Consider the following 72,089-nt stretch of genomic DNA (forward strand, 5'->3'; position numbering starts at 1 on the left):
TGAAGACTGATGTCCAGAAAGGGCTGATTGCGCTTTCGGCAAAAAAAAAATCAATGTGCATCCCGGAGGAAAACACCCCCGGACTTCACATTTTATTTATTTATCTGGAACGTTGGAACCGGTACGTGCAAAACGCTAACCCGGGTGCCCTGAGAGAGGAGCTCAGTTTCTCTGTCTCTCCCTCTCTCTCTCTCTCTCTCTCCCCCAGCCTGGTATTTAACCCTCGCACTCTCTGACTCCTGGAGACAGCCGTCACATTGTAGACAAGCCAGTGTCCGGAGAGGCTTGAAGCGTTTTCCCCATTCAGCCGTGCGAGCCAGCCCCTGACACCCGAGCGCTTCGCATGCTCACTGCCAGGGTCCGCATCACATTGGAGGGCGCAGCATGTCACTGAGACTTTGTTAGATTGGAAACCAAAACCTCACCCCCCCCCCCCCCCCCTCCCACAGAAGCTTCCAGGGCTGCTAAAGGGTGGAGTGCTGACTGCAAGCTGGCAGATCTCTTCGGAAGATCCTCAACTCGCTGTCTCGGAGGACAACATTTTACAGTGTGAGTTTTCGGCGTCAGTGTTCAACCCTCTCCCATCGCAATGTCAACATCTCAACTCATTAGACAGCCGGCGCACCGCACAAGGCTGTGAAGCTGAAGCGAACCCCCCCCCCCTTCCCCAGCTCCCCCCTCCCCAGACCTACCCCCCCCCCCTACCCCCAACACCCCCACACATCCCGTCCCCTCCGCCCCACAGGAAAACATTCCCGGTGTGATACAGTGAGCAGCACCCAGGTCCTTTTGCCGGCGCTCATCCCCCGCCGCATTCGCTGCTAACACGAACAGAATGACTGGGTTCACCAGAGAATGCCCGTTAGTCACGCCCCAGCCAATGTAGTACGTGTCACCCAGACACTGAGTCTGAGTGAGTTATGTGTGTGTGTGTGTGTGTGTGTATGGGGGGGGGGGGGGGTGTACCCTGCATTTCAAACACACAAAACTCCCCCCCCCCCCCCCCCTCTCCTCCTCGGATCGGTCTGGCTAAATGACGGGCGCTGCATCAAATATTATAAAGGCAAGCGAGGTAGGGTTTTGCAAATGTGCACAGTGAGATTTCGATATGATTCTTACTGAATAGCAATCTGAACTGGCGGGATGTGTGCCAAAAATGCTGTTCGCCACCTCCCCAGTTGAAATTTTTTTTTGCATAACTGTTGCGATTTCTTTTGATTCTGTATTTGGTAGACCCTGCAAGGCGTGCAGGGTTTGTGTTTCATACAGGCTTGCTGTAGAGAGAAGGCACACACACTACCTGCACAGCAAGAACGTTTCGTGCAGAGAGAGGGAGAGAAGGGGGGGGTTAAAATCGCAGCAAGAATGTCCCTCTGTGTGGGGATGTGCTGTGATCTGATTAGTATGGGCACCTGTACGAGTGCTGCCCACTAACTCTGTGGGCAAGTCGGAGGAGGACTGGCACGGGGTGATCCACACGGCGGAGTGGCCCGCCCGCTGCCGCCGCCCATTGGTCAGCCAGGGAGGGGCGGGGTGACGCACCGCCGCTCGTTCAGCCTGGCTCAGCCAATCGGAGCGGGGCTCCGGCTGCCCAGGCTGCCCATTGGCTGGCGCGAAGAGGGCGCTACGCAAAAGCAGAGCTCTGGAGCCCAGAGAGCTGCAATCTGTCAGCAGAGAGGTGTGCAGGAGCCGGGCACTGCAACAGGGGAAGTGTGGGAGGAGTGGGGGAAGGAGAGAGGGAGGGAGAGAGGGACAAGTGAAAGGCAGCAGCAGGCAAGTGAGGGCAGGAAAGAAGAGATTTAACGAAAAGAGAGACAGCCAGATTCGGCAGAACTCACCCCGAGAACAGAAAAGGGTTCAATGAGAAACTCTCCGCTCGATTGCCGTTGTTTACACCGGAGATATGATCGGGCGCTGTGTCAGAGGAGTTGATAGGAAGCCAGAATCGCGGGGAATGTGTTCAGCCACACCGCTGCTGAATGGGATGAGATCAGAGGGGCCATTCACCCTGTAAAGAGCAGAGAGAAGTTCAAGCTCCGGCCGCAATGAAGTCGCTTCACGTACCTGGCTGCTGCGGACCAATGTAACGAAGGGTTCAGAGGAAAGGGAAAGTGCCGGTTGCAGCATTATTGGGGTTTTGTGTTGTTGCAAAGAGAGGATTGAAACACCGCCTTGAACTTAAAGGAGGGACGGCAGTGGCTGGTGGCTGGGGCGATGATTGTCTTTCTGCTGCTGTGGATGTGGCTGCAGCGCGCTGGCGGCCAGATCCGCTACTCGGTGCCCGAGGAGCAGGAGCATGGCACCTTCGTGGGCAATATCGCGGAGGACCTGGGACTGGACGTGACCAAGCTGGCGGCCCGCCGCTTCCAGACGGTGGCGAGTTCGCGCTCGCCGCACCTGGAGGTGAACCTGGAGAACGGTGTGCTGTTCGTTAACGAGAAGATGGACCGGGAGCTGATCTGCCGCCAGAGCGCCAGCTGCCTGCTGCACCTGGAGCTCTTCTTGGAGAACCCGCTCGAACTTTTCCGCGTGGAGATCGAGATCGTGGACATTAACGACAACCCGCCCGGCTTCCCGGAGGCCGACCTGACTGTGGAGATCTCGGAGAGCGCGTCGGCCGGCACCCGCCTGCCGCTGGAGAGCGCCTTCGACCCGGACGTGGGCAGCAACTCGCTGCGCACCTACCAGATCACCCCCAACAGCTACTTCCAGCTGGACGTACAGACCCAGGGCGACGGCAACAAGTTCGCCGAGCTGGTGCTGGAGAAGGCGCTGGACCGCGAGCAGCAGGCGGTGCACCGCTATGTGCTGACGGCCGTGGACGGGGGGCTCCCCCAGCGCACGGGCACGGCTCTGCTCACCATCAGGGTGCTCGACTCGAACGACAACGTGCCCATCTTCGAGCAGTCCGTCTACACGGTGAGCCTGCCCGAGAACGCGCCCCTGGGCACCCTGCTCATCCAGCTCAACGCCACCGACCGCGACCAGGGCAAGAACGGCGAGGTGGTCTACTCGTTCAGCAACCACGTCTCCCCCCGGGTCAAGGAGCTGTTCAGCATCGAGTCCCGGAGCGGCTGGCTCGAGGTCAAGGGGACCATCGACTACGAGGAGAGCAGCCTGCACCAGATCTATGTGCAGGCCAAAGATCTGGGGCCCAACGCGGTGCCGGCTCATTGCAAAGTGCTGGTCAAAGTTACCGACGTGAACGACAACGCGCCGGAGATCAGCTTCAGCACCGTGTCCGACTCGGTGAACGAGAGCGCGGCGCCCGGCACCGTGGTGGCTCTGCTGAGTGTGACCGACCGAGACTCCGGGGAGAACGGGCAGCTGCAGTGTGAGATCCTGGGCCAGGTCCCCTTCAAACTCAAATCCTCCTTTAAGAATTACTACACCATCGTGACGGACGGCCCGCTGGACCGGGAGCTCAGAGACTCCTACACCATCACCATCCTGGCCAAGGACAGGGGCTCGCCCCCTCTGGCCTCCAGCAAGTCCATCAAGGTGCAAGTGGCTGACGAGAACGACAACGCGCCCCGCTTCTCGCAACCTTCCTACGACGTGTATGTCACCGAGAACAACGTTCCCGGGGCTTATATTTACGCAGTGACTGCCGTGGACCCCGATATGGGGCAGAATGCCTATATCTCTTACTCCATATTGGAGTGTGACATTCAGGGTATGTCCGTCTTTACCTACGTCTCCATCAACTCCGAGAATGGTTACCTGTACGCCTTGCGCTCTTTCGACTACGAGCAGCTCAAAGAGTTCAGCTTCACGGTGCAGGCGAAGGATTCGGGGAGCCCAGCCCTGAGCAGCAACACCACCATCAACATCATCATCGTGGACCAGAACGACAACGCTCCCTCCATCGTGTCCCCCGTGGCCAAGAACGGCAGCGCCAAAGAGATGGTGCCCCGCTCGGCGGAGCCGGGCTACCTGGTGGCCAGGTTGGTGGCGGTGGACGCGGACGATGGCGATAACGCCCGCCTCACTTTCTATATCGCCAAAGGCAACGAGCTGGGGCTCTTCCGGATGGACTGGAGGAGCGGGGAGCTCAAGACAGCCAGGCGCTTGGCCAGCACCAAGAAGGACCCCAGCTCCCCTTACGAGCTCCTGATCGAGGTGAGGGATCACGGGCAGCCGCCTCTCTCCGCCACCGCCACTATCCTGGTGATGGCCGTGGACAGCGCGGTGGACCGCCAGGGGGAGCGGGGCAACCGAGCTGGGAACCCCAAGGACAACTCACTCAATCTGACCCTGATCCTAATCATCGCCCTGGGCTCGGTGTCCTTCGTCTTCCTCTTGGCCATGATCATGTTGGCCGTTCGGTGCCAGAAGGACAAGAAGCTCAACGTCTACAGCTGCCTGGCGGGCGAGTGCTGCGCCTGCTGTCGGCAGGCGAGGAACAGGAAGAAGAAACTCAGCAAGTCGGACATCATGTTGGTGCAGACCACGAACCCCAACGCGCCTCAGGTGTCGGTGGAGGAGGGCAGCTTTGGTCACCACAGCCAGAACTACTGTTACCAGGTGTGCCTGACCCCAGAATCGGCCAAAACGGATCTCATGTTCTTGAAACCTTGTAGCCCGGCCCGGAGTACGGACGCTGACCACAACCCCTGTGGGGCGATCATAACTGGGTACACGGACCAGCAGCCTGACATCATTTCCAATGGGAGTATATTATCGAGCGAGGTAAGATCATGCAACTGCTTTCACGCCCATCTATCCTGTCCCCTGACTCAGATTTTCTCTCATTTCACCCATCACAGTTTGTCTTACACATCCCCTTTCTACTTATAACCTAAACCTACCCTCTCCCTGTCTTACATATTAACTCTGGATGGTGTCATTTGAAATCCCTTTGTGGCTGCTTTTGAATGCTCGGCGTGGGCTTCCTTTAGAACAAGGACGGCTATCATCATTGGCAAATGTTGTAAATGCCGGTAAATCGCACCAATTGAGCCCAGATTGATTTAATAATGCACAGTTTGGAGTGAAAGTACCCCGGCCTCCTGCATGGAAAGAAGCGGTGTAGCACTTTGCTGGGAAGGAGAGATTATTCCCCATTAACCGTGGCAGCATGGTCAGCAGCAAGCTGACAGCTCCATAGCCCCAACAATCTGAAATCTTAGGGACTTCTAGGCGTACTGTGGACAAATAAAAAGATGTAACGCGTCCTGAGAACTCACTAAACATTCTTAGGAGAAACAGATTGAAAGTGTCCCATTATATGCCCCCCCCCCCCCCCAAAAAAAAACTACCTTGTGTATAAACTGTTCAGACCTGATAGTTTACAATTGGAACTTTGAACCATCCTTCAATTCAGTAATTGTACAGCCATTTGCGAGGTCCAATGTCATATTAGGAATAGTAATTACATTTCCTCATTACAGCGGTACCTTCAACTAAATAGAACCCCTTGTGTGCGTTAGGCGGGGTCTTCCCTCTTGTTAACGGTACTGACGGTGCTTCACATTGTCTGCCGAATAAGTAGCGATTATTGATTTGCTGTTTGCCTCCTTTGCAGACAAAACACCAACGGACCGAGCTCAGTTTCCTTGTGGACAGACCCCGTCGAGTTAACAGGTAGGCAGCTCACTGAACTGGGATTTCGCTGTCTGGCCCATTCGGGTGGTAATGTCGGGCGCTAACGTTGGCCGTTCCTTTTTTTTTGTCTCTCCTCAGCTCTGCGTTCCAGGAGGCGGACATCGTGAGCTCCAAGGATAGTGGCCACGGGGACAGCGAGCAGGGAGATAGCGACCACGATGCCACCAGCCGGGCTCACAACTCCGGTAAGTGCGCCGCAGTGACATTGCCAACGTGTCCTCCAGCCCTTTCCGCCGGGAGGAGAGGGTGGTGATGGTGGGGGTGGGGGGGGGGGGGGGGGGGAGGTGGTGGCGATGCATGCAATCTGGGCATAGCCACGCACAAAACATAGCAAACACCAGCTCCCCGGCTTTGCAGAGAGCTGCAGGGTTCCCATTCACACTCCTCTGCCTGTGTGTTGTGGGGGGTGCTTCTCAGTCATTCAGCAAAGCGCTCATGTGTATGAATGAATGGGCATGTCAGCACAGCATGCTGATGTGAGTATTGAATTAAGAATAACGTGTAGTTAACTCAGCAGCTCTAGAATTTCACCCGCGGTGTGTGTGTGTGTGTCTCATGCACATTGCGGCTGAGTCACGGACTTTGCAAGAATTGTGTGAAACACTGTCGAAGCGCGATAGAGGAAGTGGCATGTTCTTATTCACTGTGCACCGCGCGATTCTTTGTAACCTACACTGAGTGCAAACAGTCCTGGAGGAAACCACTCTCAGCCTAATTTTGCACCCACCCCTCTCTCTCTCTTGGTTTCCTGGGTTGCTTTAATCCAACCCGACGCCCACTGATCATTATGGGAAACACGTTTGGCACTAGCGGCCGCTCAATGGCCTCTTTATTTTTCTGCCGTTAATGAATATGCAATCTGAAAATGGGTCCTCCAGGACTGGCATTCGTCTCCATCATTCCTCGCTTGTTGGTGGACGTGATGGAATTTGGAAAGAAGTGATAGTGGCGGGATCAGGGAATTTAAAAGGACACAAAGCAGTTTGATCTTTGCCAGATGTCTCTCTCGCACCGGCTTTTACTGGCGAGCTGGGAGGAGAGGGGATTAACTGGTTTCGCGTGTTCCTGCCTCATAAAGTCCTCAAACCCTGCCTGGTCTGCAGCATCTTCCCAAACCCTGCGGATTGGATAGTTAAAGGGTCCTTTCTGTGAGAAGTGCCTGTTTCGCGTATTACCCTGCTGCTCGCTTTCAAAATGGAGAGTTATTAAATACACCCACATCTCAGAAGATGGCAGCAATGCAAAACTTATCAGACTCCGCAGGGTCTTTGCATTACACTGCAGAGGTGGAAATTACTGTTCAGGGTAACAAACCTCCCGAATACATCCTTTTTTTAAAAAGCCAGTCAGTTTGAAAGTAACAATTAAACCATCAACAGAATGAGGACAATTGCAGTGTTACTGAACTTGGTTAGCGAAGGCACAGGCTAATGTTTCCCATTGACTGGGCAAATCCTGAAATGCTGCCAGTGAATCCGTTTGATTAACACGTAAATCTGGAAATCAGTTCAACACATTGGTTGCAACCGGATTTACCGACTAGTGAATTGTTTCGTTTTACCATGAGGCAGTTTCGGATCGTCCTTAGAATCAACAATTCCAAGTGTGTTTTTTTTAAATGCCTTACTTATAAATGTTTAAATGCATTATGTTCTGTGCTATGTTAAACATCTAGAGCAGATTTACAACATCATCTCCTTAAACTAGACAACCGATATAAGTGGTGCCGGGATTATATTGTACCAGTGTATCCGGCTCTATAGAGCCAGTTTGCCTGCAATAGTGCAGTGTCCCTTTGCGCCAGCTATTGCACAATATCTTCCCTTGTATGTTTAGATAATCTGGCAGTAATTCTCCATCTAATGTAATGCAATGTGTTTGGAATAATGCTGTCTCCCCTGTTGGTGTTAGTGCGTTTGCCTGATAGGATTAAAAAAACACTTCAGCAAAGTATATTTAACTGTGTCCCTCAACCGGTTGATTCCTCATTCTGTTATTTGGGACCGTCTCACAGACAAACAGAAAAGATGTCGACAGCCAGCCAAGTTATTTTCAATATTTGGAAGTTACCAATGTCTAAGCAAAGACTGACGGTTTAGGAGGCAGAATTAACGCTTTTTTCACGAAAGCAGCTTTGAATATGAGAGGGAGAAAAGGAGGGGTGTATTGAAAGAGAGAATTCCAAAGAATTGGAACCTAACCAGCAGAAGGCCCAGGCGCCAAAAGGGGGAAGTAGGGAAGGGGGATAGATACATTCCTGGAATAATTGCCATGTGAGGACATAGCATTACCATCATGTGATAACGTGGAAAAAGGAATTCCTCATCAATAACTACCCTCACTTCATGGCAAACAAAGAGTTTCCAGATAATCCAACACAAGCACTTGACCAGTTAGCTCCCTGAGAATACAGCTTTGTATCTTGTGGTCGAGAGACCATCGCCCATTCAAAAAGGAGGTACTAGAATTCTCAAACTGGCCTAGCATGTCCCAAGAACCAATTGGCAACCTCTAGCAATGGGGTGCACGTGTTATCCTTTCATCCCATTGATCCACAGCCTTCAACCACAGTGTGGGGAGGAATGTATCTATCCCACGCAATGTGAGACCTCCCACTCGGATGTTAACCCACTGCGCATTTTTGTCTTTGTCTTTCTTACATGAGCCATTTTTGAGGGCTGTCTAAATAATGTGGGGTTGGCTGTTTTAGACTTCAGGCCATTCTTATTGCGTACTCAGGTTAGATAACCCAATTCATTTGACTAACTCTCCAGTCGTATTTCACTTTTCGAAAAAGTGTCCTTGTTACTGATTGGAAAGTTACATTTGGGAAATGTGGGGAAGCGGTGGCATAGAGGTATTGTCACTGGACTATTAAACTAGAGACCCAAAGTAATGCTCTGGGGACCCAGGTTCAAATCCCGCCACTGCAAATGGTGAAATTTGAATTCAATAAAAATCTGGAATTAAAAGTCTAATGATGGCCATGAAACCATTGTTGAATGTCGTAAAACCCCATCTGGTTCACTAATGTCCTTTAGGGAAGGAAATCTGCCGTCCTTACCTTGTCTGGTCTACCTGTGACTCCAAACCCACAGTAATGTGGTTGATTCTTAACTACCCCCTCAAGGGCAATTAGAGATGGGCAATTAATTCTGGCACAGCCTGAGATGTCCACTTCTCATGAACGGAACAAAAAAATTCCTCCATCAAAATGCTTGATCTTGTGGAACTGAAAGGAGGATGGGTCTAAAATAGACTCACATCCCTCAGAATGGAATATTAGAAGAATCAATTTATACATTGATAAATCTTGGGCAAAGTATTGCTACAGTTTTTTTGTCAATAACTAACATATTCATACAAAAACTAATGTAGGACTTCCCAAGATTTGTGTTTTTTCTTGAAATTCATGAATAGCTGGTCTAAGAAGCAGTGTTGATTCAATGTGTGCAGGAAAAGTACATATGACATCAACATTTTTTAGTGCTTTCTGTGCATCTTATACATTAGCAAGTCTTCAATAGCTTTTAAAGATGTTCACTAAAAATGGAAGGTAAAGTGTTCCATGCGTTTTCGAGTATCACTTATAATACTCATTCACTCAGTGACCTAGTTCTGGCATTATCACCTCAGTGAAATGCAGGAGAAATTCATGGAAATGGGGAAATCAGGTGGTGTGAAGTATAATGTAAGAGAAAGCGTCAGAAGTTTTATATTCCTGGAGCAAGAAAGGCTGAGAACACACTTAACCCCCCGCCCCTCACAGATGTGGCCCATTTTCGCGCGCGAACGTCTTTCTGTGGGTTTACAAATTTGGATCATTTAAAGCAGCGTTGCATTCTCCAAAAGCATTTCAATCGGCCCACACCATTCTGACAAGAAGAAGGCACGCATAGATTTAAATTGAGGCCAGGTTCTTGAAAGGATTACCTTAAATACTTCACAAACAAAAAAGGCCAGGATGTCAGTCTCAAGGGACCAGCAGATCACATCACCTTTGCTCTGAAAACAGGGCTGAGGTGCATGGCTGTCAGTGTGAATAGCAAGGACTGTATTAAGATGGGAGCATGAGCCATGAAAGTTAAACCAAGATGCACCTAGTTGAATTTAGGGAAATGGTCGAGGGTGGTTATCACAACAGGGGGGATTGTGGAAATAGGCAACCGAACCCCCCCCGCCCCAGAGGCATCCTCTCAAGTCGTGTGGACTCAATACTCATGACTCGGGAGAATAGGCTGCCCCCCAGGACCTGCATCCCGCTGCGATTACGTTCCGGAACAACAACTAAAAAAAAGTGTTTGTTTATTTTAGCAAAGAGTGGGCGTTTGTCAGCTTTGCACAAAAGGGCTGAACCCCCCCCCCCCCCCCCCCACACGGACGAGCAGCAGGATCCTGCAGTGTAAACATTAGCCAACTTGGAACACTTCTAGTAAATGTCACCCTGCTCGTGCATTATAATTAGCAAGCCGACGGTGAAATGCTGTTCGAATGATTCGCGGGGGGGGGGGGGGGGGGGACAGAATCAACCGGCAAGAAATTCCCCCAAGTCATAGCGGCGAAGACCCCTGCAAGCCGATGCTCTTTTCAAATGTTGTGTAAAATTAAAAAAAACCCCAGTGCTGGTGATCCCGTTTCCAGTTCACGTCCGCAGTCTGTAACAGCTCACTGATCAGTAATTTGCTTTCAGATTTCTGCAGAGCAATTACTGATGTCGGTCTGTGATCGAAGCTTTGCATTTGCATCGCACGAGCTTCTTTAATTTAACACTATATATAAAGTAATTTTGAAGAGAGATGAAATGCAGTGATAACACCCACCCATCGCCTCTCCCCGTGTTATTTGACCGTGAATCCCACTTGTAGCTCTTCCGAAGAATGTGGCCTGGCGCCCGGCCGATCAGACGAAAGGGCGCGAGCTGGTTGAGGACCAGACTTGCATTCCAAATGCCAGTTTGTTTTTAACTTCAGCACCTCCAGAGTACTGTTCCTGCCATTGATCCAGCTCCTCAGTGAACAACGGCAGTCGTGCCAGGTCATGTGAGCAAAGTAAACCACTTTCTTTTCCGAACGGTTTGCTGTGGGCTGGGTTGGATTTGAGAGTTGTGCATGTCGATGGCTATTTGGTACCAGTTGCTTTTCTGGTGACGGCGCCCGGGCCAAACCCTGGGGACCACCTCTCCAATCTGTGGCGAGTTTGGGGTCCATGCGAATCTGTGTGCGATCTGCAAAAGCTGCGAAAGGGGCGCTGTCTCGTTAAACATGCCTGATGCAACCCTTTGCCACAGTTTTTGTTTAAATGTGGCCTACAGCTCCCTCGATTGCCTGGCGGCGGGTTGCTACCAATAAAACCCGTGTCAACCGAGCCGTCCGCTGTCAGTGGAAAACCCCACTGGGCTCCAACTTCATGTAAGAAAACACTTTTGTATTTACATAGACAAGCGCTGCCAATAGAACATGCAGTAACAAGCACACGCCAATAGCATCTGCCTCCGTGTCAAACAAAACCGAGGATTGTTTCTCCACAAAAATTAAATCAATTAAGCACACTGTTCCCTGGAATGAGCAATGGTTCAAAATCTGTTTCTGGTGTTGATTGCAATAGCGAATACTAATAACGGTCAGATACGACGTTAAATTGGCCCACTACCGAGATATATGTTTACCAGTTAGCTTATGCAGAGGACATAGAACGGACAGAATGTCTGAAGTGAACATCATCCAGTGACGCAAGGTATTTGCCTCAATAACCCAAAGGACAATAAACCCTAACCACTTGTGATTTATTTTTCCATAAACCATCTAATCCCATTGTGTGTCCCATCTGCACCTCATGTTGACTGACTTCATGAGTTTATTTAAGTTTTTCTAAACCATATAATAGCTTTATTCTGTGGGGATCATTCGTCACAGAGAATTGTTGCCCGCCCTGTGACACAAAATTGTACTGTATCATATTCATGTAAAATGTAGTGACTTTAATATGCGACAGGTGATGATAGCACAGACCAACAAATAGTGTCTTTTATAATAGTAATTTACAAGAAATGGATCTCGTGCAAATATTCAATAATGAATCAGCACAAGGAGGTTGATAGACAAAATTCTATTCTGAGCATTATTTGACAAACTTCTGACTTCAAATTAGTTTCCTCCAAATAATTACCAATAATCGTTACAATTATGTGATATAACGTAAAATAATATCAAAGAGCTAATTTCCTTAGGAATATGATATTCATAATTTGAAATACTTTCTTAATTTTAAGATATGTAACCATTTCAATTGATTTTAAAAGATCCATGCTTTGTTGCTGGGGAGCAGATTTATATGCCTATTTATTTCTCATTAAAGCACTGTACCTTATTTCTTTGCTTGAATGCACATTCCTTAAATAAAAGCAGGCCTCCAATAGTCTTAATAGCCGAGGGAGTTTAATAACAATAAACCAGGTTTGGTATAATAACTTCAATACCAATACTATCATTGCATTTTGAATCCCTCATTGCTTGGTTTCTATCTTCACTCTTTCTGATCATAATTTCCCCTTTTTCTTCTGCCTTCCCCTTTCTATTCTTCTGCAATTGAGGCACTTAGTTACATATGGGTAGACGTAGTGAACAAATGTGCTTTGAATACAAGCAAGCTGCTCCTGTGGCACTGTACAGTGAGTCCTGTCTGCTTGCCGAGACAAATTGCGCCACAATCTCATTCATTATTGCTAAATTGATAATATCATACCAGTCCATTCCGTGTAGCTAAATAATGTTCTAATCGGTCAATCCATCTTGCTGAGCTAATGATGCCAGACTGGATCTCCCTTTGAATTTGATTGGTATGCTGATTGCATTACAAAAACAATCCTTATAAAAGGTATAAATGCACAATGCTAAATAAGAGGGGGGAGTACTTTTAAAAGAAAATCATAATTTTGGTGGTTTAAATAGAATTTTATCAAACTGCAATTTAGCATCACGTTGATCTGTCAGGTGACTAAATTATATGCATGCATATGAGGTAATGGAAGTTAGAGCGTTGGTTACAGAAGGAATGCTACATTAGATACATCCAATGTAATAATACTGCTGGGAATGTTCCCTCAAACATTGGGTTTATTTGGGTTTTGAATGTAGAGTGTTCAAATGTTATTGTGAAACTAAATATGAACCCATGATACATTGTTATTTTAAGCTACATTCCTTGGATCAAACAGGATTGACTGCACCAAACACTTATCAGAAACTAAATTGAAGCACTATTTTCAAGATGGATCCTGTTGTTCTCTTATTACATGAAATGAAATGAAAATCACTTATTGTCACAAATAGGCTTCAAATGAAGTTACTGTGAAAAGCCCCTAGTCGCCACATTCCGGCGCCTGTTCGGGAAGGCTGGTCCAGGAATTGAACCGTGCTGCTGGCCTGCCTTGGTCTGCTTTCAAAGCCAGCGATTTAGCCCTGTGCTAAACCAGCCTCTATACTATTAGGCACCAGATGCAGAATTCACTCGGACCTACCATTAGATTTCCACTTGCCAGGTACTTTACATACTTTTTGCCATAAACAAAGAGCAGCCAGCCATTGACTTCCCATCTACTTCTACTGAAGTAAAATAGACAGAGGAATGTACAGAGTGGCTGAACACAGGGTCGGAGGGAATGTTTTTCTTTTCACATGTGCAGTGTGCCATTTGTAACAGGATAGTTGACCCTCAAGGCAATATGGGCCAAGTTAGGCAAAATTATGATTTCAAAGAATCTGCAAAATATTTCTAATTGGGTCATCGAAGGTAAATGTTTCTCCAAGAGTGGAATTATTCTCTGACAGTCCCCCTGGAGTTGAACAATTATTCATACATCAGTGACTTTTGATATTTTGAATGCTCAGAGAAATTGTCCTGATTGAATTGTTGTGGGCATTGTGTTACAGATTTTATGCAAAAAAAAAATCCTGTTTAATATACTCTGGATGGTGCATTTTGTGCAAAACACTTAACCCTGTGAATATATTTTATGAAATACAGTACTCACCAAGCTGCACAGTATCGCTTTCAGCCCCTGCCTTGCAATGTGTACTTCAGCTATTTCCCTAGCCAATTTCCCTTCTGTCACACAAATGTTTGACCCTTGACTTTCTGCTTGATAAACAACTTATAATTCACACGAAAAGTGTAAAATTTACCGTTGAGAGGGCACAGCCCAGTAACAGAATCTCTCAGCTCTGTGCAGAATAACCCGCTGTCATCCTTTTTTTTGTTGCCTTGTGCTCATCAGCCATATGGTAGTGAAGCTCAGTTTTCATGGCTTAATTTTTGCAACAATGCTCTTTCTCAGTGCCATCACACTTTTTTTTGGCGACATGACTGTGATATCTGGAACAAGCTTTTAAGCAGAGTAAGTGTTTTACCTGCTTCTCTGTAGGCGCGGACTTTAGTTTTTATTATGCTTGATAAATCTTCTCGTAGTCCCAGAGGAGTGAAGAGGCAGGTTGTAAATAGAGAGCAAGCTTTAATTACATGGCTCTGGGCGCTTCAGTAGCACGAGCACTGGTAGGTTGGCCATTTGAGCTGGCATGAAATTATATTACATACATCTGTTCATTTCCTATGCTTGTACTGACTCGCAATTTGACAAGACAAAGTGGATCAATTCCATGAACACCCAATTTGTTTTAAGGCAAAACCTTAGGTAGGTAATTGAATCTTCTTAGAAAATTTCATTTCCGAAAATAGAGCCACCCTGTTCAATTTAAAAAATGTACTTTTTTGGAATATCGCTGTATGTCAAGTGCTGATAAGCAATGGTTAGGACTACATTTTTGAGGAGATACTGGCTTCATACTCTTAAACTCCTTTGTTGTAACATTTGTTTCATTTTCCACTGGCGGCTGAAGTGCTTCAGGGCACCTTACTGCGTCTCGCGTCAATGTGACTTCATAATTGTAGCACGTTGCATTTCCTGAGACCTGATATACCGGTGGTCTGTCTCAGTTTAGCTTCTGTTAAAATCTCCAGTGGAGAATGGAAAATGGCAAAAGAGATGTGCAAGTTGATGGGGGGTTTTTTGCCTCCATTTATTTGCTGCTATTTCAGAAATGAACAGTCCACATTGAACAATCTGAACTGATAAAGATTCTGGCAAATGCACTGAAAGTGTCTTAATTGGGTCACTTAATCCTTACCCCTCTCTTGGCGTAACATTATTCTTCTTTGGTATCAAACAGTTGAATAGCAGCAGCATAGTGTCTGTTTTCATCACAGCTGCTTGTCCTGAGAGCAGTATATCAGGTAATTCCCCTTGTAAAGTCCAGTCAACGATGCCACCAGCAGGAGCTTTAAATCTAAATATTCAAAAACAAATGAGCAATGTGCTAAAGTAACAAGAAAAATAAATAAATTGATCGATAATCTCAACTGTTAAATACATAAATTTTTAAGTGCCTTGACAGTAAACCACAAGACTGACATTTTCTTGATATGTCAGTGTTCCATTGCTTTGCACATTAAGGTTTGGCCTTAATGGGCATTGATTAGTGAATTCCACTGTGATTTTTAACATGTGAAGTGCTCCCGCTAATAAGGTGCCCCCAGTTATTTAAAATGTTCTTTCCATTTTTTTCCCTGTCTTTCTCCCCTTGCAGGCCGTTCACCGAGGTGCATCCTCCTCCAGCTGGGGGAGAGCAGGACGGTCCAGGATGCAGACTTCTCCACGACTGCCGTCAATGCAGCTCTGTGAGCGGCTGGCAGGAGGTGCGATTTGAGCAGGGTGCGTTGGACAATGACACTTCTCTCTCTTTTCCCCTCCCTCCGTCCATCCTCCCTCCCCAGGAATGGAACGCTTTTTGCTTCCACATAGCACTTCCTCTAGGGGTCTGGTCGAGAACTGATGAAGTTCAACCAACTGAGGCAGCAGATTTTGAGTGACAGGCAGCCCTGGGACTCGGAACATGTGTGTTACTGGTTGGGAATAAAGCATGAAACAGCTTGAGCTGCCTCCAATGTCCTTGGTATCTTCAAAGGACAGGATCACCCTACGTAAAACAAAAGTTTGCTCACCATTTTACAGTGGGTCAAATTTTATGTGGAAAAAAATCTCAATAGAACGTATTAACCTAAGTACGTGACTGCAGGAGAAGTTTTGATGTGGCAATCCTAGTGCCAGCATGTAAGATAAGCCTTTAACGTAACATTGTCACCTTCCAATTCCATTTGTAAACATAAGCTGATCAAACAATATCATGAGAAGGCGGTGACATTATTTGCCATCAATTGCATCTTCATCCCTTTCATCATGTTTGCTTGTCACCTTCTGAACTTCTCATCACTTGCCCCCTGATTGATCTTTGCTGTGGGGTTATACAGATGCTGACTGTCATCTGGTACCTCATCGCGCTGGTGCTTCCGTGTGCGAGCTTCAGTTGGGAATACCAGGAAACTATTGAAGCTTGGGGAGCATCACAGCTGAGCTTGATCATATCCTCATCCAAGGTCCACACAAATATACCTCACAACAGTGACAGCAATCAAACGCAGGCACCCTGGCTTTTAAAAAAAAGTCATAGCTCAGCTTTCCTGAGGTCAATTGGGCCACCTGTTCTGCTATTCTAGATGGGATCATCACACTGAGCATTGACAAGGAATCAATCCTGCTCACTCTGCGTGGTTCAGTTCCATATCAGGCAGCAAATGTAGCAACTTTGTAAACAGGGAATCAACTTTATTTTTGATGAGTTTTTGGCTTTATCAAAGCAAACAATGTTCATACTTAGGAATGGAATACTTCAATATTGAACATTTTATCGGGTATTCCAAAATCATATGCGATATAGTTCGATGCAAGCTAAAACTTCCTCTATTTTTGCATCAACAGTACACTTTAGCACCAACTCTGAAAAAGTATTATGTTCTCATTTTCGCATTTCTGCGTGTAAGCTTGCCAAGTTAGGGCAGTTTTCTTCACTGGGCCTGTGTCCAATTGGAACTGCTTTATCCTATTTTAAAAAAAACTTTACACAGAGCAACAGACAAAGGAGAGTTTCATGTTATGGGTCTGGGCTGGAGTTTGAATCAAGTTATCAGACGTTAATAACACCTTGCATCACCCAGTTCCTTTTTAAAATTCAACTGCAAACTGGGAAAAAATAGCTGTGCCAATAATGTCGAGATTGTTCCATCTTATGAGAGTTTTGGTCGGCTTTTCTGAGTCACTTGCTCCAAGGTTTATCATGATCTGTTGCTTGAACTTCCCAATGGCAACAAAAATAATTCTTTGATTCATGAACTTAAAAAAATAAATGACCTTTGTTAAAGTAAAAGAGGAATCACAATTAGGTACAGATGTTAATTGCATTGTTAAAATATATTTGAAACAACAGAGGAATGAATTAATTCCTATTTTAATAGTATTCAGAATTTGGAAAATCTTTTGGAGTATTAAAATAAAATGTTGGCGCTGTACCATTTCTGCGACTAGATGCTGCTAGTTCCTTTAGGAATTACAGTGCAATGTAGTATTTCCAAAGGGTGTTGTTGACACTTGGTAGCAATTAAAGCTGTGATCACCAAACAACAAATGTATCGAAAGCTCAATGTAAGGATCCCTCTTCAAATCTTTTGAGGATTGCAGTGCCTTGTATGTGTGGACTTGATGCTCAAGAATCTGGAACACTTAAAGCAAAATAAAACCAAAAGTCAATGCATACCTCGCCAAGCGAACTAAAATCATCATCCTCAAACTGAAAAGTTTACATCCTAGTATCACTGTTTCATAAAAAGTAAGGATCAGATTTTTTTGGACAGTTAATAATCAATTGGTTTCTTTATGGTGGGTTTATGTCATTCTGCAATTCTGTAACTGATGGTAAAATACATCAAATTTGAATCAAAATATTTTTGAATTTAGGCAGTTGTAACTTGAGGGCAAGGTCCACTTACCAGGCAGGTTACTGTGTGCACCCTCTGTTGGGTTATGTTTTGGAAGACGTTTGGTTAAGGACTTCCGATATAAAATATTTGAAAGAGATGGTTGCATCTATAACATGTCAATGATGTCATGTTATGTCTATGCACAGTTCCTTTTCCATTTTAAATTTCTGTGTTTTCATTTATAATGGAAACTTTTTATGATGTATTACAAAGTGTTAGATAACATTTTCAGTACAGAAACAGGCTGTTCACCCCAACAGACTATCAATCCTTCCAGTAATGACAACATTCGCTCCCCACCTACTCTGTCCGGACCCCTCATGACTTCAAATACCTTCATTAAATCTGCTCACAACCTTCTATTCTTCAACGAGAATGGTCCTAAGTTCCTCATCCCACAAATCTTTTCTGCACTCTCTCACATCCTCCCCAAAGAGTGCTGCCCAAAACTGGACACAATACTCTTGTAAGGCCAAACAGGGTTATATACAGGGTTAGCATAACTTCCTTGCTTTCATACTGTATACCCCTACTGATAAAGCCCAAGATGCCATATTTCTTTATCAATCGCTCTCTCAACCTGTCCTGCCACCTTCAATGATTTCTGCACAAATATACCCAGCTTCTCTTTGTTCCTCCATCCCCTTTGTACCCTTTATATTGTCTCTCTCCATTCTTCCTACCAAAATGAATCACTTCACACTTGTCTGTATTCAGTTTCACCTGTCACTTGTCTGCCCATTTCACCAACCTGTCTCTGCCCTTTTGAACTTCGACAGCATCCTCCTCATGGTTCCCAAATACTTCTAAGTTTTGTACTGACCCCAAGTTTTGAAACTATGCCCTGTACACCAAGGTCTAGGTCATTAATCTTTATCAGTCCTAACACTGATCCCAGGGAAACCCTTCCTCGGGTCTGAAAAATAACCATTCACCACTACTGTTTCCTGTCACTCAGCCAACTTCAGATCCTTATTGCTACTGTCCCTTTTATTCCATGAGCTCTAACTTTGCTCACAAGTCTGTTGAGCAGCATTTTATCAAATGCTTTTTGGAAGTTCATGTACACCACTGCAACAGCATTACCCTAATTACCCTCTCTGTTACTTCAACAAAAACTCCAGCAAGTTTGTTAAACACTATTTTCCCATAACAATTCCAGGCTGGCTTTCCTTAGTTAACCCACATTTTCCCAAGTGCTTCTAATTTTCATTTCTGTAAGCTTCCCAACCACTAAGGTTGAGCTGACTGGCCTGTAATTTGTGGCCTTATCTTTATATCCTTTTTTGAACAGGGATGTATCATTCACACACCTTCATCCAATCAATCTGCAATTCTATATACAAGGTACACTGGGGAGGAGGTTGATAAACCAGGTGCACTGAGGGTGACGAAGAATAGATGTACTTGACACACTGGGGACATGGTCTTGATATTACAGGTATGCCAGCAGAGGAAGGAGACATACCAACTTCACAGGGGGAGAGGATGATATCAATTACACCATGGGGAAAGGGTTGATATACCTGGTGCACTGGGGGAAGAGGGGTCTATTATACCAGGTACAACAGTGAAGGTTGTGTGCAATGCCAAGTGCACCAGGAGTAGGATAAGTTATACCAGGTGTATTGGGGATCATGGGTGATATGTCAGGTGAACTGGGGGAGGCAATTTGATATCATAGGTATTCTATAGAGATGAATGCAGGTACACCAGGTACACTGGGGGATGGGGATGATATAACAGGCACACTGGTAAAAAGGGTAATGGGTCCACTATATGTAGAGGGTGATATACCAGGTACAACAAGGTAGGGGGTAATATAACAGGCACACTGAGGGGAGGGGGGGAGATATACCAGATGCACCAAAGGATGGGGGATGATATATCAGGTACATCAAGGAAGGAGGGGTAATGTACCAGGTAAACCTAGTTTGTCCTTAAATGTACAAATCTATTAATTGAACTACTCCTTGTGATCGTGAATTTCATGAGTTTCACATTCTAACCATCCTCTGAGTAACAACGTATCTCCCAAATTCCTTATTGGATTAACTTCTGACCATCCAACATTTATGGCCTTCCTTCTGACCTCACCTACAAAATGTAAATATTCTCTCTATGTCTATACAACCAGTCTTAAACACCTGTATCTCAGTCTTATAGTTTCTATGGAAACATTCCTGATAAGTATTATTTCTCAGTTCTGGAATCATTCTTGTAGTTACATCTATTTCCCTGTGAAGGCACTGCAACACAATGTGATGGTGTGATTAAGGAGTGACGAGTTTTCACATTCGATTTTCATGAATTATATATATTGGTATGTGTAATAAGAAAAGGACGAATATATAACTAAAAAATGGGGACAGAATGATGTCCTGTGTGGCTTGGACCAATTATCACCCAGCTTCTAATATTGCTCCATTTGAGAAACTACCCTTGATCTTGCTTTTCTGTGCAAAAGGTAATGGGAGGTTAGCTGGTATTTTCATTCTAAAGCACCTGAAGGGAACAGTAAATAGGTTCGATGTTTTTAATGTACAGTACCAAAAGTGTATGGTCAGTGTTGAGTTAAATGATGTTCGTCCAAAATACCATAGACGCAAGGCAACCAAAGAAGGAAGTAACTGTAGGAGTACATGTCTGAGGATTAAGAAAAAAGGTAATTGTAGGTGTGCATACTTTTATGTAAAGAACTTGACATGTGATCTTGATGACCTGACATTAAAGCATTCCACATATTTATTTTTGAAATGCTTTCTTTTCTTCTGCTGAAATCTTTTGTGGAAGATTTTGTTTTGGAATTTGGAAAGAAGACAGTCCAGTAAAAAGGATGAAAGCTGTAATCTCACTCTAGACCATGCCCACTAGCTTCCAATTCTTTGAATGTGGTTGGTTTGCCTGCAAACTAATCATCACTTGTCGTTTTTTAAAAAATTCTTCACACAGTCCCCAGTAAAAAAAAAATCATCAAAGACTTCATTCGAAATTATTTTACTAATACTCAACAAGATCAACTATGTTTTGTCTGTGCTGACTTGTGGATAAGCTCTCCAAAAATCCTCTTTGTTCGCCTAATGTTATAAGACCATTTTGGCAGCAGCTCATTTAATGGAATGGTGCATTTGTGCTAAAGAGAGTTCATTTAAACCAAAGGCGTTGTGTAAAGAAAATAACGATTATGAAATTAAGGATTAATAAAGTTCAAAGACTGATACCCACCATGAATGTGCGAGCTATTATCAGAGGGTGAATCACTGCTGATTGCTACTGTATACTCCCTGATGACAGAGCCAAATATGCATTGGGGGAATTTTCTTATGCCTGGGACTGGTTGCACAACTCAAATTGACCCAGTGAGGAGGGAAAATACATATTTAAAGCAAATAAGGAAAAATAAGTATGTTCAATTACAAGAGGGGTAAGTATGTATCTTTTCAAAGTATCCAAAAATGTACTCCTCCCTGTGCAGCAAGCCATTCCATGTATCTCTGAGTCCTCAGCAGATATCCACCCCAACGAATGAGGGTAATCTTGCACTTTATTATCATTCCTTTTTGTCAAGTCTAAACCTGTTGAACTAATAAAGTTTGCTGTTACTTTTAAAACTTACCGTGGTGTGTTCTGAATGATATATTTAAAGAAAATAGATGAAGACAAATTTGAAGAAAATTAATGTCCACATTGGAGGTCAGAATGTTTTGCCACTGGTACACATCACTGAAATGAAACAGAGCAGATTAACCTTTGAGTACAGAATGTCTTTTCAAACTTGCACATTCATTAACTGCTAAAAATGATCTTTCTATCGGAGTAACTCTTGTTCAAAGTTCAACTTGGGGCTCTTTTGATAGTTCACTTTGCAAAAGCAACATATTATATGGCATTCATCCACCCAGATGCAGATCGTCCCAGGTTTAATGCATTGCTCTGTTGCATTGGTGGGTGTCACCCATTGCATGAGCTGGGATGTTACAAATTACTTAATTGACAAGGGTTGCCCATATTGAAGACCACATGCATACTATACCCAATACGGCACTCAGCCATACATGGGTTTAATAACTGAACATCAGACCACCGTGCATAATTCACCAACCACCAGAATATAACTTATTTAGCAGTACCCATCTAGTAGCATGAGCTGGGTTAGCTAGTCTGAGCTGGAGTGGTTGTGAAGGAGGCAACAAGTGGTGTCAATGTTCCTGGGCTAGGAAGAAATAAAAAATCAGCCAAGGTTTCCATTTCTGAACAATACCCGATGACCCGTGCTGGAACCTGCATATTTGTGAACATTAGATGAGGACAGGACTGATGCTTCAGAGTTGAATGAAATACAATATTAATTTCTCATGGAGAATGAGCACTTGTGAGAGGTCAGGAAGGGCTGCTAGTACCCCTTGAACTACACTTCGTCATGAAAAATATCTCAGGAAAGGAGAGGAGGAATTGGCTTAGGAGATTGCCCAATTGTGCTAGTTATTAGAGAACTGCCAGTACCTGGGAAATAATATCCCAAGAAGAATTACCATCATCATGTGAGATGGAGAAACAATGGAGGGAGAACAAACTTTAGTGATAGTTCAAGATTGGAGGATGCCCATGTTTAATTTGGGTTTACCTCTCGTACGTCAAGAAGTAGTTGTTTTTCCAAGTGTGAACCTAGATATTGTTGGTAGCTTAGTTGACCATGGTCAATCCTCCTGACTTCACCAATGTTAACATGCACATGCTCATTTTCCTGGAGTGGTAATGGAATAATAACCAGAAGTGGAAACTCGAGCTGGTTCTTTTTGCTTTGTAGGTGTAATGCTGCTATTTTGACTCAGAACTAATTAAGTAATTGAAGCAGGAATATGTTAATTTCTTAGCCACAGATTCTTGTTGTTGTTTCCAAATGAGCCACAGTAGAGCTCAGAAATTATAACTCATTTTGATATTTACCATCTCTTCTTCACATCTCTGTGAAACAACAAGTGATGTTTACCTGGATTTAAGGTGCTATTTGAATGTAAGTTATTTAAGACAGTCAAAATTTGACCGGAAGCCACATAGTTGTTTATCGTCTGGCTGAGTATTGTGGCATTACGATCTTTAAATGATCATTGTCTAAATTTTCATCATAATCTGATGGGTTATGACTTTATGGATTGGATATTAGTATCTTAAGTGAGATTTATATCAAAAGTATTGATCAAATGACTGCTCCAGTGTAACGTTCGTTCAGTAAGAAAGTGCATTGGTGTTCAATTAGTGAAAAAAGATATGCAAAGTGTTGAAGGTTTCAGGGAGAAAGTTCCTGTCTTTTGAAACCTGCAGAGTTGCAGTTGCATTTCTTTCCAAAACTGATGCCACAGATTTCTTCTGCATCCCTTGATCGTCTTATCTTGGAACTGGCAACCTAAATTGTAACATGAACTTCATGTCTGCTATTACCTTGTTGATCACATCAATAGTTTCCTTAATTAATACTATAGAAGTTTCAGTTCACAGGAAAAATATACAAAATAACTTCAACACAGTTACTTTGCATTCCACATTTTCTTGCCTTTTTGTCCCACAATTATCCTGTTCCTGTAAGACCCTTCAAATTCATGACATTGCAAGACGTCAACTCTCCAAAGCACTGCCAAGTGTTACAATGACTTACCACCTCCCTTAGCTCTCCAATAATTAAAGAAATTCAAAACGAAAACAAAATGGACAATCAAAGTCCAGTTCATTTTGGGGTGGGAGTTCGCAGCACAAGATAACGTATTCAATTCGGAATTCTCATTATTGTTGATGTTATTAGAAAACAAACATTGATTTTAAATAAGTATTGGTGTGAAATTAGCAACAAGTTCAGTTGATGCAAATTGTCAGATGAACCACTTATACTGTTGCTCGGGAGAAAATGGCAGCTTAACAACATTCATTTTGTGTTGGTGACTGTACATTATTAGGAGTCTACATAGCAAATGTGACATCATTACAAGTTGTGAGGCCACAGAGGGTGAAATCCAACCTCAGCTTTAGTGCAAAGCTGGCTTGGGGACTAGCTGCCCATAGCATACCTCAACAGAAACGGGCATTAGGTGGTGTATCATGGGCAGTCAGTCCACTCCTTTCATTTTTGCACACAGGTAAAGTTAAAGTACATCCCCACAATGTCATAACGTGCTTGAAAATTGGTCAAGCTCCTATACTCATTTCCAGGACAACAGTGTGTTCGAGCAGGCACAAAGATGTAGAGATGCGGCTTACTTAAGAATAACAGTAACAAATTGGGCACTCTTCTGAAAAAGGAGTTTAGCTGTATTTTCGAGGTACAATCAAAGGTAATTACTCAATATTTAAAGTGGAAATATTCCCACAACTAACAATAATCATCCAGGTAAACATTAAATAATTGACAAGTTTGAAGAAATAGATTCTAATTGTGTATGTACTGCATGCTAGTATGGTGCAGTAAATTACTGCCTCAAGTGACTTTGGAATCTGGAGCACACCAGTCCTTGTGGCTTGAATTGTAACAGATAAGCTAACAAGGCAGTTTCACTGGTGCATGACATCTGTTCGTTAGTGCAGGATATATCTTAAAGCTGTCTTAACATGGAGCCCTTATCTGTAATTAGAACTGTACCACAGTCTGTGTATTACAGTTAGTGCCTGCTGTATCTACAATCATCGTTTCTCTGGATATAACTGTAAATCAGTTTTAATGCATAAATGAGATGCAAAGTGAAAGCCTTCTTCCCACAGCATCACAAGTGAACAGGACAGAAACATGACCTTTCTACTTGTCTGCATCAACAAGCACAGTAGACATACCCTTTAAAAAGTACATGTTTACATTTACAAAATGAAAATCTGTTAACCAGAGAAAAGGGTTCTTGAGAATTTTTAAACGTCCTTGACCCTTCACTTCTGAGTGTAGTGCTGTATTTGTTCATTATAACATGGGGCGAGAGCTGAAGTGAGTTATTTTGTGGGCCCTTACTGTTTGGTGTACACCTCTGTACAGAACAAAATTAAAGACAAATTGTGTAAATTTGTATTGGAGCGGTGTCCTGGGTCAGAACAAATATACTGAAGGCACCAGTGACAATTATCCTAAGACCGATCAGGATCTTCTCAACTAATATAGAAATGGTATCCTGCAACCCTTAGAGGACCATTGATGTAATATCATAATTTAATGCTGTTTATTTTGATTCATTTTTGTAGGCGCTGATCTCTTTTCCAATTGCACAGAAGAGTGTAAAGCACTGGGGCATTCGGATCGTTGTTGGATGCCCACCTTTGTACCCACAGATGGCCGCCAAGGTCCTGATTACCGCAGCAATCTGCATGTCCCTGGCATGGACTCTGTGCCTGACACCGAGGTCTATGAAGCTCCAGAGCAGACTGGGGAGAAATCCTTCTCTACATTTGGAAAAGAAAAATCACATCCATCTAATTCGGAAAAGAAAGAATATGATGCACTTCTGCCCAACACACGTGCGCCTTACAAGCCGCCATATTTAAGTGAGTGTTTCTCAAGTCTAATATTTGTTGGTTGTGAATTTTCCATGTGCTTTCGATGAAAATTTATTTCCGGCAGGGAAATTGAAGTCACCTTTAATAATATTATTTATCAAAGTACATTGAGTTGTCTGGCTATGTTAATACTATTATTTTAAACAATAAGTAAGTTAACATTTTTAATGAAATTCATTATGGGGTTGATTATCAAGTTGAACCAGATACTGATGCACCTGGATCCCAATAGTTGAGATGATGCCAAGTTGTTAAGTGTGTTGAAAGTGGGAATTGAAGCGTCCACACATTTAACTCAAATCTAAGCACGTTTGAAGCATACTCAGGAAATGCAAGGGCCTTTGGACACTTTTCAAACCAGATTTGACATAGCATTGGTTCTGTACTCTATGGGCTGAATTTTATGTGACCTCACTGGGTGTGCCTTTGGCAGAGTGACACTTAAAAGGGGGCAGGTGAAAAGCCCTCCCACCTACCCCCATAATAGAGACAGCCCATCCACTATATTTAAATAAATAATCAAGGATCAATTGAACTTGCTAACAAGCCAATTGACCTCGATGATATGCTGACCAGACCCTAACATGGTTGGCGTGGACATTTAGGCTAGAGTGGGCTTGATGTTTTTAAAGGATAGGAAAGAAAGATATTTTATTCAGCGGGGTTGGAGTGCCTTTGTGCACCAGGGTAAGGGGGAGGGGGGGGGGCAGCGGGCAGCCCCCCCTCCCCTTTTTGTCTGTCCTGCCTGTTATATAAAATATGGCACCTGTACCCCACACTCCCGAAGCTGCCCAGACTCTCCATGACCAAGACCCTGGACTTGCTCCGGGAGTATCCAGGGGCCTTCTTCTTGAGCTTGCTTGCAGTCCCGGCAACATCCACTAATGTGCTCTTGGCACTGCTGGGACTACTGGAACTGCCAGCCAACCCAAATGCCTGGCAGTTCCTGAGGGTGAGGTCTCCTCCCCAGTGAGTGGCAGAAGTCCCATTGACTGCCTATTTAGCCGAACCGGCAGTGCATTACAGCATTACAGCTGCAGGATGGGTTGAAATCCAGAGAGGGGTGGGGGGGGGGGGGGGGGAGAAAGACTGTTCACATATTTGTGATAGGGATGTGTTGTCAAACCAGAGTGAAGTGAGAATGTCTCCTCCAGAGGCATCTTAGTGCTGTGCCCTAGAGTAAGATCAAGCCATTGCTCTGGACTCACACTGCAACTTTAGTGGTTTTCTTCACAATTTATTTTTGTTTCCGCTCGTCAGGAAGGGATTAATGCAAAGGCACAAAACATTTTCTCAGCTGTTGCAAGGATGAAAAATTCCACTTTAAGCTGATATGTGCAAGCCAATGATACGTATCATGAATTTTACAAGCATTAATTGTGACTGACCATTCCATGAATAGGTTGAAACAGGTGTCCGACAGTTTCACATAGAATTTGCTCCACTTTCATGAAAACTGGCTGCACTAAGTTATACTACCAATGCTGTAGCATCCTGAAATCAGGTTCAAACAATGAATACTTAAACAGCCTCATGATGGTGAACAAATGCTGGTGAAATTCTTTAAGAAAATAATGAGCTGACAGCCCTCTTGGTTTTTATTGACATTACAAGCTGAAATTTGAGCTTGAGGATCTCCCTGTTTTTAAAAGCAGTATGCAACTGAACTGTATGAACAAGAAATGGCCCAGATTCAGTTACTGGTCTATGTAGATCAGGGGTGGGCAAACTACGGCCCGCCAAAGGTCTTTATGCGGCCCACCAAGATCAAGTGATAGGTTAATGGGGGGGGGGGGGGCTGTTGGGTTACTTACTGGTATAGGGTGGATACGTTGACTTGAGTAGGGTGATCATTGCTCGGCACAACATCAAGGGCCGAAGGGCCTGTTCTGTGCTGTACTGTTCTATGTTCTCTGTTCTATATGAGGCGCCCAGAATCATAACCGGGTGAAGTAATTATTTTACTTAATATACTATGCGGCCCTTTAAAATTGTGAATTTCTGAATGTGGCCCTTGCACGGAAAAGTTTGCCCACCCCTGATGTAGATATAGCTGCTCTAAGTTGAGCAGCCAATGAGATCCTACTGTCTTAACAGTACCAAACGATAATAAATCAGGTCTTCTACAGCAACTCACTTCCCAGCAATTCCTGACAGAGTGAAGAGCTGGGTGCCGTGTTTCGTGGTCTAATAACCAGGAGATGTTGTCTATTAGGGGTCAGGCAGGAATGACGATAACTTAGGCAAGGTACCACAGGGTGCTCACTTCACGTTGATGAACTATACTCATCAAGGAATCAAGGAAAAGTAGTTCAGTCAGTAAGCAGGCAATCATTTTACCCTTAAAATGAAAGCTTTATAATTGTTGCAATTAGTATTACAACTGAAAAGAAGCTGAAATGCTGTGGTGTGTAAATCCTCATGGAGGTGACCTGATGTTCATATCAGCTATGGTTCCGTTGGTAATATTCGTACCTCCAGCTCAGAGTGTTGTGGTTTCCAATCCCACTTCAAGGCTTGAGTGTAAAAGTTGAGGCTTGCACTGTAGTGCAGTATCATCGGTGTACGACAGTGTCGGAGGTGCTGCCTTTCTGATGAGATACTAAACTGAGGTGGTAGCTGTAAAACGTCTCATGACCCTATTTTAAAGAAGTACAGAGGAGTTATCCCTGGAGGCTTGGTCAATAGTTAGTTCTCAGACAACATCATGAAAAGAGATTAACTGGTGGTCATCGCGTTGTTGTTTGTGGGAGCTTGCTGGGTGGAAATTGGCTGCCATGTTTCTTACTTCACAACAATGATGACTTCAAAAATACTTCATTGACTATAAATACGTTGGGATTTTCTGTGGTCGTGAAAGGCTCTTTTTAAATGTTAGTCTTTCTTTTTTCATACCTGTATTGATGCCAAGTTTGACTTCCGTTGTCCTGCACATTTCCTGATCCAGTAGAGCTTATGCCTTAACTGCCTTTTAAGCATACACATTATCCTGTGTAATCACACTTGAAAGAAAGCACTGAGGTAGATTTTCTTCTTCAGAGCTCCTGGTGCAGAGTTTTGTGTCCCATGGGCACATATAATGAGGAATGAAGAAAAAAGTCAAATTAGAATTCAATCCACTGTCTTGAGCATAGGTACAAGTTGGGCAATTTTTTCATCAGGAACCATCGCATGCAAAAAAAAGATTGCATTGTCATATTGAATCATTAGGTCATCAAACAAAACAGGCATGCCATAGTCTTTTTCTGAGTAAATTTCTTAGAGTCTATTTATCTGCATGTCATGTGCTATTTAACAAATAATTTTGTTCTTATATCTTTATAATTTATGTACAATTGTGCCTTTCAAATGTTTGTATGAAGGGATTTAACATGATGAAGGGTGATGCGTGATTGTATTTTTAAAAACCTGCACATTTTTTACCCCTTTCCACTGGTGCATCATACGTGTTTGCACTTCCCTGTGGAATCAGTTCCTCCTCTACGAGTGAACCTTCAGTTCCATATTCCTGCTTGAGCTGTGAGACCTCTAATTTTGAAAATGTTGCCTTCTGTGAAGTTAATTATACAAAGATGACTTCCTTTTGATTTGGAGGCTCTTGAAATTATACATATCGTAAAACGCTCACACATTTTATATTTAACAAAACCATTTAAAATTAATTGCAGCTCGAACATGACGTACCTCAGTGCTCACCCTTATTTAATTCTCAGAGGTTTTTTTTAAAAATTAGATATTCTGGTTTGCTAGTCTTTTCTTAAATCAATATATCCGATTTATTGGCTTCAGAAATGCAACTTTGCTTGTCGTGAACTGTCCTAAAATAATTCAGCACACCAAAGATATTTGGCTGTTATATATAGAACAGTTTTGTAGTGGGTGAAAAATGGAAATGATAGGCCAAAGTAAAAAAAAAGACAACATTTTTGCACAACCTATGTTTATATTATTCCACCTGCTATATAATAATAATAAAATCGCTTATTGTCACGAGTAGGTTTCAATGAAGTTACTGTGAAAAGCCCCCAGTCGCCACATTCCGGCGCCTGTTCAGGGAGGCCGGTACGGGAATTGAACCCGCGCTGCTGGCATTGTTCTGCATTAGCTGGCTTGTTATGCAGAACAATGCCAGCAGCGTGGGTTCAATTCCCGTACTGGCCTCCCGAACAGGCGGCAGAATGTGGCGACGAGGGGCTTTTCACAGTAACTTCATTGAAGCCTACTTGTGACAATAGGCGATTATTATTATTATACAGCGTGTGGAATGGTGCATTCATTGCACGAAGTGCTGGCTGGGGAGGAAACCAGCGTGTAGCTCTCCAGCTGTACAGTCAGGTTTTCTGTCCAGATTCTCTGATAGTCTGTACATCTGGGGGCGTGGTTTCCACCATCGCCATGGTGGGGAAGGACCCGATAGATTCGACAATGCCAGTTCCAAAGAGAAAAGGACGCCATCATGAAAGGTTGCCCCGATTTGCATTTGAAATAAACTGCCGCCCATAGGCAAGAGTGACCTCCCCACAAGCATCGGGGCACCCCCGCCTCCTCCGCAATCCCCCACAAGAGCACTGGGACACCCCCACCCCCCACCTCTCTCCCCCCACATAAGGAAAATCACCAAAGTACTGCCTGCCCCTGGCACAGCCCCCTGACATTGCCAGCCTTGCACTGCCAGATTATTGCTGTCCCAGGGTACCATGGGGCCAGTGCCAAGGGGCAGCGCCAGTACACATCTCGGGCATGTTCCTCTCCCTCCGTGGACTATTCTTTCCTTTGCGTCCCTGGTGTGTTCCCCTCAACTGCTTCCTGCTTTTCAATAGCTGTTGTAAATCTCGCTGACATGAGGAATTGCTTACCTGAGGGGAACATATGGCAGGGAAGCCCTTTAAATACGTGTAAATTTATTCAAATGTATTTCAGTGAGGTTCCCGTCCTTTCTGGGCAGAAACCTCATTATGTCACTGGCGAGGGGGTGGGGAAAATCGGAAAACAAGATCACGTTGGTGAGAATCTCGTTCTCCGATTCTCACAAGGTTTTGTGCCTTTGTTTCAGTTTACGCTCACGGCGAACATGGGTGCAAAATCACCCCAGCACCTTTTAAGTAATAAGTCACTCCAAGGTGCTTTACGGAGCATTGTGAAATAAACTATGACATCAAACTATGTAAAGAGATATTAGGTTAGTTGACCAAAAGTTTAGTCAAAAAGGTAGCTTAAAGGCGTGTCTTAATTGAAGGAAGCAAGGTGGTGAGATTTCAGGACGGAGTCCTTGATCTCCAGGCAGGTCGAGGCAACTAAAGGCAAGGCTGCCCATGGTGGAGCGATAAGATCAGGGATGCTCAAAGATCTGAGTCAATAAGAATATCTCAGCGGGTTTGCGGGCTAGAGAAGGTTACAGAGTGGGGGAGGGTTAGTGCTGACCATGAAAAAATTTGAGGCCAGAGTATCTCGCCCTTGATGTTTGAGGGATGATTGCACGGTGCAATAGACATTGACCTTTAATTTCTGGTACCTGGGTTGAAATCCAGACTAGAGTGATGCTCTGAAAGCTCTCCTATGTTGCCTCTTAAAAGTTTCTATATCATTTGGACATCAGCCCAAAATAGCCTCTAACTTGGCAGTAATTTAGCAGGCACTTTCAGAAAAGCTATTTTCAAGATGGTTCATTGAAAAATAAAAAATATATAATTTTGGCAATTTTTCCGAGATTGAGGTTCGGGCTGAGATGCAATCCTAAAGCAGAGTAGAGGCTGCTTTGCACTGCTTCCAACTGGCCCATTCCTGGCCTAGAAGTGCTTGATATGGAATAGGGAACTGAAATGGCAAGTGTTCTATTTCCCAGCACTGGTATCCTTCACTTTGTTCAGCACAGAGTTCAGATAAAACTGGATGTGTTTGCACGAGTGAGTATACTATACAAATAAGGAAGAATAGAGAGTTGAATGAAGAAATGTAGTATAATCATGAAATCACGACGTAGATATTATCAATACCTGAAGACATATAGAAGAATGGGAATTTATAATATATACAGAATGAACATGGAGGTTAATGATTGGTGATACATACATGTGGAGGAATGGAGACTGTAACATTACTTTGTTTAGTTCACCTATGAAGAAGTAGCAACTGACTTATTTGGTGACTATTGAAGGTGGCGTGCAAACATTCTCACGGGTAATAAGGAGCATTTGTGCACGAGTCCCTGAGGATCTATGCTATTCTTTATTTTGATCAATTATCTGGGGAGTAACATCAAACGTGACAGGCTTTTTGCTGATGGCACCGCCCTTCACAGAGTCATTAATTTGCCGTCAGTAAACAAGAGGGCATTGAACAATTGTAGGCAGATATTGGAAAGAAACCTGAACAGAGGCTGACAAATAGTGTGTTATCTTCAGTGAGGAGAAGAGTAAATCAATTGCTCTGTTAAGAATTATGTCCTCTGTAAAGAACCAAGTGTTCTTCGATTACAGACATCTAGCTCTGCAATGTGGGTAATTAAGTCTGAATCATAATGGGGCAGATGAAGATGTCAGACGATTGCAGAATAAGAATTTTCAGGCAAACAGGATATAGAGAACAGTTAGTTACACCTGTGTTATTCAGGTATAGAACCAGTGCTTAAATAGTCAAATTGCAATACTGCGGTAATGATAGAGAATTATAGTCTTGTTGGTATCAAAATAAAATCTGCTCTTTGACTTGAACCACTCTGAAGCCATTAAATCTGGTGGATTGGAAATCTCCATCTCGCTCTTTACCCAAGTCCTTACCCTGAAAAATTATGGAACGTGTAACTAAGCTGCCAATCACATATCCATAATGATAAAAATCACTTAAGCCTGAGACACGTATCTATGTCAGAATCCCAGCAACTCCATCTCAGCATTCATTATCAATCCCAAACAATCTTCACATTGTTTTAAATAGTGTTCTATGTATTATTTCATTTACCTGAAGAAACTGGACCAGAGCTTTTGTCTGAAACTGATCTTTGTGTGGATCAAAAAAATCTGAACACAAAGTTAACCATTCCCTGCTAGGTCAGGATACCTGAAACGGAGATGAGGCTATAGGAAAGCTTAGAATTTCCCATTTGATTCCCTACTACAGATCCTCTGGGGTCTTTTTTTGCTTTCAAGAACCATTTGGCTCATTTGTACAAGGCAGATGTCCATTGTCTAAAGTTGTACTATATTGTTTTTTAAGCAAATAGTCAAGAAAATCAGAATATTTCCTTAATGATGAGAGACTAGGAGCTGCGGAGGAGGAAAGCGATATCGGTAACCATATATACAAGTTGTTTAAAGCTAGCATGCAGGTGCACAAGTGAATCAATAGAGCTAATGATGGTTAGCTTTTACCCCCAGATGTTTGAATACACAATCAAAGGAAGAGTATTTTGTTTGTTATAGAGCCTTAGTCAACTTCCAATTGGAGCATTACATTCAGTTTTGGCAATGGAACCCCATGATAGGCTATGGGGAGAAAGCATGATTAGGCTATTGAGTTAGATGATCAGCCATGATCGTCATGAATGGCGGAGCAGGCTCGAAGGGCCAAAAGGCCTGCTCCTATCTTCTATGTATCTAAGACTGCACTGATGTTGGAAATAATACTGCACAATTTCCTAGACTTGATGGCGTAGTGGTATTGTCACTGGACTAGTGATCCAGAAGCCCAGGCTAATAATACAGCACAATAATTAGGGCAGCATGGTAGCACAAGTAAATAGCACTGTGGCTTCACAGTGCCAGGGTCCCAGGTTCGAGTCCCTGCTGGGTCACTGTCTGTGCGGAGTCTGCACATTCTCCCCGTGTCTGCTTGGGTTTCTTCCGGGTGCTCCGGTTTCCTCCCACAGTCCAAAGACGTGCAGGTTAGGTGGATTGACCATGATAAATTGCCCTTAGTGACCAAAAAGGTTAGGGGGGGGGGGTTATTGGGTTATGGGGATGGGGTGGAAGTGAGGGTTTAAGTGGGTCGGTGCAGACTCGATGGGCCGAATGGCCTCCTTCTGCACTCTATGTTCTATGTAATGCTCTGGGGAAAATGGATGACATTTGGTGGAATTTATATCAACTGAATAAAATATGGAACTGAAGTCTCAGTAGTGGTGAGACTCAATAGTCTCAGTAATGGTGATCATTAAATTATTGCTGGTCGCCATTAAAAAAAAACATCTGGTTCACTAATGTCCTGAACAGGTGCAATTCTAGTCTCCTTATCTACGCTTCCAGACATGTACTACCAGACCCACAGCAATGTGGTTGACTCTTAACTGCCTACAGAAATCGTCAAGCAAGCCACTCCGTTCAAGGGTAATTAGTGATGGACATTCAAACAATGGTTTTGCCAGCAATGCCTACATTGCCAGGGCTCTTTGTGTAAATTCCCTTAGTTCTTAACTCTTTTATTTTGCCTTTATCATTTTTGGTCCATGGATCGTTAATGGAGACACACCTTTAAGTTGAGCAGAGGAAGTAAGGAAATCAAAGTGTCACAGTAATACACAGTGTTATAACGTTTTGTATTTTGGGTAGAAGAGCCCAGGCCTTATGTCACCCAAGAGGTTGGAGGGGTTCTTTTCAATTGTTTGCCTGGTGGCTAATGGATTGACCAGGGGCAGTATTCTGCCTGGCAATCAACAGCGATTGGATGTTGTTAGGTAGATTTTTTGGAGAGGACCCAGGAGAAGCCACTGGACCCTCAAGGTAGAAGCAGCTCTCTCTCACTCTCTGCTCGACTGCCTACTGCCTGAAGGCAGAAGCGTCTCTTTCTGTCTCTCTCGAATGCTGGCTGACTGCTATTTCGGTGAATCTACAATGAAAACCATTACAAACTGAAAGAAAAGATAATATCCATCTGAAAGCCTAGAGTAAAGAAGAAATTAATGGAAAGATGTCCATCTGAAACAAAGGATGGGATTCTCTCTCCTGCCGCTCCTGTTTTCTGGTGCGCACCTCCGTCCCGTCAGCCGACCAAAGGGGTTTCCCTTGGGTGCACCCCCACGCCATCGGGAAATCCGTGGGCGTGAGTGTGCTGTCGTCAAAACGGAGGATCACACCGACGGGAAATCCCACCCAAAGACTCTTATCATTTTACTTTCATCATTATCTTACACCCCTCTTTCCCCTCTGTGTTTGTGTGTCTGTGTGTGCGCGTGTGTGCTTGCAGGATTGCTCGAGATTAGATAGTAGTTAATCAATTATATTTCCTGCCTATTTAATTAAAGGTACTGTTAATAATAAAAAGTTAACTGTGTTTGAATTTACGAGCCTGGTGGCTTTAGTTAGTGGGTAGCCGAAGACCGTGGGTATTTTAAAATAAAATCTAATTTCAACTGCGAACTGGCTCAGGGTGTCGTAACAACATCCCATGAAAGAATGAAGGAAAACTGTGAGGGCAGGCTGTAGAAACCTTGGACAGGATTTCACAGCTCCCCAAGCGAATGTGTTTTTTTGGAGGGGCTGGGGCATGTAAAACATAATGGTTGGCAAGCCCACCATGTCCTGCACACCCATCTGAGTTGTCCCCCATTAACATGTTAGTTGGGCGGGTACCAATACTGGCAGCCAGCCAGTCATTTAAAGTAAATAATTAAGGGCCCATTGAGCTTGCTAGCAAGCCAATCAATGCTGCCCATGCCATATTGCAGTTGGCGAGGGCAGGCAGGCAGGAGCACGCAGTATGTTTATTTTACAGTTATAAAGGTAGGAAGGGAGAGCACATTATTTGTCGGGTGGTGGGGGGGGGGGGGATTGCACAACGAGGCACCTTCCTTTGCTCCACCATACCTGATCTCCAACCACCCCCACTCCCCCTCCCTAGGCTGCCTGATCCCTCCCCTTACAAAACCTTGACTTAACATGGTTCCGGACACCATTATGGCTGCCTTTGTCGTGGGAACGCTTGCAATCCCAGCAGTGCTCACTACTCTGTTTTGGTGCCAGCGGGAATGCCAGAGGGGTGCAAGTCCTGCTTTTGGCCTGTTTAACCCGCCGGCAGCACGTTATGGCTGCACGGCAAACTTTGTCTGTATGATGGCTGCCGGCCAACTCTTCCAATGGGGTGAGGAGGATGGTGAGCCGTGAGCCCTCTGTAAAATCCAGCCCTTTCTTTGTATTCCCTTGAGTTTAGAAGGTTCAGAAGGATAATCTACAGAAAAGTTAATTCAGGTCATAGGGAAATGAAGAACACGGGGCGTAATCTTAAAGTTAAATCCATCGCCATTTAGGAGTGAACTCAGGAGCATGTTTTCACACAAAGGGTAGCGCAGCTATTGAACACTTACCGATAAAAGGCTCTCGATACTCAGGCCGATATATGTTTATTCGAGAAGAATGTCATGGGATTCTGTAAGAATGACAAAAATTGGAGTTGATGTGTTGATCGGCCACAATCTAAATGAATGACAGAATAAACTCACTGGGTTGAATGCTCAACATCAATCCTTATCTTCCTGTAATCCAGTAATCTTCCTACAATCCTGCCCAGAAATGTACATGCTCAGAGAAACTGAGAATCGTAGGGCAGTGAGTTGCCATCGTGGTGATTGGTAACACAGCAAAGTGTGCAAATTTGGTTTTGAAATATCTTTTAAAAATAGAGTAGCAGAGCAAGGAGGTTATGTTGATTTAGTTCAGCCTCTGTTGGAGTATTGTCGTATTTTAGGAAGGAGGTGAAGGCATTGGAAAGAGTGCAGAAAAGATTGATGAGAGTGTTTCTACAGAAGAGGTACTTCAGTTATGAGGATAGTTTGGGAGGTTAGGACTGTTTTCCTTTTCCTGTTTGGAGAAGAGACGACTGAGAGGAGATTTGATTGAGGTATTCAAAATCCGGACGGCTCTGGACAGAATAGTTAGGAGAAAACTGTGAAAGAATCAAGAACAAGACATCACAGATTTAAAGTAACTTGCAATGGATGCAAAACCAACATGAGAAAGAGCTTTTACACACAGCGAGCGGTCAAGATCTGGAATGCGCTGTTTGAGGGTGTAGTGGAGTCGGATTCAATTGAAGCATTCAACAGAAAAGTAGACTGCTGCATGATGTTGATGGTTAGGGGAGAGACACATTGAGTGGCTTGCTCATTGGGAGAGCCGCTGGAGAAACAATGGGCCGAAGGTCCGATTTCTGCATTGTAAGAATTCTGTGTTTGCAGTGAAAAATGGAAGCCACGCTGTAAAACGTAAAAGTAAATATATTTTCAGCAGGACAACTTCTTCTCCCTATGTAATTATGATTCCTTCTCTCTCTCCTGCCTTCCTCCCTTCTCACCCCCCCCCCCCCCCCACCCCCTTCACACACACCTTCCTCACTCTATTTTCTTTCTCTCTTCCTCTTTATGTTGGTCATTGGGGTAAGGCTACCAATATTAGTGAACGCAATAGTTGTTCACTTTGGGGATTAAATGGCAGCACCAAGAACTCAACTGACATAAATAGTACAGCTGAAGTAGAGATCTTTCTATTTTACTCCAAAAAGCTCAGACGAGCACCCCAAAGGGTTTTAGGGCATTTACATTTTCAACCTCCGTGTCTTGCCATTTTGTGAAAGGTTAGTTTGAAATCTGTGCATTTTTGTGTAGAGAGCACAATCCGAATCAGAACGAAATTGCGGCTTGGCAACTGCTTTAACTTTGAAGTCCCAGACACACAAAATAAATCAACTCACAGGTCAGGTTTAAAGCCTGCCCTCAGAGCTGAAGGACAGATGTGCTAAAACCCACTGAAGAACTAGATATTTTTCCAAACTGCTCCTTCAGAATTGTGTCCCAGTATTCCTTTGGATTGTAATTAATGCTGCTGCTGACTTAAACAGATCAATTAATCTTATTTTTATAATTTACACAGTTTGTACAAATTTTTCCTCTTTATATTCCCCCTCCTCCTCCTCTCCGCCTTAGTGATAAACAATTCCTTAAACATAGATAACAACGTATACCATTGCGCATAAAACCTTTCCTCAGATCCCCTTAGGGCAAACTTAATGTTCTCCAGGTTCAAAAATTCTTGTACGTCCTCCATCCACACTGCCACCACTGGTAGCGCTGCTGACCGTCAGTTCTGCAGTATCCTTCACTGGAAAAGCAAGGAGGCGAAGGACACCCCATTGGCCCCCTTCCCCATGCACCCATGCAGCTCCGGCATTTCTGACACACTGAATATCGTTGCCAAAGGGAACAAACTTACCCCAAACCCCAGTATCTCTGACGGAGCCTTAAACACCCCCCCAAAACCCCTCCAGTTTCTCACATCCCCAGACATATGGGCATGGTTCGCCTGCCCCTTCCACACTTCTCATAGCGTTCTTACACCCCCAGGAAGAATCTACTCATCCAGGCCCATGTCGTGTGCACCCTGTGCACCACTTTAAATTGTATGAGTCTCATCCCCGCACACAAGGAGGCCCCATTGACCTGGCACAGCACCTCGCTCCATATTCCTCAGCCTAGCTCAATCCCCGGCTCCTCTTCCCATTTGCCTTTAATCCTGTTCACCCTTTCTTTCCCTGCAATCCATAAAATACCCCAATCCTCCCCTTTCCCCATTCGTCTGGAACCAGCAGCATTTCCAGGATTGTATACTCTGATAACAAAGGGAACAGGGTAAATCTATCCAAACAAAATTCCGCACCTGAACAGGCACCGGAATGTGGTGACTCGGGGCTTTTCACAGTAACAGTGTTAATCTAAACCTACTTATGACAATAAAGATTATTATTATTTTATTATTATTATAAACAGGAACACATTCATCTTTACAACCTGTACTCTCCCTACCAGCGACAATGACAAGGCATCCCACCTCTTTCAATCTCCCTCGACCCCCTACACCAGTCCTGTTAGGTTCCATCTGTGTGTCGCTACCCAGTCATGCGCCACCTGGATGCCCAAATACCTAAACTGAAGATTCACAATCTTGAATGGCAGGGCCCCAGATATGTGTTCCTTCCTAACTCATTCACTGGAAAGACACACTCTGTCCTACATTCAATTTGTACCAGGAGAAAGCCGCAAATTTTCCCTGCAATGCCATCATTCTCCCATGTTATCCAACGGATCCACTACGTATAAGAGTAAGTCATCTGCATATAATGACACCCTGTGTTCCCGACCTCCCCTCACAACCTACTGCCTCTATTCCAAGGTCCGGAGCGTAATCGCCAATGGCTCTATCTGCAGCACAAAAGTAATAGTGACACCTATTTACCTATGTAGCTTTAACTTTCTTGACTCTGCCCCATTCATTCTTACACTTGCCTTGGGGGATGCATAGAGCAATCGTATCCATGCCACAAATGTCGGACCGAACCCAAACCTCCTCAAGGTCTCACACAAATATCACCACTCAACACGTTCGAAGGCCTTCTCTGCATCCATCGATACTATCACCTCCCAACCCTACAGTCTGATGGGTCACCACCACATTCAGTAGCCTCCTAATGTTGTTAGACAACTGCCGCCCTTCACAAAAACCCTGTCTGATTTCCCTGCCACTGTCTCTTCTGTCTCCTCCACACAATGTGGAGGCTTTAGAGAGGGTGCAGAAGAGATTTACCAGGATGTTGCCTGGTATGGAGGGCATTAGCTATGATGAGAGATTGAATAAACTCGGTTTGTTCTCACTGAAATGACGGAGGTTGAGGGGCGACCTGATAGAGGTCTACAAAATTATGAGGGGCAGAGACAGAGTGGACAGTCAAAGACTTTTTCCCAGGGTAGAGGGGTCAATTTTCCCAGGATAGAGGGGTTTAAGGTGCGAGGGGCGCAGTTCAGAGGAGATGCATGAGGCAAGTTTTTTACGCAGAGGGTAGTGGGTGCCTGGAACTCGCTGCCGGAGGAGGTGGTGGAAGCAGGGATGATAGTGACGTTTAAGGGGCATCTTGACAATTACATGAATAGGATGGGAATAGAGGGATACGGACCCCAGAAGTGTAGAAGATTTTAGTTTAGAAGGGCAGCATGGTCAGCGCAGGCTTGGAGGGCCGAAGGGCCTGTTCCTGTGCTGTACTTTTCTTTGCTCTTTGTTCTTTGTCTCCAGCACACACCACTCCAACCGCCTGGCCAGGAACTTGGAGGCCGGTTTAGCTCAGTTGGCTAAACAACTGGTTCATGATGCAGAGCGAGGCCAGCAGTGCGGGTTTAATTCCTACACTGGCTGAGGTTATTCATGAAGGCTCACTTTCTCAAATTTGCCCCTCGACCGAGGTGTGGTGATCCTTAGCTTAACCAGACAGCTCACCTCCTGAAAGGAGAAAGCAGCTTTTGGTCATCTGGGGCTATGGTGACTTTATCTTTTTAATCTGGCCAGGATATTCACATCCATATTTAATTACGAAATGGGCCTGTAAGAGCTGCATTCCAATGAGTCCTTGTCTTTCTTTAGCATCAAAGAAATAGAGATCTGTGCCAGAATGTCTGGCAGCTCCCCCTTCTCCAATGCCTCATTGAACATACTAAGGAGGTGCGGGGCTAATTCTTCCACCAAACTGTTTATAAAATTTGTCTGGGAAGCCATCCAGCCCCAGTGCCTCCCCTGACTGCATTGACCCCACCTCCTCCACTATCCCCTCAACCTTAGTGGCTCCTCCAACTCGTGCCACCGCTCCTCCCGCACCTTCAAGAACACTAACCCATCCAAGAACCCCCCCCATATCTGTATCCTCCGCCCCAGGCTAAGAACTATACAACCCCCATAGAAGTCTTCAAAGACCTTGTTGATCTTTTGCAACTCCATCTCCACAACCACCCCCCCAGCTCCCCCCCCCAACCCCGTGCACTCATCTGCACAATTTCCCGTGCCGCCACTTGTCTCCTCAATTGATGTGCTGACAGCCATACTTGTATTGGGCATCTCTTATTCTACAGAGCTGACACACCACCTTTCCTGCTGTCGATTGATCAAATTGCCCCTGCAAGTCCTTCCTTTCCACCAAAAGCTCCTTAATCAGTGCCACCGAGTGTCTACGGTCCACCCCCACAATACCCAGCACGGTAGCACAAGTGGATAGCACTGTGGCTTCACAGCGCCAGGGTCCCAGGTTCGATTCCCTGCTGAGTTACTGTCTGTGTGGAGTCTGCACGTTCTCCCCGTGTCTGCGTGGGTTTCCTCCAGGTGCTCCGGTTTCCTCCCACAGCCCAAAGACGTGCAGGTTAGGTGGATTGACCATGATAAATTGCCCTTAGTGTTCAAAAAGGTTAGGAGGGGGTATTGGGTTCCAGGGATAGGGTGGAAGTGAGGGCTTAAGTGGGTTGGTACAGACTTGATGGGCCAATTGGCCTCCTTCTGCACTGTATGCTCTATGTTCTAAATCTAGTGTGTGATCCTGCCCAACCTCTCAAATTGTTCAGTGAGCCTGGAGGTGGGATTTTAATACCGTGGCTCACTTAAAGAGTCACAGCAGCATTTGTCACAACTGTCAATGTGTTCCTGACCTGCTACAGGGCCCATTGCTTTGGCTCGGGCCATTGGTTGAAAATTGGGTTCATGGACTCTTGGGGAAGGCAACCAATCTAAAGTTTCTCATAGTTATAGATGTAAATCAAATCAAACTTCAAGATTATAATCCATTCTTACAATTTGCACTATTAAACTCTGAGCTGTTCTTTTAAAATATTACTCATTATAACAAAGGGAACATTGTGTTACACAAAGTCTTTAATACAAAGTCTATACATATCCCTATAATCTCCAATTCTGTTGTTAACCAGATACCTATCTAACTTTTAAAGAGGTTAATCATGCAGCCAAAACCTCTTTTCCACATACTGAAAAATAATCTTCTAATCTCTCCTTTCATTTGCGGCTTGCTAATATTGTGCACATGTTTTCCAGTGGTGTGATCACAGTCTGGACTACATGACTTGCTCAAGTCTATATAACCTTTATTTCTTACAACTCTAAATTGAATCATATTATTCCCTCAATGTTCTTTTCTATAAATGGAAAAAAGTTGAGACTCAGGGTTTAACAATCTGCCTTGTTCATTAAACTCTCCAATGCATCATCGTTTCTTTGTAGAATTCCAGAACAGCAGACAGTAGTATATAGTCTTAGCAGGGAGTTATATGGCATTAAATTTATGCACCCCGAAGATGTTTGAGTATTGGATACTTCAGTGAAAGATCTATAATCACACCAAATGCATTTCCTCAATTTGATTCTGGGCACTCACGTATTCTGTATCACTGTTAGTTTGCAAGTTTGTTTATTATCTTTGTAGTTAAAATGTACAGTTAAAATGTACAGTATTATCTTTGTAGTTAAAAGGGGGCCTCACGGTAGCATGGTGGTTAGCATCAATGCTTCACAGCTCCAGGGTCCCAGGTTCGATTCCCGGCTGGGTCACTGTCTGTGTGGAGTCTGCACGTCCTCCCCGTGTGTGCGTGGGTTTCCTCCGGGTGCTCCGGTTTCCTCCCACAGTCCAAAGATGTGCGGGTTAGGTGGATTGGCCATGCTAAATTGCCCGTAGTGTAAGGTTAATGGGGGGATTGTTGGGTTACGGGTATACGGGTTACGTGGGTTTAAGTAGGGTGATCATTGCTCGGCACAACATCGAGGGCCGAAGGGCCTGTTCTGTGCTGTACTGTTCTATGTACTCTATGTATCTGTCCTCTCTTAGCTAATCTGTTTTATTTGTCTAGATCTCTTTGAACGATCTGTTAGGTTTTATTTTATTTTATTTAACGCTCCTGTGAAGTTTCTTGGGCCATTTTACAAATTTAAACTATGCAAATGGAGATTGTGATTATTAATTTTCTACAAACCTGATACCATTCATTGCTATTAATGCAATATATGGAAGGACAGATCCTTCTGCAACTCTTAAAATGATTGCTCCTCAGTCAGAGCTTCTTCCAATTATCACCAACTATTATCTATGTTTTAATTACTTTACAAAGGGACAGCCTATATGGAAACAGAGTCTTTCCAGTCTGAGGGCCTTAGAATAAGGGGAATAGACACTCTGGTAAAAGGAAGAGACTTAGGGCTGAAAGTATGGGAAACAATTTATACAGCGTGTTGTGAGGCTGCAGAGTGTACTACCAAATTTAGTGGCTGAAACAGAGACATGTTAAGAACTGTCTCGATAAGTGGTTGAAGGAAAGGAGTATAAATTAACATCGGAACAGCGCAGGCGCATGGGATTGGACTACTGTTGGTGTGAAGGTGAAAAGTATAAACGCAAGCTTTCTGTGGTAATTTTAATGTAATTCTATGTAAAATAAATGTTCAAGACAGCAAGCTGGTTTGCCCTTAACTCACCTCTTTTTAAATGCCTAGCCCATAGAACATTATTATTGCTTTCTGAATATCCACATAAATTATATTTCACTTGTTGCCATTGTCCACTAGATTCTGGAGGCCTGATTTATTATCTTTAAATCCAAACTGACTGTTTCTTATTGGCCAATGCAATCTTTAAATGCACGTTGGTAGAAATCCATAAAACATTTTCTATTCTCAGTCAAAGCTGGATTCTAGCCATTATTCAAAAACACTGGCTACTTCTCCACTCTTTTTTTCCCTTCAGGTTTGCATGTGAAATGTTAAAATGTTTGGATGCAGATGAGGCAAAATGAAATTTAAAAAAAAAAAAATATGATTCGTGATTAGAAAGAATTACAAAGATTGCAGATGGAAGAAATAGTTGACCATTGCACCAAATGCATGATGATCTATTGGGACAGATTTTAAATTAAATGAGAGGGCAAAGAAGAACTGAAACCATTATTTCAGTGCCATAATAGTCATCAGAAAATGAAGAAGCAAGTTAAAATTGAAAGGAGCTATCCTGTGTGTGTCTCTGAGAATTAATATTATATGATAAGCATACAATTAGGCTAGGCAAGAAATCTTGGCCTTGCCAATGATGTCCACATCCCAAGGACAAATAGAAACATAAAAGAATAACTTGTTTCTGGAAGGCTTTTAATAATACAATGACAGTAACATTATACTGTCCATCACTGAACACATGTTGTGTGTCATACGCCTGCTTCAAGACTTTGATGATCACAAAGCAGAGAGTCGGTGAGGATCAAAATTTTGTCCTTGGACAACAAAGCAAAAAATCAACAGCAGTATTTAAAAACTGGGTGAGCTAATGTTGTGCATTTGGTACTATTGCCAAATGTTGAGTCAGTTCTAATGAGTTGAAAACCCAGTTATTCCCTGGGATGAATTAACTATATTCCAGCAAAGCACTCAGGGTTACCTGAACAAGTGGAATGCTGGGGAAGGTTAACGGACTGAAGGTTGACGATTGTTGTTCCAATATTTAAGAAGCTTGGTAACATTTATGGTTGGCAATTGAGCATCCATTAGCCTGATATCTATATTCAAAATACAAATGAAATCAATAATTAGGAGCAAATGGAAGTGTACTTGTATGAAAATTACCAAACTAATGCCAGCCAATATGGTTCCCTAAAGGGTTGATCTCCAATAAACCTTCTGGATCTTTTCAGGAGGCAACATCTGACCCTGATGGTAAAAGACATGCGACATAGTGCACCCAAGTTTCCTAAAGGCCTTTTTTTGTTAATGAAATACTGCATAAGAGACTGCTTTATCTGCTAGCTCAGTAGACCGAGAACAAGACATGAATACAGATAAATAACTGGTCAAGGGAAAGAAAGCAGAGGATACTTGTGACTGTACTTCAGGAAAATAGGTGAGCAAGGGATGATGATGGTGCAGTGATAATGTTACTGGGCTGGCGATCTAGAGACTCAGGCAAATGCCCTGAGTGCATGAGTTCAGATCCCATAATGGCAGCTGAAGTGAGAAAATTAATTCAATTAATTAATTCAGTTAAAATCAGTTTCAGTCAAAATCTGGCATTGAAAACTAATCTCGGTAATGGTGTCATAAAATGATCATTGATCATTGTGAAAACCCATTTGGTTCCAAAGGCCTTCTAGGGAAGGAAATCTGCCATCCTTACCTGCTCCACATGTGACTCCAGATCCACAGCAATGTGGTTGACTCTTAAACTGCCCTCTGAAATGGCCCAGCAAGCCAGTCAATTTAAGGGCAATTAAGGATGAGCAACAATTGTTGGTCTTGCGAGCAACTTCCACACCCCAATAAAAATGGTTTAAAAATTGTGGCCTTAAGTCTTTGCTGTGATCCCCTCTGATCTTACATTACATAAATGATCGAGGTTAATATCCATTTGTGTGCTCAGAGGAGAGAGTCAAGAAGGGGTACTTGTACAAATCTGAAGTGCCTGTAAGAAACTTTGCCCACTGACAACGTATATTGGAAATTTATATCATAACCCCCGTGAGGCCCACTGGGAAACCCTAATCGATCTCCCCGTAGGGCTCGTGGGGTATGAGCTTCCTCGGTAGTGGGCAGAGGCCCACTCAGCTGGGGCCTGTAAACTCAAGCATAAAAGGCGGCCCAAGTAGGGGCTAGCATGTTGGTTGCCCCAACGGGGACTGTGATGTGTACATAGTTACTGCCGTGGGCAGACTTTATGTTTGGTTAAATAAATCTTTTGTCGTTCCTACTGCTGGCTTCCTGGTCATTAAACTGATGATGAAGAGGAAGGAAACTCTGGACCCTATTTCCAGATGCCCCAACCACCCCGGAAGACTGTCATGCAGCAGCGTAAGGAACTAAGGTTCAAAAATTCCGCCTTTTGGTAACCTGGGCGCTTTTGAGGAAGGCCTGGAAGACTGGCCTCACTATGCGGAAGGTATGAGGTACTTTTTTCAGGCATTTTGGGAGAAGACCGGCAAAAAGTAATTCTCCTAACAGCTTGCCGGGCCCGAACTTCGGGATTATAAAGAACATCTCCAACCCGGCTGCTCTGGATTCCAAGTCATTCAATGAGTTAGTTGCACTGGTGCCTCACCATTATGATGCAAAGTCATCGGTCATGATGCAATGATACTGGTTCAACACAGTTGTGTGAACTGCGAAAGACTCAGTGACTGATGTTTTGACCCACCTCAGGTGGGTGGAGCACTGCGTGTTCGGGCCATCCCTATCTGAAATGTTGAGGGACAGGCTTGTTTGTGGAATCAATAGCATGGCCACACAAAGGAAGCTGTTGGAGGTGCCCACAATGGATTTAAAGCCGGCCACTGAGTTAGCACTGTCTCGCGAAAACGCGAAGAAAGGGGTAAAGGAACTTTAAGGATCCATGGACTAAGGGTCCATAGTGTGACCCGACCTCCTTATTGGACTTCCGCGATGTCCCAGGGCGGTGCCCGAATGGACATATCACCTCCAAGCGTACAATATCGCCACCCGGTTCGGCACTCGGGAGCTGCTACTGACCAGTGGGCACCTTTCCTGAGGATGAGGGGGAATTCCAACAGCATTGCCAGACATGCGGGTGAAGAACACATGGTAATCAACACCACCCAGAATTGTCGGAGAGAGCAGTGTCAAGGCAGGTGATGAGGCCAGGACTGCGAGCCTGGACCCGAGGAATAAGAAAAAGATGCAGCTAAACTGCATCACAACCCTGAAGGTGGTGCCGATTCAGGCAACGCTACAAGTCAATGAACACCCCCTGATGATGGAGATGGACACAGGAGTTGCAGTCTCAATCATTGGTCAGCAAACCTTTTGCCGACTTCGTACATGGATCTTGCCACTAACCCTGTGTAACAACAAGCCAGATTGGCGACTTACACAGATGAACCACTGAGCATCGTGGGCACAATTGTGACCCCAGTGACCCACGGGCAGAAAACAGTCAGGCTACCGTTAGTCATGCTACAATGGCCAGGACCCAATCCGCTTGGACGTGATTGGCCACAAGTCCTCCATTTTGATTGGCAGCAGATTGTCCTCATGGGCACTAGAAACGTGTGAAGTCTTTGGCAAATATCCAGAAGTATTCCAGGAGGGCCTGGGCAGGATAAAGGGATCTAAGGCTTGCATCTACCTAAACCCAGACGCTTAGCTCAGATATTTTAGGGCATGTCCTGTTCCATACACCTTATTGTCAAGGTTGTTGCAGAGTTGCAGTCTCTGGAAGATCTAGAAATCATACGCTCAGTACTTTTCACAGAGTGGGCTCACCGTTAGTACCGGTTATGAAGCCGTACAAGTCTGTTCGCCCCTATGGGGACTACAAATTAACGGTGAACAGGGCATCGCAACTGGGCCGTTACCCAATGCCGAGGGTAGACGGCCTATATGTGAAACTGGCTGGAGGGTGGTCCTTTACAAAACTTGATGTGAGCCATACTTATCTGCAGTTGGAACTGGACTCCGCATCTCGAAAATACGCAACCATAAACATACACAGGGGATTATTCAAGTACACAAGCCTCCCATTCGGGATGTCTTCAGCTCCCACGATCTTCCAAAGGGTGACGGGAGGCAGACCTCAGTGACTGCCAAAGGTAGCAGTGTATTTGGATGATTTTCTCAAGACAGGGACCACCGACAAGGAGCGCATGGAAAGCCGAGAGGAAGTGCTCCGCTGATTCTCTCAGGTTGCTGCCTGCCTGAAACGAAGAAAATGTTTTTTTTAGAGTGAAAACGGTGAGGTACTTTGGGTACAAGGTGGACAAAGACAGTCTACATCATATGGAGGAGACGTTTCAGGGGTAAAAGGGGCCCCAGCTCCAAGGAATATCACAGAACTGCAATCATTTTTAGGCCTTGTGAATTACTATGGAAAATTCATTTTGAGCTTGGCCACTCAGTTGGCAACCTGACACAATTTGTTAAAAAGAGACCCAAAAGTGGGCCTGGGGTGCTCCACAGGAAGAGGCATTTGCTGGGGTGATGAGGTGTTTGTCATCCTCTCAACTACTCACCAACTATGACCCATCTCGGCTGCTCACCATTACTTGCGACACCTCCTGCTATGGCATTAGGACGGGGCTGGCCCATAGATGGGACGATAGCATCCCATTGCATTCGCATCCAGAACTTTGGCAGACGTGGAGCGTCACGATTCCTAAATAGAAAAGGAAGGCCTGGCAGTGGTGTTTGCTGTCAAGAAATGTCAGCAGTTTGCTTAGGGGTGATATTTCTTCATCTGACCAGAAGCCTCTGTTGAGCCTCTTTAAAGAGGACAAGGGGATTACCCCCTCAGCGTCGGCCCAAATTCAGAGCTGGGCACTCCTGCTCGCAGTTTATGAGTATTCTTTTCAACATCGCCCGTGGGCCAAGATAGCACACGCTGACGTGTTTAGCCGCCTCCCACTGCCAGAGTGCTCCCTTTCTCCAGCAGTGGTGGATGAAATTGTGTTGACTCTGAACTTGATGAACTCAACTGTCGGTGATGGCCCAAATTGTCGAAGCTCCAACACATGTTATTACATGGTGGGTTATCGGGGGACCACCCCCCAGCAGCCCGAAAGACCTATGTCCAAAAGCTACAAAAATTGAGTGCTGAAGATGACATCTTTCTGTGGGTGGGTGTCATGTGGTCATCCCACTGAAGGGTTTACACAGTGGTCACCCGGGCGCCTCAGAAATTAAGATGCTGGCTCGAAGTTACATCTGGTTGCCTGGAATCGATGGGGACATCGAGTGAGTCATGCATAGTTGATCAGCATGGGAGTACCAAAAACTTCCACTTTTGGCCTCCCTCCACCCTGGCAATGGCCAGAGCATCACTGGGTAAGACTGCATGCTGATTTTGCCAGATCTTTTATGAAGTCCATGCTTCTTACTATTGGGGCCGCCTATTCTAAATAGCCCGTTATCGACATGCTTGCCACTACCACATCGAGGGCCACCATTGAGAAGTTGAGGTGCTCATTTAGCACACATGGGGCGGGATTCTCTGATCCTGAGGCTAAGTGTTGACGCCGTCGGAAATGCCGTCGCGTTTCTCAACGGCGTCAACACGGCCCAGGATCAGCAATTCTGGCCCCTACAGGGGCCCAGCACAGTGCTGGAGCGGTTCACGCTGCTCCAGCTGCTGATCCAGCCGTGCAATGGGCGCTGGGGGATGTGCGCATGCGCAGTAGGTCCGGCGTAAACCCATGCATGCGCAGTCCCACCAGCGCGATTTCCACGCATGCGCGGTGTCTCCCTTGCCCGCGCCGGCCCCACGCAACATGGCGCAGGAGTACAGGGGCCAGCACAGAAAAAAGGAGGCCGGGAGACAGAGAGGCCGGCCCGCTGATCAGTGGGCCCCGATCGCGGGCCAGGACACATCGGAGGCCGCCCCTGGGGTCGGACCCCCCTCGCCTCCCCCCTCACAGGCCGCCACCTGACCTTTCAACACTGAGTTCCCGCCGGCTGAGAGCAGGTGTGGATGGCGCCGGCAGGACTTTACGTTTCCACAACGGCCGCGCGGCCCGAGAATCGGCGGGCTGGCTGCATAGAGCGGCCCGTGACCGGCGCCGTGCCAACCACGCTGTTGCCAATTATCCGCTCTGCGGAGAATCGTGTGCCGGCATCGGGGCAGCGTGGCGTAATTCGCGCCGATCATGGGGATTCTCTGGCCCGGCCCTGGACTGAGAGAATCCCGCCCATGGGATCCCTGATCAACCCAAGCTATGAGAAATTAGATTAGATTAGCTGGACTCACTTTGAAAAAGAGACATCCAGAGTTACCTTGTAGAGCTATTTAAGACACTTAATGGAGTAGAGAATGTAAACATGAAACAATATCTTCCGATAAACTGTGGCAGCAGGACAAGAGGACATTCATTCAACGTTGTGAGGTCATGTTTAGGACAGATGTCAGGAAGTATTTCTTTACACCAGAAGGTTAACAGAAAGATGGTTGAGACAGGACACAAGCCTGTAATGAGGAGAGTGTAGGATTGGTATTCTGGAAGAACAAAATCAAACACTTTTACACATGTGGCTGTTAACACATTATTTAAAGGGGAATAGAATAAGGAATTAATAGGGTACTTGGGAAAGGAGAAGAGAAAAGGGCAGAGAGAAACTATCAAGGAACAGTTGATCACCTTGCACTGGCATAGGTGGAATGTGGTTTCTTCTGTATTGTGCTTTCGATGATCCTAAATAGCCTGATCATCTTTCTTCATGGAAGCCTATCTTTGTGATTTTGTGAAAACAATGTTGTCCCTGTGCTCTGTTTTCCCGCTCTAGTTCTCAGTGTTACAATATATTTCTTTTCCTGTTTCTCTTTTCTCATCCACCATTTCTCTTTCTCATCATTTGCTCTTTCCAGTCCCTTCTCAGTCTCCAGCACCTAAAGTATTTTCCCATTTCTCACTTCCCTTGCTGAACTGAATTAGACGGTGCATTCAGCAATAAAAATAGATTGATTCCATTCTGCATGATTGATTTCAAATTTTGGTTGCACTCCATTTTTCAGATTTAAAAGAGGCACCATCTGTGTCAAAAAAAGTCAGGAAAACCCTTTTCCATTGTGTACCAGAACACAGTGTAATTATGTAATAATGTCAAAAGATTTCATAGCTTCACTTGCTTATAATCCCATTAGGGCAAATATTACACCTCTCCTTCCCTAAACACCAGGAGGCTTTGTGAATGAAGAATCCCTTTAGGATTATTTTTTTTCTTTTTGCTTGGATACCCCCATGTAACGTTGCATTCTGTAATTAAGAAGTTGATAGGGAACCTGGCTATTTCCTTATTGGTATTTCCAGCGACTGTTGAATGAGATTTGGAACTCCTGACATAGAGAATGATGCATAAACCCATATCACACCTCTCTATCCTGCAACAAGCAGATACACAAACATTGCAATTTCACAGCTCATTATAACGGAGCCTGAACAAACAACTTCCTGGTTGACAGTATGGTGCCCTAACCATTAAACTTCCATCTCTTTTGCTCCCTCACTGACCTCCTGGGGGTAATATTAATTTAATTGGGGGAAAAAGCTGACAGAGAGTCTGCCCGTTTTACATGAAGTCAACGGAAAGTAAAATTAGGGCAGGATGTGAAACAGACAGTTGATGCTTTGCTGACAGTTTCCGTTTGCCAGGTTAGGATCAAATTAACTCGACTCTTTCTCTTCCTTCTTTTTCTCCCTTTTCCCCTTTTTACTCTTCCTCTCTCCTTCCCATTCGTCTTTAGTATCATCTTTTTGATAATGCTAACACTGACAACAATGTATTCATACAGCGTCTTTAACTTAGGAAAAAGTCCCAAGGAACTTCAGAGGAGCATTATCACACAAAATCTGATGCCAAGTCACATTTGGACATATTAGACGATATGACCAAAAGATACATTTGAAGAGTTTGAAAGGAGGAAGGGGGGGGGGGGGGTAGCAAAGCAGAGAGATTTACAAAACAAAATCCAGAACTTAGGGCCTAGGTAGCTCTAGGTAGGTGAAGATGTCTACTATATCATATAATAATAATCTTTATTGTCACAAGTAGGCTTACATTAACACTGCAATGAAGTTACTGCGAAAAGCCCCTAGTCGCCACATTCTGGCACCTGTTTGGATACACAGAGGGAGAATTCAGAATGTCCAAATTGCCTAACAGCAAGCCTTTCAGGAATTGTGGGAAGAAACTAGAGCACCTGGAGAAAACCCACGCAGACACGGGGAGAACGTGCAGACTCCGCACAGAGAGTGACCCAAGCCGGGAATCGAACCTGGTCGAACCTGGGACCCTGACGCTGTGAAGCCACAGTGCTAACCACTGTGCTACCGTGCTGCCCCAGTCAGTCTTCATTCCGACCATTTTGCTTTCTAAATTAATATGTTCTCCACCATGTTTATTCACACCATAATTTGGAGAGGGAGAAATGTGTCTTTTTTCAAGTAGTTGTCTGTACTACCTTGAACTGGATCCGACAAACAGTGAGGGTTGACTTTGGGCTGCATGTAACTTGCCTTCATTGGATGTGTTTCTAGCAAGGGCAGCACGGTAGCATTGTGGATAGCGCAATCGCTTCACAGCTCCAGGGTCCCAGGTTCGATTCCCGGCTTGGGTCACTGTCTGTGCGGAGTCTGCACATCCCGTGTGTGCGTGGGTTTCCTCCGGGTGCTCCGGTTTCCTCCCACAGTCCAAAGATGTGCAGGTTAGGTGGATTGGCCGTGATAAATTGCCCTTAGTGTCCAAAATTGCCCTTAGTGTTGGGTGGGGTTACTGGGTTATGGGGTTATGGGGATAGGGTGGAGGTGTTGACCGCGGTTAGGGTGCTCTTTCCAAGAGCCGGTGCAGACTCGATGGGCCGAGTGGCCTCCTTCTGCACTGTAAATTCTATGAAAAAAATAGAGCAGAAGCTCATCCCATCAACTTCCCACTCACCCACAGAATACAGAGCACCAAAATCGGCAGCCCTCCCACTGTATCCAAATAGGTAATCAAGGGCTAATTGGCCTTGTTACCTAGGGAACTATCCAGGGAATTGACCCTGATAATATATTGCCCATCCCATAAAACATTTGACATGGGAAGCTAGGCAGGAGTGGGTGCCTCCATTTTATGAATAATCGCTTCAAAGCGCGGGACGGAAGGGCGGGTTTAATCTTCGTGTGTTGCCCCTTGTGGATCAGTGGTGTGCACCCCCCCCCCCCCCCAAAAAAAAAGTAAATATCAAAACCCATCCCTTTCATCCTAACTCCCAGAGCCTTAAACCCAATGCCCCCATTCCCGGGCCCTTCTCTGGACAGCCAAAACCCACCCTACCGAAGACCCTATAATTATTGGTTCAGTACCTTGTTGTAGTCCCAGCAGTGGTCACTAATGCCCCCTTGACACGACCAGGTTTGATGGAGCTGCCAACCAATTGGATAGGCTGGCATCTCCAGGGGGTGGGACCTTCTCCCCAGTGACAGGTAGAGGTCCCACTTGGCCTGTGTCTTGCCTGGCCACAATGCATTATGGCTGTAGGATGGTCCATGGTCCAGCACGGAGTGACTTTATTTTCAGTGGGGAGTGGGGGCACCGGGGGGGGGGGGGGGGGGGGGGGGGGGGGATTTATCGATCATTTATTAACAAATAAACCTGTGTATACAGTTGACCCCTGATAAGCATAGAAATACACTTTGCCAAGAAATTATACTGTTTGGAAGAGCACCTCAATAAACTGTCAATGAAAATAGCTGATCAGCAAATTTGGACTAAAAGCCCAATTAATCAGTCGTTCCAATAAACCATTTGAAAGCAAAATGATCAAAACATATATTTTGCAGAGAAGTAATTATTTCTGTGAAATATATTGATGACTCCGGATGAAAATTACTGCTTGCCTGGCAATACTTAATAACAATAATAGAAAGAGTATAATATGCTAACGGTCCCAATTTTGATCTTGACTATGTACACAGGCAGCTCATCTCATCTGAGGGATGCTACAATTTGTTCCAACAGCCCAGATTAGGAAGATAAACTGGGTTGGATTTGGAGAGGAGGGGTGGGGGGCCGTCCCACTTCTGATCACTATTTGGTTGCTACTGTCAGAAATGAATGTGTGAGGACATTCTGTGAGGAATCCCTTGAGGTTCAATTACCTTTTATGGTCACTGTCAATATTTAAACATGAGTGACGACTGCCAAAGCACTGGAGGATGTCCCAATGAAAGGACTTATTTGGACAGCATTCAAGAGAACATCAGAAGGACAGGCTAGTTTGAGTGCACACCCGTAAAGGAACATTTCAAATTCTCCATTCTTTAATTCAAGTGAAGAAAAATTATGCAGATTCCTTCAGAAACCTGGGCGGCCATTTTGATTCTGTGCAATGGTGTAACACGCGTGTTAATGACTGGAAACCCATTCTCCATCTCCCAATTATTATTACCAATCATATCAATGAAAATATTAATTGAGAGAAATGTAAATTACTTTGTATGGTTGTGTACAATGGATTATAATGCATGACTAAGCCACTTTCTCTCAATTATCGTTGATAGCAGTTAGCAATGCATTATCACCCATTTTGCACAACCATACAAAGTCAAGCCCTATCCCCACACTCTGCTGCATCCCATTTCACAATATTTCCTATGCCCTGAAGTACATGTAAATTTTCTTTCCCTTCAGAGAGGAAAGGAAAAGATTAATGAGAAATTTTTTTAAAAATTAGTTAGAGCCGTGATCTACCAGCTGCTTGTGCCTGAATGGTGGCGCAACATGACACGGCCGGTAGATCCGGGATCTACCCGGATCGCCATGCCTCGCGAGAACTAACATGATCTCGCGAGGTGTCGCAATCTGATTCCTGTGTATTGTGGGCAGGATCACTATCTGGAAAACTGCAGATTAGAGCGAGACAGGTAGTCTCACTCGAATATGCACTCACCACCTGATCTACCAAGGTCCTGGGACCTAATCCCTTTGCCTCAAAGACTTCAGATGAGCTCTGTTCAATGTTGATCCCCATAAATGGGGACCAGATGGAATGGCACTTGGGGGATTGGAGGCCCCCAGGTGGTTGCCCTCTGGGCATGGTGGCACTGTGGCACTGCTGGTGCCGCACCCTGGCACTGCCACCTGGGTGCCTATGTGGCACTGCTAGGATGGCAGGTTGGCATTTTGCCTCTGCTTGGGATTGGGCCTGGGGGTGTGTTATATCTTTGAATTTGTGAAGTTTTATTCAATTTACGGTTGCCGGTTGTTGTTGAGACATTGCTGAAACTCAGTAGAAATTCAAGTTAAAAACTTGTCAGGTGCAAATAAGAATTGTTTTATTTGAAGTTCATTGGTTACAACTTGAAAATGATTTAAAAGGTAGTTTGTAGGCAATTTAATTTTCTTCAAAGAATCAGAGGAATTATCTTCTGAGACAATAGCCTGAACACAACTTTAAAAGTCAAAGGCTGAAGTCAAAGTATGAAAATGAAATAGGAATACAGAACTCTTTTCTAATTCTCTTCCTTTACTTTCTCTCTCTCTCTCTCTTTCTGCCTTGTTCTCTTTGTCTCTTTCCTGTCTCTTTCTCTCTGTCTCTTTCTGTCTTTCTGTCTTTCTTTCTTCTTGTCTAAAATGGTGGCCAAATCATCCATGGATATACTCTTTCATATCTGTCTTAAGCGATCCGATCACACCCCAATATAATCCTAATTGGTTTAAGCTATATTCAAAACACATTTGATAACAAGCCATCCATCCTCACGATGCAACGCCACTTCCAATTGTTGCTTATCTGCAACAATTGAGACGTTAGTCATCTCATCATGCTATTATTCCGAAAATATAAATGAAACTGTATTTTGACACGGTCTAAAATGTTTTGGCTTGCATACGGTATGGAATGTGGTTCAGGCTGTTATCACAAGTGGCCAGAAATCAGAACAATGGAGCCTTTAATGATTCCACCTTACAGCCCATGGGATTCAGCCCGTGCCCTTGAAAGAATGTGATGTTTTTATCAGTGGTTCTGTTTTTCCCAAACACATGTCTGAGTTTGGAAGTTGTATATTTCTTTCATTTTAAAACTGGGATTTAATATTTCTGTCTTAAACAGTCTTCTTACCTATATTAAGTGTATTTAAAATACCTGACTTCTACAGGGTGCCCTGCCCATGTGAGGTGAGGCGTGGAGGGGCCCGAAGACCCCCTGGTAGGTGAGCTGGGGGTTGAGAGATTGGGACGTCATTTAAAAATGGCCTCCTGTTCTTCCTGCACTGAGGAGTTCTGGCGAGCGGTGTTCCTCAGTGCAGGAAACAGGACTAAGTGCATTCCCCACTGAGGCCCTGGGTTGCAACAATTTGGTTAGATTGCTCTCCAGATTTAATGGGGGTGCTTTTGTTCATTGGAATTCTATATCTGAGGAGTCAATGGGGAATGATTTGGCACATTAAGATGAATATGCTGGTGTATATCTTGAGGTTTATGTCTCAGTGAATGCTTCAAATATTCGGCATGCATCAAGAATATTCAAACTTTCCATCTGTGTGTGTGTCTGGCAGTTTTGTATTTTATAATGATCTTGCTGCTCTGAAGCAAATCTGAATGTAATGAGATCAGAGTACCATGATAAATGAGACTTTATTGCGCCCTTTAAGGAAGATTTTCTTTCCCCAACATTGAGCAAAATAGAATCCTCATCATTTGTGATGTTTTTAAAGATCATATAATGGGACTGAAAAAAAGCAACAAATGTTGTTCAGATCAATTCATCCTCATTTCAACATGGAAAACTAAAGTTATTCATCAAAACATCCACATTAGTAAAAGGTGTCCTGTAACCTGATACTGAAAGGAAAATAAGTGAATTTCAAAATGCATTTGATGTAACGTGGATGGTTATGCTGAAGTAAATTCCCTTCATGGATTCACCAAGCATATCACAGAATGTTTCCCTGCTCAGATTGTTACTAACCAATTTTATGTTTGCCTGCAACGTATCGCGTTTGCATTTTACTGAAATTGGTACAATGAGAAAGTGTGGCAAAAGTGGTCTGCTGACACAGTGCCACTGGGTTTATCATCGCATATCACAGCACAGATCCCCAAATTTATTCTCTGCCTAGATATAAATTCTCGAGTCCGAGGCCAGACATTTTGGGAGGTGCTTCCTTCCAGAGAAGGACACTTGGAGGACAAGCCAACCCTCATTACTTTTGTACCTCTTTTTAGCCAGTTCAAAATAGTTGTGAGCAAAGGCCAAACAGCAGGTTGCACGTCCTCTCAATTGAGGAACTATTAGGTAGTGCAGTGGAATGATGAGAATGACAATGTTAATAATTAGACAGTTCCTCTTGTGAAAGCAAACATCTACATGCTTAATTAGGTGGGATGGTCAATGCCAGGATATATAGAGCGGTGAACTAAGACAAGGTCTAGGAGAAAGGTTTTGGAAACGTTGAAAGTTATGGAGGTGCAGTACGGCAGTAACATGACTGAAATATGGGCCTCCAATGATGGAGTGGTGAACAGGTGCTCATTTGGCAGAATATTACAGCCCCTCCCATTGTTGGGATCTTCTGTTCCCAGCAAAGTCAATGGACTTTGGAATGGCTCGCTACAATTTCCGACGACCCCCACGATGGGGCTCTATAGTTCTACCCATCAGATGTTGCTGGAACACAGGTTATGATCAGGATATGTGTCTGAATAGGGACAAGGAAGGTCATTGAGGAATTTCAGTATAAGGATCTTGAAGTTCATTCACTCAGGCGCAAGCAGCTTGGGAAGCAAGACAACAATGGGTATGTGGAGAACTGGGCTGCTGAATTCAAAGTTAGGGGAAGTTTGAGTAGGATTGAAAGGAAGAGGTTCACAAAGAATGTTGTAGACACTGAGAAGGCAAAGGCACAAAATGAAATTGCCGCAGTGACTGAGGGGAAAGATTCAGCCATTAAAATGTTACATAAAGTTGGGGGTTATTATTAAAGAGTGATATACACTTTGGCAGTAACAGAATTGATAACGTTGATATTTCTCAGCTTTACGGCTAACTTATTGCTTCTGCCTGTTTCCACAGCACGGAAGAGAATTTGCTAGTCCCTTCTGCTGTTGCAGCATGATTTTTGCACAAGCCAACGACGTTAAAGAAACAAAATCAACTTTCGAGTCCGTCATCCTGGCCGTCGCGTTGTGCATAACACAGTCGATTCCTGTAATATTGGGGACAATCGTGCTAATTATGGAATCGAATGCTCTCAGCAGGTCTGAGAATGATGCGATTTGGAGACTTTTTTTGGAAGTGACTGGTCTGGTCACTTCCAAGACCTGTGTGTGCCTGTTTACAGCACTCAAAAACTTTTACTGAGCTCACCAGCTCTTTCTTTAATCACCGACCGCCACAGATCGGCACCAAAAGAAGCCAACTGTACAGAAACCAATCAGATGTGCATTAAAGATGCAATATCACTGTTTTAGATGTGACTGTTTTTTCTATTTTTTTGTGATGGAGTGTTCCCAAATTGCGACAAGTTTTCAAACTGTGACTGTGTCCTTCACGCACACTACTAGTGACGAGCCGCAGACCCACAATTATCAGAGCTCCTCGGTTCAACAACGTTCGGTAGTTTATACACAGTGTTACTTGCAAACGTGTTTACTGTACTCTTTCGAAAATTCTAAATAAAAAGAAATGTACTCCTTTTTTTTTTCTTTCTGAAGTGATGGTATCCAGTAAGGGGAATGATTTAGCAAAACGCAATATCAATAATCCCAAGTGTCTATTTATCAATAGCCTCTTCTTTCGTTTCCACGGCTGATTAAAACCACACCAAAAGAGAAATTGAGAAAGTTGATCTATGATAACACTTGAAGTCAAAAGTAAATTTAAACATTTATTAGGTTTGGCTCCCTCCGAGAAGACAAACAATTTTCAGCTATTTCTTGGGTATTTTCTCATGATGAGTAATTGATCTGGATCCCAAGAGGAACCAGCAATTCCACTGGTAGACAGCAGAAAAGATTGTTTTCCTTTATCTCATTCATATAATCTATAGATTCCTCTCTTGTCCTTTTCCCTATCACTTGGGCAGATGTTTTTTTTTAGGAATAAAGTTACCCCCATCAAACCCACTTATATGTAAATATGATATATGTTTCTAGCAATTCCTGGTATGATTGAAGTAAAAGTTAGTGAGAAGTGGGAGTGTATTTAATGGCCATATATGTTGATATGTTCTCTTGGATATCCAGCAGTCTACAGAGCAAGGCTCCCATGGTTAATCAGACCATTTGAATCCCAAGAGCGTATCTCATCTTTGAGTGAAGATCCTAATCTTCGTCAGCTCTTTTATATTACACAGGATCACTCCTTTTTTTGATTTGTGGTCAGATAAACTATTTAAACCAACCCTTATTTTAAGCTACCAAATTTAACTTTTTTAGATTAAAAGAAGAAAACAGCAGATTAAGGTGAAAAATTGGGGAAACTTGACTTTTTTAAAAATAAGATATTATGAACAAATGGATGTTGTATTTTTCTCACATTGTTGAAGCAGTTTATTGTCAATAAAAACTGTAATACATTATTATTCTATCCACACTGTAGTAGTTTATACGTGCTTAAATTAGTCAGCAAAACTTTGAAACATGGAATAAATATAATGCTACACAGCAATCATTTGGGTTAATTCAACAAGCAGTACAGAATAATGATGCAATTGTTTACAATCATGGATTTAAAGTGCTATTCATTAAAAGTTCCGTGAACGCCTTTTATGTCTCTGTAATAATGTTAGTCTAATGCTGGAGTAATTGTGTTAAGTGCAGTTTGGTGTTGAAATGACTATCAATGCTTTTGCAACTCAGAATTCGTGCCAACTGTCAACTTCCCCCGTTGGCTGAAGTCCATGGTAGCAGCAACCTGATATTCCAGGAACTGACATCAGTATATATTCGTGAAAATGCGGTCCATGAAATTGCCATTGGGTTATGACTTCCTCTGAAGAGTTAACAAGTTTCTGGTCCTAGATGTTTACACTCTCACCTCTGGGACTTATAAAGGAGTCCTATACACTGAGAGAAATTAATTCTCAAAGGGTGTAAAAAGGGGAGAGTGAGCCAAGAAGGTCACATTCCTGAGTCAGCAACACTACATACATACGTATGAATTAGGAACAGGTGTAGGCCACTCAGCCCTCTAAGCCTGCTCCGCCATTCAATAAGATAACGGCTCATCTAATTTTAATTTCAACTTCACATTCTTGCCAACTTCCAATAACCTTTCACCCCCTTGTTTATCCAGAATACGTTGACCTATGCCTTAAATATATTCAGGGATCCTGCCTCAATCAAATTTTGAGGAAGCGAATACCAAAGTTTCATGACCCTCTGAGAGAAAATGTCTTCCTCATCTGTCTTTAATGGGCAGCCCCTTAATTTTAAATAGCGGTCTCTAGTTTTAGATTATCCCACAACAGGAAGCATCCTCTCATGTCAAGACCCCTCAGGATATTACATGTTTCACTCACATCACATCTTACTCTTCCAAACTCCATTGGATACAATTCCAGCCTTTCCTCAGAAGACAACTCGCCCAACTCCAGGTTAATCCAGTAAACCTTTCCTGAACTGCTTCCAATGCATTTACATCTCTCCTTGTGGTCTCACCAATGCCCTGTATAACTGAAGCATAACCTCCCTACTCTTGTATTCAATTCCTCTTATAATAAAAAAAAGGTTCTGTTAACTTTGCTAATTACTTTCTGCACCTGCATACTAACCACATGATGTGTAAATATGCCTTAAGCATTATTATATTGGAGTGACTGTTGAGGGTTGTATGATTTTGGAATGGTTAATAAGACTGGGTAATTTTGGAGTTACTCCACTTGTGTGTTAATGGTGGTGTCAGGAATTGTACAATGCAATGATCTCATTAAGGATTGGGTGAAGTGTGCATTGGATGATGAAGCCATGGCTTTATTTAGGGCTATATAATCTATGAATGATTGTGTTAAAGATTGCATGATATTGGAATGAATGCGTAAATAACTATTTGATCTTGGGGTGACTGTGGTACCATACCATATGCTGCCGGAAGGATTGTATTACATGTTGTATTAAATTGAAGGATTATATGTAGTTAGAGCACTTATTAAAGATTGTGATAATGGGGGCTCAATTTTGAATGTGGATTTGGGACCTCGTCACCTGAATGAATTCTGTTTTCAAACCCTGTGACTGAGCTGTGTCACACTTGCGAAGGGATTTTCAAACGGAAAGAGACTAATTGGCCAGGAGGCCAGCTCAATGCCCAATTAGAGACATCAACTCACTCAAAAAAGTTGGGAGCTACCAGTCTGGCACCAGCAGGAAAGGCAGATGGCAGCCATGTGTGGGTTGCTGTTGCCTTGCTGATAAGATGAGTTCCCGAAAGTGGAACGCAATTGCAAATGGTTGTAGTCAAGATAGGTTGGAGCAGTATTTGTGCTGGCTCCCATTGGACCCACTGATTAAACTTTAAAAATTGTGCCAAGCAGTTCACATGAACCATGAAGCTAACCCAACATCTGTGAACTGGTGTGTGCAAAACTCTGCTGACTTGCCCGGGAAAAAAAAATTAAATCTTATTCCTTTGATGACAGGCCCTTTAACAAGCTCCACAAGGAGCTGAAGGGGTCAGTAATTGGAGGCAAGTGCTGTTGCTGCTCCACTCCCTGCATCCTCAGCGGCCTATTTAAAATTGAAGACTGTCAAATGTATTGGGACCCCCAACATGAACTCCAGGACCATGATTTTCAAAGGCCTCCAATATTGGCTCCTGACTCTCTGACCCTTTGAAAATCCTAGCCAGGGTGAATCGTGTTAGAAACTATATGATATTGGAAGCTTTCTGCTTATTTTCTCCACTTCTTTCCCATTTTCATCGTTCATAGTTTTAGTTTAACACTGTTGCATTTTTGTGCATTTACCTTTATGTTACTCTCAGCAACAATGAAAGCGACTATTTCCTTTCTGGAACTTTACCTTAAACTACAGTTTTTAATGTTGCAAGATTGAAATTGATATGAATCAAGTCTTGTATTTGAGAGATTTATATTTGACAATATTTGACAAGGGGCAGCACGGTAGCATGGTGGTTAGCATAAATGCTTCACAGCTCCAGGGTCCCAGGTTCGGTTCCCGGCTGGGTCACTGTCTGTGCGGAGTCTGCACGTCCTCCCCGTGTTTGCGTGGGTTTCCTCCGGGTGCTCCGGTTTCCTCCCACAGTCCAAAAATGTGCGGGTTAGGTGGATTGGCCATGCTAAATTGCCCGTAGTGTCCTAAAAAGTAAGGTTAAGGGGGGGTTGTTGGGTTACGGATATAGGGTGGATACGTGGGTTTGAGTAGGGTGATCATTGCTCGGCACAACATCGAGGGCCGAAGGGCCTGTTCTGTGCTGTACTGTTCTATGTTCTAATTAAACAAAAAAGCTTTCGAGTTTTGATTAGATTTCACAAATATTGGGAGCAATTCTTCCCCCCCCCCCACGCCGGGTGGGAGAATCGCGGGGGAGCCAGGCGAGTCCCGCCATGCCGCCCCGGCACCGCACGCGATTCTCCCACCCCCAAACCGGCGTGCCGAGATTTACGGCTGGCCGCTCGGAGAATCGGCGCTTGCTGTTTGTCACAGGCGAGCGGCGATTCTCCGGCCTGGATGGGCCGAGCGGCCTGCCCAATACGACATGTTCCCACCGCTCCTAGCCCCCCGGGGATGGGAGAATAGGGGGCGAGGAGCGGCCTCCGGCGCCGGAGTGAAACAGTGCGGTTTTCACTTCGGCATCAGCACTTAGTCTCCCGTTGGGAGAATCCCGCCCATTATCAGTGCAATTTGACTAAATTCCACCCAACTAGTGCAAACAATTCTGGAATTTCAATTCCAAATGATATCCAATGCAAATTGGGTTTTTGCAATCTTTTGAACTGGTTTACAAGGAATATTGCTGCAATTGTACCTGCCCATATAACAGCACTAGTTGTATTTATATTTCATCAGAATTTCCTTTAAATATTAATTGCATCTGAATAACGGATGCCATTATTAAGATAGGCCAGCAACCTGTAGCAAGAATTATCCTGGGAATTGCAAATTTACATAAGTCTCTGGCTAATTTGCACTGCTTCACTGTTAGCTTTGTGGAAATGGATCCCATTCTGACTACCCTGTCATTTTCATGAAGTTGTTGCATTTTCACACTAATTGCCTATTAAATTCAGCATGGAAACTTAGAAGAGTATAAATGTGGAGTCAAGGGGGTTATCCAGCCCAACTCTCTGTCCCTCTTCCGTGGCTGTATTTGTGGTGAGGTGCACTTGGAGAGGGAGCATGCAGTGTCTCTCAGCATGGTAGAAGCCTTTCATGTTTGGTGGGCACTACAGGGATTGAGGTGCTTTATTGACTCCTTTGATCACAGTTTGACTTAATTTTTCAAGTTTCCTTTGTGATTTGTTTTTATTTGATGCAGTATGCTGCTAAAGGGCTGCTTTTTAAATTTGTCCCTCAGTTTTTTAAATCTAGATTAGTTGGGTGTTAGTTTTTGCTAAAATGAGTATAATTGTAGAGCTGGACAATCAAAGGGGCAATCCAGCATGACACTACGGCCTTCCATGGCTATGCTCGTGGCAGGTATCCTTGGAGAAGGAGCACGCAGTATCCGCCGACACGTCGAGGGCTACCATGCTCTATGGGCACCGCGGGGGCTGGGCTGTTTTTATTGACCACCTTAATCACATTTTTTGATGTTTTAAATTTCCTTTGAGAATTTCTTTACTGTTGGTGATGGTGACCCCCAGGAACTTAAAACTATCGACCATCTCCACTTCGGAGCCATTGACTGGGGGGGGGGGGGGGGGGGGGGTGCCGTGCTACACTTCCTGAAGTTGATGATCATTTCCTTGGTCTTTGCAGCATTTAGAGAGAGGTTGTTTTCGATACACCATGCAACCAAGTGATCTATCTCCCTTCTATAATCTGATTCGTTGTTGTTTGAGTTACAACCCACCACAGTCATATAAACTGCAAACTTATAGATTGAATTGGAGTTGAATCTTGCCACACAGTCATGTGTGTACAGAGGCTTCCTTTTTAATTTGTCCTTCAATTTGTTGATTTTGTTTAGTTTGTTACCCAAAAATACTCCAAGTGTCGAGTCTCATTTCTTAAGTTTGTGAGGGATTATTTGGAAATTTTACAACTGAAGATTTTTAGATTTTTACATTTGTTGCTGAATATTTCCATCTGTAAACTCTGAAACCTTGGACTTGACCCCTACCTATGCAGCTGGATCTTTGACTTCGTCACCAACAGACCGCAATCTGTCAGGACAGGTAACAACACCTCCACTACAACAGTCCTCAACACTGCAAGGATGTGTGCTCAGTCCTCGACAGTACTGCCTGTACACACATGACTGTGTGGCAAGATTCAACTCCAATTCAATCTATAAGCTTGCAGATGATACGACTGTGGTGGGTTGTATCTCAAACAACGACGAATCCGACTACACAAGGGAGATAGATCACTTGGTTGCATGGTTACCAAAAACAACCTCTCCCTAATTGCTAGAAAGACCAAGGAAATGATCATCGACTTCAGGAAGCGTAGCACAATACCCCCCCCCCCCCCCCCCCCCCCCGTGTCTACATTAGTGGCTCTGAAGTAGAGATGGTTGATAGCTTGAAGTTCCTGGGGGTCGCCATCACCAACAGTCTGTCCTGGTTCATTCACGTTGATGCAACAGTCAAGAAAGCCCATCAACATCTCTACTTCCTACGGAAGCTAAAGAAATTCAGCATGTCTGCATTGACTCTCACAAACATCTACAGATGTACCATAGAGAGCATCCTATCCGGCTGTATCACAGCCTGGTATGGCAACTGCTCGGCCCAAGATCGCAAGAAACTGCAGAGGGTCGTGAACTCAGCCCAACATATCACACAAGCTTGCCATCCTCCCACTGATTCTGTACACACCTCCCGCTGCCTCAGAAAAGCAGACAGCATAGTCGGAGACCCCTCAAACCCAGGTTTTGCCCTCTTCCAGACCCTTCAATCAGGCAGAAGATCCAGAAGTCTGAAGACCCACACATCCAGACATAGGAACAGCTTCTTCCCCACAGTTACTCGACTCTTCAACGATTCTCCCTTGGACTGATCTGTTCCCTGTAAGAAAGCTATTCATGACATCCTATGCTGCTCTTGTTTGGCCTTGTTCCGCACTGTAACCAATCACTATTTGTTGATGCCCCACTGTCAATGTACTCTGTCGATTATGCTTTTGTCTACTATGTACGTACTGTGTACGTTCGCTTGGCCGCAGAAAAATACTTTTCACTGTACTTCAGTACATGTGACAATAAATATCAATTAATCAATCAATCAATGAATGTACCTTTTTGCTCTTTTTTAATCGATCGTTATTTCCCTGTCATTAGTTTTTCTCTCTCAACCCAATTTTACATTGAATTCACCCACTCTAGTTCACCCTCCTTCATGTGAGTATATAAACACGATAGGCATTATTTAATATGTATCAAATTGAGAATAATGTTAGGTTCTCTGTGTGCATTGGGAAAACCATCTTGAAAATTAGGTCACATTAGCTTCAAAGTGAATCATGGAGATAGATAAGCATCATCATTTCGGTCATGCTTTGTTGTTTTCCTTGTGTATCCCAAAAAGCACCAACGTCTTTCTCAAAACACTCCCTAAGTTGCAAGTAGCCTGGGCTTGCCAGATTGATTGATCGCTGAGTGAATGTTTGCTATTGCAGTAAAAATTACCTTGTACACTGCTTAACGGTGACCTACAAGATTGTGTGGTCTATTTTGATTGTGTTCACTCAGTTATTAGGCCACCTTAAATGCCAAGCAAGGCTTTGGTCTTCCAGCTGCACACCCACTCTCCAACAAGGCCTGAATTGTGTTTGTACCAGCACACAGCATATGTTCTTTCTGATGCATTGAATGAGTTTGGGGCGCCCAATTGTAAACCTTGTGCAGCCTTTCATTGCTTACATTCAAAATTTACAATTTTTGTTAGCGGTTTTGCTTGTTCTTTGCTTACTGACACTGCCTACTGTAAGTAAGATTCTTAGGCCTTGTCATAGTCATTTGGATCACATGGCAGGAAGGGTTGGAGATTTGCGATATTATGACACTGGCATGGAATTATAGTACAATCATCTGACAGTGATTGTGTTTTACTGAAATATGATCTTTCTCACTGTAGCATAATTATTCTGTACATGTGTATAATGAAACCATTCAAATCCCAGTTTGCTCCTGGCAAGGTCAGTACTGGTTCAGTTTATTTTCTGATATGCACAAAAGTTTGATTGATACGCAGTTTTATTTATCTCAGCAAGTTACCCAAAATAGGATTCTGCTATGAAACTATTGCATTTTCAAAGTGCAGGACTTAAAAGAATAAAGCTAGTTTGTTTGTACTTTTATAGGTTCCCTTATTTTATGAGAAGAAGAGACCAACTTTTAAAAATATGTATGAATCCATGCCCAAATGATGTTCATGAGTTGACATATGTCAAATGTGCACAGAAGCCTCATGGATTGCTTTTTAATCAGCAACCTCCAAAGCAACAGCGCCCTGATTCAAGCCATGATACACTTTCTTAGATTATCGTAATCAAAGTCGAGAGCAGATTGCGGGCTCGAACCTGGAATTTATCTAGAGTAATTGATTGTAGCTGTTCCTTTCAGTTGTGAGCCATTTTGTGCTGTGACCTTATTCTGAAAAGTGTCCTGTAGCGTTTTGTTCCATTCTTTCATTGATTCTCCTGCTGGAAAAATTGTTTTTTTTGGTACTGAACCGTTCGGTTTTGGTGGTTATTTGGCAGTCAGTTTCAAGACAAAGGGTATATTGTGCTGAGCACTCTCCCACTTTAGTCGCTGTCCTACTTTCTGCTCTCCTTTTCTGCAACTGGGAGAGCAGCTTGAATTTGGGTTCTTTTCAGCCTTTGTACGAAGTATAAATTCATGGCCTAGATTTTGTCGTCAACGGACAAGGTACAGACCGCAAGGTTCAGATCAGCTCATGCTTGCAAAACTCAAAACACAATGTCCAACTTAGATGTGATTCAGTGATTGGACAACATCTACTAAATAATCTTCAGTCAGCAAAAAATTACGCTGGCAACAATGTAAGATTGTCAATCAAGCTCACAGTGTGGCACACATTTGTGTACTGGAAGCTGCATATATTAATATACAGGGCCCTGTTCTTTGCAGGCAGAAAGTAAACATACACACATTGTAGCTATTTCAGCTAAATAAAATCAGTGATAGCCATTCTCTGGTTCATTCCTCAGGGTAATGCCTTCACCAATCAAGACCAAGCTGCTTGGTTTACATTTCCAAACAATGCTTGGTAGTTAATGGTGAGTCACCGTAACCATTGCATTTGCCATAGCAATGCCTCTATCAATCAGACCCCGCTTGCCAACCAATCAGCACTCCCTTCTCATACATTATAAAGTTGTTATTTCCCCTGCCATTAGTATTCTTGTAATTGTGACGAATGCAAGACCAAAGGTTTTGATAAAATGTTACTTTTCAGCAATATTGAAGATATATCATGGAGTTATCAGGCTGTCCACTCCATCTGTACGGCACTAAATCTTTCAAGCACAGATCCTCCTCAGGTAGAATCCAGTCCTTTTCCTGTAAGGATTTAGACAAACCTCTGCAGGCAGCAACTTCCACACAAAGTTCTGCCCATGCAACCTTCTACACAATAATGCACTTCTCAACTGACAATGATGGCATGGGTCTATCAGAATCGTCTTACACGGTATGGCTGATTCTGAATATTCAATCACTTGGAAGTGAAGGAAACAGCAGCAGAAGTCTTAAATGTGATTTCCACCCCCTCAAAAATCCAGCTTGACTTCCTGACTACCTTCTCTCTCCAGCTCTCCCTTTTCTTCATTGTCTGTCTGCCATATGGGTCTCTGTATTTTAACTTCCTTCCAGGTCAAGAGTTAGCACGTCACACGGGCCTGTAGTTACTAACCAAAAGTTATAATAGATTCCCTTTAAAATTGATACAAACGTTTACAAGTAATTTTCAAACATTTATAAAAACAATTACAGATTCCCAAATATTTTACAGAAATTACAAATCTTCCCGACTGTTGTTGCTTACAGGTCAAAGGCCGTCACAGCAAAGTAAGCACTTCTATCTTCAATAAGAACACCAGCTACCAGCACTACGTGGCAGAACCACCTGCTGTAGCCTTAGATTGTATGTGGAAGTTGCTTTGTTTATCGCTTCCAAGTCCATATTGCCCCTTCAGCTTGGGCTTCAGTTTTGCTAATGATATGTGCCAATTTATCAAAGGCCTTTTGATCATCATATATAAAACATCAGTGGAGCTGCCCTCCTCAACCCCTTCTATTATTTCAGCAGAGTTCAATCAATTTAGTCAGGCAATATTTGTCTTTAATAAATCCATGTTGGCTTTCATTCATTAAGTGACAATGTTTTCCCAGATTACATTCTCGAGTAGACTGCATGTCATAGTTACATTTAGCCCGCTCTTTAAGTTGACCCATTCTAAGTCATTTTGCTTTGCGTTTTAACCACAGGCCATAATTTGCAATTCCATTGGGTCACGACTTTAGAACAGTTTAAAGCTTACCTATCTACTCTGGAAACCTTTGTTGAAACCTCCATTGGCTGGAGCTGCTTAGGACCTGCAGTGAAAGAATTCTGGAAGGCCACAGTGGAGAGCAACACCAGTGAGCTCAGGGAGGCCACGTCCCCTTTTTACTGCACTGGCTGCCATAACATAGGTAGTTTTAAAGGACCCAATGAAATTGACAGTCAGGGAGAACGCAAATGTCCAGGTTAGCGGATGGGGTTTAGCTTCTTGGGGGTTCGGATTGGGTTGGGGGGTTGGGGAGACTAAGACTCGGTCCATAGGGTGGGTGTTTGGCGGAGTGTGGAGGTGGGTGGGGATTCCAGAGTGTGGGTGAGGTGTCCGATGCAGGGTTCGGACTGAGTGTTTGAAATTGGTACGCTGAAATGGGAAGTGGTTTTATTTCTTTGAACTCTTTCAGAGTAACTATTAATATAACACTGACAGAACCATCCAAAGTTAGCAATTTAAACTGCTTTATTGGATGGTTCCCTTGACAGTCCAGGGAAAGTTAGCACCTCTGGACAATTGCCAGGTGAAATCTTACCTGCAATAGAGAGCGATTCCCCATTGCATCATTGGGGTAGCCCTCAAATCTGATGCTGGGGAGCTGGAGAGTTATGGGCTCGAGACCGAATGGCTACATGAGTACCTGATAACGCGACTAGAAAAGAGGTCTTGTGGCGGAGTGTGGGAGTAATTCCAAGGAGCGTGGGCAGAGCGCAAGTGTTGAAGTAGCTGCTAAGCAAGTGAATAAACTTCTCCTTGTTGAAAGTTCTTTCTGTCAGTGATTCAGGAACCCACAATATTTACAAGGTGTCAGAAGTTGGAAATATGGCACAAGGACTTCGCCCCATCCAACCACTGATCTCTGATGAAAATATTGCAGATAGTTGGGAAATCTTTGAGATTTGCGGCGTTTGCGGCGATTCTCCGAGCGGCCCAGCGCTATTCGTGCAGCGCTGGTTTTGGGGGCTGGGAGAATCGTGTGCGGGGGTCGGGGCGGTGTAGCGTGATTCGTGCAGCGCCCTGGCGATTCTCCCACCCGGCAGGGTGGGGGGGGGGTGGGGGGGGGGGGGGAGAATACCACACAAGATGGTATTGCTTTTCAGATGGAGGAGGAAAATGAGGACCCTGAAAAATATCCCCAAAAAGTTTGAGACTTCTGAAGAAACATAATCCAGACAGCGTTCAATTTGAGAATATCTGTCTGGTTTAAAAAAAAAATCATAGTTCCACATAGACATGCATTCAATTCAACAAACCAAAGAACAGCTAAATCAATACAATACAATACACAACTACTCTAAAATATTGGAGCTCTCGCTGACGATCTAATCAGGAATCAAGTAGTTTGTGGAATTCATACTGATTTAGTCCACAACCAGCTGCTGCGAGTGAAAGAATGCTAAATACAACCATTAGTATCTGTATGTTAAACAAACAATCAGAAAAAAGCAGAGATTTTACGCAGGAAACAGAAGTATTCACAGTACAGGGCGTCCTGCTCCAACTGCAATGCCTAGCACCCTCCAAACAGAACAGTTTGTTTTGCATATAGTAAAAGATGCAACAAATGTGGGAAATTGAATCACTTTGCAAAGTGCTGCTGATCGAAGCCATTGCAGCCCTGTGCCACCAGCAACATGGCAGCAGGTCAGTCCTCGAGGGTTAGGAGCATCAGTAAGGTGAATGAATTGAAATTCAGCCAAGGCAGCGAAGCTATAAAGCCTCCAACAACACTCTATTGCATCACAGAAAAGGACGAGGGGCGCCCCGAGCCCCCCCCCCCCCCCCCCCCCCCCCCCGGCCGGGTGGGAGAATCGGCGGAGAGCTGCGCAAATCGCGCCACGCCGTCCCGACCCCTGCCACACGATTCTCCCACCCACCCCCCCCCCCGAAACCAGTGCCACGCGAATCGCGCTGGGCCGCTCGGAGAATCTCTCAGTCGCACCGACACGACAGGGTCCCGCCGGTGCCGTCCACCCCTGGTCGCTGCCGGCGGGAACTCCGCGGAATCACTTGGGGGGCGGACTGTGGGGGTCCGAAGGGATCTGGCCCGCAATCGGGGCCCACCCTACATTCCGCTGCGGCCGGCCCCTGAACACCCACGCCATATTGTGTAAGAAGTTCCCCACTCATGCGCAAGATGGCGTGGCCCAACTGCGCATGCGCGGCGCCCATTTGCCACCACGCCCATTTGGCGCTGCATAAGGGTACTGGAGTGGCGTGAACTGCTCCAGCGCCATGCTGGCCCCCTGTGGGGGCCAGAATAGGTTGCGCCTGGGCCCTGTTCGTGCCGTCCTGAAACGCGATTGCGTTCACGATGGCGCGGGCCCTTGGTCTGCGGAGCAGAGAATCGCCCCCAAGATCTTTACCACCCTCAGTATAATTGGCAGTAAGGCAAGACTGAAGATAAAAATTGGCAGTGAAACAAATTGCAACATATTATCCAGCCAAGTTATGGGTACCAGCCCCGTATGCAGCACCAGGCCCCAGAATCCAGGTGGACCTCATGACTCATGGCGGATGAACAATCGAAACCGAAGATGTGGCCATTCTGTATTGCACACAGGGCCATTTCAAGTTTCATATCGTTAAGCAGAATGTAAGGCTACTACTAGGCCTTCCAGACAGAATTACATGAGGCTCATTAAACTTGGTCCAGGCATGTATGCTTTACAACACCAAGCCCGAGAGATGATCACATACAAAAACCTCTTCAATCGTAACATCATTGAAAAGCTGCCAGTTATATATCACATAAGACTCGATGATTCGGTACCACCAACAGTCTGTGCTGCGAGAAGAGTATCAGTAACCATGAAGCATTTTTTCTAAAACACCTTTTTTCTAAAATGCCACCGCCCCCACCCCGGCGTGGGGACATAATCTCCAAAATGGCGAATCCAGCCCAGTATATTTGCCTTTATTGCAAAGAGGAGTAAGCATTAAAGGGTGGAGACGTTTTGTTGCAATTCTAAAGGGCTTTGGTAAGATCAAACCTGGAGTACTGAGCAGTGTTTTTGTCTCGTACCTCTGGATGTACTTGCTGCTGAATGGGTGCAGCAAAGATTCGCTAGATTGATTACTGGAATGGGAAGGTACTCGTATAAGGAGAGCTTGAGTAGAATGGGCCGATATATTTTGGAGTTCAGTAAATTACAAAGTGATTTCATTAAAATGTATAAACGTTTTAGAGAGCTAAACATGGTAGATGTGGAGATCCATTTCCCTTGATTGAATGTCTAGAATTAGGGTACAATTTTACAATCTCCTGCCAGCAGGTTTGAAAGGTCTGATAGAATGCCACACAAGGCTTGCACACTACGTACTGACTCCCAACCTGTCCTCATTTTACCAGAAGGCGGTGGAGGGATGCCTTTCCACCCTAGAATCTATGGAGGCCCTTGTGTGCCCAATTAATGGACTAATTAAGTACTTAATTCTGCCCCAATTGCTAATTTATTCATGGCGAGGGCAGGGCCTTGTGGGTAGCCTGGCACGTTTTACTAAGCATGCTGGTGGGAGGGGAACCACTTTAAGCAGTTCTCTGTGCCCATTGCAGACACTACTTCCCCTTTCCCCACACATGGATATACCCCCTCTTTATACATCCCTCAGCCTATCAAACCTAGACCCCATAACCTCTTATCCCACCTTACAGAAGATTACGAGCCAGGCACTACCATTACCTCAGGACTGAACAGCCTCCATTAATTCCTTTTCTTCTGAAACCACCTGTAGTTCCAGTAGTGGCCTCTGCTTGAACCTGGCACTGCTGGGCCCACAGAAATACCGAGCATTAATTAATGTTCAGCCATGATCTTATTGTAATGTGGGCCAGACTCAGGGGTGGGTGCTGAGGGGGAGGGGGAGTCATACAGCCAATTCCCACACAAATATCTTGCAGTTGATTCATCTTCCACAGCTGTTTTCATCATCTCCACCTCATCCCCCTCTCCCTCTCAGCATCAGAAGGGACCATTCCCACTGTGACATTTTGCTTCAATCTTCCATTAGCCACAAGATCTGCACTTCTACCTCAGCACTTTTCCATGTAAGTACAAGGGCTGCAAAACATCCTCTTTAGTCTTCTCCGTTACTAATATCCAATGCCTGGACACCGCAATTTAGGCAGCATCTGTGGAGAGAAAAACTGAGTTAAAAATTGGAATTCTACTGTTATAACACTGCACCTGCCTCTGGGACCAAATAGTTCCAGCCTTGCATGGGTGAACAGGGGATGGTGCCACTGATAGCAGTGGCATATAAGGAAGCCTTGAGCAGGACCACTGCCCCATTAAGGATATCAGCCTTCCTCTCTGAGTTGCTGGCTGGCTCAGAGTCCTGGCAGTTTCACAGCCTTAGCTCCATGAAAACATATGGGCACGCCAGGTGCTTCACGGGAGAGGCCCAACTTCGGCTTTGCGCTGGACGTGAAACCTCGCGCGAATCACCCAACCCATGTTTCTGGGCGCGATCTGGATGACGCCCGAAACAAATGGGCTCATTTAAACATGTGCCGCCCAGTTGAGGCCAGAGGCCACATTCTCCCAGTGTCTCGGAGCCACCGGCCATACCCATGAGGTCTCACCTGGGCGCGAATTAGTACTGTTCTCTGCAAGGCACCAGGCATGATAGCCACTCCGGTGGTCTCTAAACCCATTGGAGCTCTCCAGGTGGTCAGGGACAGGGAAGGGCAGTACGGTGACATTCCACCTGACATCTGGTCCTCCCGGCAGTGCTAACCTGCCACTGCTAAAGTGGCCAGTTGGCACTGCCCAGGTATGGGGCTGGCAGTGCCAGGGTGCCTGTGTGGCAGGTTGGCACTGCCAAGGGTTGGGCCTGAGGGGCTTCATGCTCATGAAATAGGGGTGTGGGGGCGGGGTATGAAGAGAGGGAGAGGTGAAGGGTGTATGAAGGATGTCCATAAAGGTTGGCAGAAGTGAACAGGGAGTTCTAAAAGGAGAGGGGCGTGCCCAGAAATGGGTAGATCCTCAGTGACCCCATAACGGTTGACCTTACTTGAGGAGGGGGTTAATACCCAAGTCTGTGGGGGGTGGCATCGCCCATGGGTGGGGGCCC

At 44.4% G+C, this 72,089-nt stretch overlaps 1 protein-coding gene across 2 annotated transcripts; it reads left to right on the top strand.

Annotated features, from left to right (window-relative positions):
• Positions 1–1,672: 1,672 nt before the first annotated feature.
• On the top strand, positions 1,673–58,077 carry pcdh10a (protocadherin 10a). Of its 2 annotated transcripts, none has more exons than XM_038792509.1 (5): positions 1,673–4,692; positions 5,528–5,586; positions 5,686–5,792; positions 24,742–25,041; positions 56,386–58,077. In XM_038792509.1, the coding sequence occupies exons 1-5, from the start codon at positions 2,215–2,217 to the stop codon at positions 56,403–56,405; spliced, it is 2,964 nt and encodes a 987-aa protein (XP_038648437.1). In that variant the 5' UTR covers positions 1,673–2,214; the 3' UTR covers positions 56,406–58,077. The 2 variants fall into 2 exon arrangements, with proteins under 2 accessions (XP_038648437.1, XP_038648439.1); XM_038792511.1 differs by lacking the exon at positions 56,386–58,077 and adding an exon at positions 15,246–15,370 and having other exon boundaries at positions 24,742–24,891.
• The last annotated feature ends 14,012 nt before the right edge of the window (positions 58,078–72,089 follow it).

This window comes from Scyliorhinus canicula, chromosome 3 (genome assembly GCF_902713615.1).
Source record: "Scyliorhinus canicula chromosome 3, sScyCan1.1, whole genome shotgun sequence".
NCBI classification, from domain to species: Eukaryota; Metazoa; Chordata; class Chondrichthyes; order Carcharhiniformes; family Scyliorhinidae; genus Scyliorhinus; species Scyliorhinus canicula.

What these genes read in the sequence shown, in the direction of transcription:
- pcdh10a (XM_038792509.1), top strand. Translation starts at nt 2,215, where the DNA reads ATGATTGTCTTTCTGCTGCTGTGGATGTGGCTGCAGCGCGCTGGCGGC. An exon ending in CAGCCGGGCTCACAACTCCG is followed by an intron (nt 5,793 to 24,741) that starts GTAAGTGCGCCG and finishes TCATTTTTGTAG; the next exon opens with GCGCTGATCTCTTTTCCAAT. An exon ending in TTACAAGCCGCCATATTTAA is followed by an intron (nt 25,042 to 56,385) that starts GTGAGTGTTTCT and finishes CTGTTTCCACAG; the next exon opens with CACGGAAGAGAATTTGCTAG.